Consider the following 61,114-nt stretch of genomic DNA (forward strand, 5'->3'; position numbering starts at 1 on the left):
TATATGCTTTTTAAAAAAATCTTAAAAAAGAAAAGGGGATGGAGAGGTGGTTCAGTGGTTAAGAGCCTGACTGTTCTTCCAGAGGTCCTGAGTTCAATTCCCAGCAACTACATGGTGGTTCACAACCACCTGTAAGGAGATCTAGTGCCCTCTTCTGGCCTGCAGGGACACATGCAGATAGAACATGGCATACATACTAAATAAATAAGTTGAAAGAAAGAAAGAGAAACGAAGAAAGAAAAAAGAGGAAGGAAAGAGAGCCGGGCAGTGGTGGTGCACACCCTTAATCCCAGTACTCGGGAGGCAGATTGGATAGATCTCTGTAAATTTGAGGCCAGCCTGGTGGTCAAGAGCTAGTTCCAGAACAGCTAGGGCGGTTACACAGAAACCCTGTCTTGAAAAATAAAAACAAAAACAAAGAAAGAAAAAGAGAGGCCTTACTGGTCCATGCTTTTAATCTCAGCACTTGGGAATGCGAATATCTGAGTTCAAGACCAGTTTGGTCTACAAAGTGAATTTCAGGCCGGGCGATGGTGGCGCATGCCTTTAATCCCAGCACTCGGGAGGCAGAGGCAGGCGGATCTCTGAGTTCGAGGCCAGCCTGGTCTACAAGAGCTAGTTCCGGGACAGGCACCAAAGCTACAGAGAAACCCTGCCTCGAAAAACCAAAAAAAAAAAAAAAAGTGAATTCCAGCACAGCCAGTGCTACACAGAGAAACAGTGCCTCAAATAAATAAATAACAAATAAAAGAGAAAGGAAAGAAAGAAAAAATGGGAGGAGGGGGGAGTTGACCGCTTCTTTCTGCACCCCTTTCAGAGGCCCTTGAGGTCCCCCTGAGACCTACCTGAGCATGACCCGGGATGAGACCCTCCCTGACTCCCATTCTGCACAGACCTTCTATGAGAACTATGAGCCCAAGGAGATCTTGGGCAGGTAAGACCCAGACCCCCTGTGGAAATCCTGACCTCAGCTTTACCTATGATGGGAAAGATTGGCACCACCCTCAGCCCTAGCCCCATTTCTGTCCCCTTTGTTCCTCTGCTTAGGATGAGAAGTATGCATTACAACACAGGGCAGAACATCTGTGCCTTTGACTGACTGATTGATTTTCATTTTATTTTCTGAATATGAGTGTTTCGTCAGTATGTTTGTGTATTCCGTGCATGTCTGGTGTCCTCAGAGGTCAGAAGTGGGTGTCAGATCCCTTGGAGTTACAGACGGTTGTTCGCAGCTATGGGGGACCTGTACCCAGGTCCTCTGAAAGAGCAGCAAGTGCTCTTTTTTTTTTATTTATTTATTTTTTTTTTTGATTTTCGAGACAGGGTTTCTCCGTAGCTTTTGGTTCCTGTTCTGGAACTAGCTCTACTAGACCAGGCTGGCCTTGAACTCAGAGAGATCCGCCTGCCTCTGTCTCCCGAGTGCTGGGATTAAAGGCGTGCACCACCACCACCCGGCTAGCAAGTGCTCTTAATTACAGACCTTTCTCTAGTCCCTGAACTGCCTTTAGTAAGGGGCTCCCCTGGAGTGTGGGGTGCCAAGGCCATCTGTTCTCTGCTCACAGGGGAGTCAGCAGTGTGGTCAGGCGCTGTATCCACAAACCCACCTGCCAGGAATATGCCGTCAAAATCATCGACATCACAGGCGGAGGCAGCTTCAGCTCCAAGGAGATACAGGAGCTTCGGGAAGCCACACTGAAGGAGGTGGACATCCTGCAGAAGGTCTCTGGACACCCCAACATCAGTGAGTGGCCCCTTCCTGCCCCACCGCCCCTGGCACAAGCCATAGCCGTGTGCTTTTTGGTGCTTCTGCCCTAATCACCCACCCAAGTCAGGGCATGAGAGCCATCTGGTGATCAGCGATACTCGTCATCTTCACCTTGTGTTCAGTGACTCTGCCAGCCCATTGCTGGGGCTCGAGGTCACAGGTGCTGCCCTCACTACTCAGACAGGGTGGGGATAGACAGGGTTGGGAGTGGGTGCAGGTGAGGAAGGGGTCCTTCCCACACCTCAGTGATTGCCCTCCTCCTGCCTCTGGAGCCAGCCTGCCTGGTCCCTGTGCCCCGTGGTCAATGCCAAGGCTCCTCTGCTCCTTGAGACCAGCTAGCCTTTTCCATTTCAGTACAGCTGAAGGACACTTACGAGACCAACACTTTCTTCTTCTTGGTATTTGATCTGTAAGTACCCAACCCTGGAGCTCTCCATGGGTCCCCACCAGACTGTCAGGGGGCCGGCATCAACCCCCAACCCCCATAATGAAACACCGGGCAAAATCGACAGGTTTTGAAACCTAGAATACCACTTACAGATGGGTTATATATTTTCTTAATTAAAAAATTTCTTGGCCGGGCGGTGGTGGCGCACGCCTTTAATCCCAGCACTTGGGAGGCAGAGGCAGGTGAATCTCTGTGAGTTCGAGACCAGCCTGGTCTACAAGAGCTAGTTCCAGGACAGGCTCCAAAGCCACAGAGAAACCCTGTCTCGAAAAACCAAAAAAAAAAAAAAAAATTTCTTTTAGACAGGGTCCTTTTGGGTAGCTCTGGACACCCTGTAGACCACATTGGCCTTGAATTCACAGAGATCCGTCTGCACCTGACTCCCAAGTGCTGTGGTAAAAGGCATTGCCACCATGCCTGGCTTCAATTTGATTATATGTTTTTTTTTTGTTTGTTTTGTTTTGTTGGTCTTTGGGTATTTTGAGACAGGGTTTCTCTGTGTAGCTCTGGCTGTCTTGGAACTCTCTAAACCAGGCTGGCTTCAAACCCACAGAGATCTACTTGCTTCTGCCTCCTAGGGATCAAAGGAGTGCGCCACCACTGCCCAGGCCTTTCTTCCTTTTTTTTTTTTTTTTTTCTGTTGGAGGCAACACCTCTTTATGAAGGCCAGACTGCTCTTAGCCCAGACTGAACTTGAACTCATGATCCTCCTGCTTCAACCCCTAGAGTGCTGAAATTACAGGTGTGACAGTTGGTCTCTGGGGATGAGTTAAGGGAGGAAAGAGTGGAAAGAGCAGCTGGGTGGTGGAAAAGGGATATGGAAGAATGGAAGAGAGAAGCCCGTGGTTGAGATGACATTTAGGGTGTTGTTCAAAAACCAGTATCATCACTCTGTGTTTGCACCAACAGGATGAGAGAGGAGGTCTTTAACACTAAGCATCAAATATAAACAGCACAAAACCTGACATACTGGCACACGCTTTGTTTTTTTGTTTGTTTTTTGTTTTATTTGGTTTTCTGAGACAGGGTTTCCCTGGCTGTCCTGGAACTATTTCCATAGACCAGGCTGGCCTTGAACTCACAGAGATCTGCCTGCCTCTGCCTCTGCCTCCCAAGGGCTGGGATTAAAGTTGTGCACCACCACTGCCAGGCTAGCGGCACATGCTTGTAATCTCAGCTCTCAGAAACTGAGACTGGGGAATTGCTTCAACTTCATGGCCATCCAGGGATACATGCTGAGTATCGGACCACCCTGGACAAAACCCTGTCTCAAAAAACAAAAGGGAATAAATGCTAACCACACAAAGTGCATGGGGACCGTGCACTGCAGACCTACCATCAGTTTCTATTTGAAAGAATAATTGCCAGGTGGTGGTGATATACGCCTTTGGGAGGCAGACAGGCAAATCTCTGAGTTTGAGGCCAGCTGGACTACAGAGTGAGTTCCAAGACACAGAGAAAAAAAAAATCTGTCTTGAAAAACACCAAATAGTAATAATAATAAGTATGATGATGAAGGAAGGGAGGGAGGGAGGAAATAAAAAATTTCCTCTGGGCATGGTGGTACATGCCTTTAATCCAAGCACTTGGAAGGCAGAAGATGGTGAATCTCGGTGAGTTTGGGGCCTGTCTGATCTACATAGTGAGTCGGCCATTCAGAGTCTATACTGAGACCCTGTCTCAAAAACAAACAAAGGAAAGAAGGGAGTGGGTGGGAGGGGAAGAATAAGAGGATGGAAAAGGAGAAGGAGAGGAACGGCTTGCTTTTCAAAACCGGGCTTGGGCTGGGTGATGATGGCGCATGCCTTTAATCCCAGCACTCGGGAGGCAGAGGCAGGCGGATCTCTGTGAGTTCGAGACCAGCCTGGTCTACAGAGCTAGTTCCAGGACAGGCTCCAAAGCCACAGAGAAACCCTGTCTCGAAAAACCAAAAAAAAAACCAAAAAACAAAAAACAAAAAAACAAAAACAAAACCGGGCTTGGTGGCACATACCTGCAATACCAGCTCTTAGGAAGCTGAGACCAAAGGATCAAAAGTTTAACGCCAGCTTGTGCGACATGGCCACACCTTGTCACAGGAAACAAAAACCAAGAAAATATTCAGTTCAGTCTTTAGCTTTCTGACCTAGAATGTGGTCTCTGCTAGAGCAATCTGGTTTTACCCTGTAGGGCTCCTTGGGACACCAGTAAAAATAGCTTCTCCAAGCCACCTCTCTAAAGGCTAAAGATATTTGAGCTGCCCCCAGAGGTTATTCAGGACAGGGCCCTGTGAATACAGCAGGGATGGTTACAGCAGGGCAGGAGAGGGGGCCTAGCAGCCCATCCTGTGGTTAAATAGAAGATACAAGTGGACACAGCAGCACAGTCCTATAATCCAAGCACGCAGGAGGATGAAGCAGGAGGATTACTGGTATGGCTTTAAGGTTAGCCTAGGCAACAGTGTGGGTCGCTGTCTCAAATTTTTCTTATATAAATAATGAGCGACGAGAGGAAATAGGAAGTATTAAAAGGATTCAGCATCTACAGTAGGAAATGTTTCAACACCACAAGGCTGTCAGTTGTCTCAAGCAAATCCTTTCCTTACATTAGCTGTGACATACAGAGAGGGCACCCTGTGCTGGGTAGTTTTATGTCAACTTGACACAAGCTACAGTCCCTGGAGAGGACAAAGCCTCAATTGAGAAAATACCTCCATGAGGTCCAGTTGTAGGTAAGCCAATAGGGCATTTTCAAGGGCAGGGGTTAAAGGCCTTCGCTACCAGACTGGCCGATCCCTCCATTATTTAAACCATTATTTATTTATTTGTTTGTTTGTTTATTTATTTATTTGGTTTTTCGAGACAGGGTTTCTCTGCATAATAGTCTTAACTCTCCTGGAACTCACTTTGTAGACCAGGCTGGCCTCAAACTCACTGAGATTCACCTGCCTCTGCCTCCCAAGTGCTGGGATTAAGGCATGCACCACCTAGCTTAAACCATTTATTTATATAATCTTTAATTAGGTGAGGGTGTGGGGCTGAGAGATGGCTCAGGGCTTAAGAGCACTGACCAGTCTTCCAGCGGTCCTGAGTTCAATTCCCAGCAACCACATGGTCGCTCACAACCATCTGTAGTAAGATCTGGTGCCCTCTTCTGGCCTTCAAGTATATATGTAGGCAGATGCTGTATATATAATTAATAAATAAACCTTTAAAAAAATTAGGTGAGGGTGTGTGTGTCTGTGTGTGTATGTGTATCTGCATGTGGGTATGTGCAAGCGAGTGCATGTGCCTGTGGAGGCCAGAGGCTGTTCTGAATCCCCTGGAACTAGAGTTATATTATATTATATTATATTATATTATATTATATTATATTATATTATATTGACAATTGTGAGAGGCTTGACATGGGTGCTGGGAACCAAACCCAGCTCTTAACTGCTGAGTCATCTCTCCTGCCCCTGCCCCTCTATTTTTTGAGACAGAGTTCCATGTAGCCCAAGCTGGCCTCCAGGTCACTATGTAGCTGAGGCTGGTCTTGAACTCCTGATTGATTCTCCTTCTGCCATTTACCAAGTACTAGGGTTACATGTTTATGCTGTCACAGCTGGCTTTTTGCATATAATAGGCAAACTTGGCTTCTCCGACACTTACACTGTTGATTTCTTTCCATTTGCTTCCTGGCAAAAAAACGTTCCCAAGTCCTCTTGATCTGGGGTCCTGAGCCAGAGACTCTGATGCCTGTCTCCCACTCCTGGTACTGACGAATTCCCAGGTGCCATGCATTTCCATAAGCAGGGACATCACATTTTCTCAGCCTTTTGCTTTTCTTTCAGTTCTTCCCAGAGAGCCCCTACACTCCCTCCCTGGGGCTCCTGCCCTCAGAGGAACAGCCCACCATGTCTTTGAGGCATCAGGGTGGGAACACAGTTCTGGGGGCAGGTAAGGAACACTTTGTTCCCACAGGATGAAGAGAGGGGAGCTCTTTGACTACCTCACTGAGAAGGTCACCTTGACTGAGAAGGAAACCAGGTAAGGACATGTGCCATCTCTACCCGGTCTCTAGCACGGCAGTGGTCTGGCAGGAGGCCTGGTGCACATGTTTAGCTGAGGTCATGCTGGCTTCTGTGATCGCCCAGCTCTTTGGCTAATCTACAGTCTAGAACCTAGACTGTCCCAGCCCATCCTGGATCCCCCATTGCACGCAGTGAGGTTGGTCTGTGGACTTTGGCCTCCCTGCCTCTTATCCCTGATGAGTGGAGAGTAATGTGTAGGTTAACACGCACTTCTGTTGTGTGGAAAAAGTTTGTCCAATTCTAGAATCGAAAATTAAGCCAATATGTCTGGAGAGATAGGTTAGCAGTAAAGAGCACTTGCTACTCTTGCTTTTATTTCTTGAGACAGGGTCTCACTATATAGCCCTTTCTGACCTGGAACTTGATATGAAGACCAGGGTGATCTTGAACTCACAGAGATCTGCCTCCTCTCTGCCTGCAGAGTATTGACATTAAACACTTGCACCAGCACTCTTGGCACACTTGCTGTTTTCTCAGAGAACCTAGGTTTGCTTCCCAGTATCCCATATCAGTGGCTCAAATGTCTGTGATTCTAGTTCTAAAGGATCTGATGTTTTCTGACTACCCTGGGCACTCTATGAATGTAGTGCATATATGTACACTTGGGCATACACACACACACACACATTAAATAATGCGTACATACAATCTACTAAAAATATAGGCTGCTTGGCAGTGATGATGCCCACCTTTAGTCCCAGCTCTTGGGAGGCAGAGGCAGGTGGATCTCTGTGAGTTCAAGTCTAGCCTGGTCTACAAGAGTTAGTTCCAGGACAGGGGCTGTTACACAGAAAAACCCTGTCTCAGGAAAGAAAAAAAAAATAAGAAACTAAAAAGCATAAAAATAAACCATTGCCATGTATCTGCCTCCTCAGAAAGATCATGCGAGCCCTGCTGGAGGTGATCTGCACCCTGCACAAACTCAACATTGTCCATCGGGACCTGAAGCCAGAGAACATCCTTCTAGATGATGACATGAACATTAAGCTCACAGACTTCGGGTTTTCCTGCCAGCTGCAGCCAGGAGAGAGGCTCCGAGGTCTGGTACCATGGCCTTGGCCCATAGAGGGGCATCAGGGATGGAAATAGCCTGAATGTCTCCCCAGAATAAAAACTCTGCCCCCTCAGTGGCTGAGGAGATGGTTCAGTGGGTAAAATGGGATATGTAAGCATGAGGACCTGAGTTTGAATCCCCAGAGCCCATGTAACTCCAGCACTGGACAGGCGTCTGAAAGCAACACCTGGGGATCGCTGGCCAGCTAGTCTACCTGAATCAGCCAGCTCCAGGTCAGGGAGAGACCCTGCCTCAAAAACAAGATAGGGAGCAATCAAGGAAGATACCTGACATTGACTTCCGGCTTTCACCACACACACACACACACACACCCCAGAAATGACTCAGCAGTCAAGAGCATGGGCTGCTCTTCCAGAAGACCTAGGTTCGAGTCCCAGCATCCACATTGCTGATCACAACTGTCTGTAACTCCAATTCCAGGGAATCCCACCTTCTCTCTTCCTTGGGCCTCAGACCCATATGATACACAGATAGGATACAGGCACGACATCCAAATACATGAATTTCAAAAAAAGAAAAAGAACATGTATTTCTTATGTAGAGGACCCAAGTTTCAGTTCCCAGCACCCACATAGGGAGACTTTCAGAGTCACCTATAACTCCAGTTCTAGGGGATCAGACTCTCTTCTGATTGCTGAGGATTTTTACTATGTGCACCTACCCTCATACAGATACACGCACACAACGTATAATAAAAATAAACCTAAAAACCATCCTACTTACGAGGCTAGATGGCTCTTGAGTCAAGTCCTCTTCTTAGGACTCCACGGACTTAGGTTTCCCCAGCTTGAGCTTCATGCCAGGGTGCCCAGAAGGAACGAGGAATCCACGGGTGGCCTTGCGAGTCTGTGTACCATGATGCTACGTGTGTGTGAAATACGCGAATCCTGCCAAGACCTCTTCTCGCCCATCCCTTGGCTGCCTTGGGAAACTTCTCCCAAGGGCCCCTGTCGACCTGTCCTGATAAGTGACTGTTCCTGTAGAGGTCTGCGGGACCCCTATTTATCTGGCCCCTGAAATCATCCAGTGCTCCATGGACGACAGCCATCCTGGCTATGGGAAGGAGGTGGACATGTGAGTGACCTGTGTAGATGGGGGGAGGGGGTCACAACTCTAGCCGGAACCACGGCCAGCCACTCCTGCATGCCTCCCTTACCCATCAGTCTTAGAGTGACCTGACTCCCTACCAACCTCCAGGTGGAGCACTGGCGTCATCATGTACACGCTCCTGGCTGGCTCCCCACCCTTCTGGCACCGGAAGCAGATGCTGATGTTGAGGATGATCGTGGACGGCAAATACCAGTTTGGCTCACCCGAATGGGATGACTACTCAGACACAGTGAAAGACTTGGTGAGAGGCCATGCCCACCAGCTCCCCAGATCTCAAGGGAGAGAAAAACACCCCAATACAGGGAGCACACCCCAGAGTGGAGGAATCTCAAGGACGGACTCACCTGTATTTGTCTCATTGCTGCTAAAAAAAAATACCTAGCAAAATCTACTTAAGGAGCTGGAGAGGTGGCTCAGAGGTTAAGAGCATTGGCTGCGGGGCTGGAGAGATGGCTCAGCCGTTAAGAGCATTGCCTGCTCTTCCAAAGGTCCTGAGTTCAAATCCCAGCAACCACATGGTGGGTCACAACCATCTGTAATGGGGTCTGGTGCCCTCTTCTGGCCTACAGGCAGAATATTGTATACATAATAAATAAAATGAACATTTAAAAAAAAAATAAATAAAAGAGCATTGGCTGCTCTTCCAGAGGTCCTGAGTTCAATTCCCAGCAACCACACCAACCACACAGTGGCTCACAACCATCTATAAGGAGATCTGGTGCCCTCTTCTGGCATACAGGCATACATGCAGGCAGAACGGTGTATGCGTACTAAATAAATAAATCTTTTTTGTTTGTTTGTTTGTTTTTTTTCTTTAAAGCAACTTAAGGAAGGAAGGGTAAATTCTGGCTCATGCTTTATGGCTCCAGGTGTGTGAGGAGATGGTCACGTGGCATCCACAGTCAGGAAGCAGAGAGAGATGGATGCTGGTGCTCAGCTAGCTTTCTCCTTTTCATTCAGTCCAGGATCCCAGCCTAGGGAATGGTGCCACCCACACTGAGGGTGCAGCTTTCCACCTCCACCTATCTAACTAATCTCTCACAGACGCCCAGAGATCTGTTTTCATGGTGGCTCTAAATCCTATCAAGCTGGCAGTAAGGACATCATATCCCGTGTCTTCCGAAATGCTGCTGGGAGCCTCAGTGCCCTTCTGTTCTCTCAGGTGTCTCGCTTCTTGGTGGTGAAACCCCAGGACCGCTGCTCGGCAGAAGAGGCTTTGGCACACCCGTTCTTCCAGCAGTACGTGGTGGAGGAAGTGCGGCACTTCAGTCCCCGAGGGAAGTTCAAGGTACTGAGACTTAACTTGGCCCAGTGGTCTTGGGGGATTTTGCTGTTGGCTCCTGGGGTTCTCTACACCAGCTGGCAAATTGCTCCCAGAGTCTTAAACTACAGGGGATTCTAGTATTGCCCCCCTCCTTTCTTTTTTCTTTTGAGACAGGGCTTCTCTGTATAGCCCTGGCTGTCCTGGAACTCACTCTGTAGACCAGGCTGGCTTCAAACTCAGAGATCCACTTGCCTCTACCTCTCGAATGCTGGGATTAATGGTGTGCACCACCACCACCCACCAACTGGGCAAATTGGTCCTCTTCTTGTACACAGTTTTCAGTTCAGTTTCTGGTTGCAGGGAATGTCAGCTAGTTGGCCCGGTTAGCCTAAATCCCTGTAGATACTTGGGGTCTGGTAATAGGGGGCATCATGAACGGCACCCTGAAATCCATCATGGGTTTTCTGACAAGCTCAGCTCCGGGCTGAGGGTTCTCGGTGCTGCCCCCTGCAGGTGATCTGCCTAACCGTGCTGGCCTCGGTAAGGATCTACTACCAGTACCGTCGGTTGAAGCCCATAACCAGGGAGATCGTCATCCGAGACCCTTACGCCCTGAAGCCTCTCCGTAAGCTCATCGACGCCTACGCTTTCCGAATCTACGGTCACTGGGTGAAGAAAGGGCAGCAGCAGAATAGAGCTGCCCTCTTCGAGAACACACCCAAGGCAGTGCTCCTCTCCTTGGCCGAGGAGGAGGACTTCTGAGGGATAGTAGGACATCCCAGAACTGTGGAGTCCCCAAAGAGTTCTCTGCGTCGTTGCAGGTGGCCCTACTCTGTGCACCCCACTAAAAGCACAGGGTGTTCCCATTAAACAGCAGTAATTACAGCTAGGGCTGGGTGTGGTGGCTTATGCCTGTTGTCCTGAGGCAATAGGATCCCAGGTTCCAGGACAGCCTAGGCAGCTTAGTGATGGTTGCTTCAAAATAAAAACAGGGCTGGGAATGTAACTCTATGGTGAGTGTAAGGCCCCAAGTTCAACCCCTGGTATGACAAAAGTAGATGATAGATAGATAGATAGATAGATAGATAGACAGACAGACAGATAGATTAATAGATAGATAGGTGGCCGGGCGGTGGTGGTGCACGCCTTTAATCCCAGCATTTGGGAGGCAGAGGCAGGCAGATCTCTATGAGTTCGAGACCAGCCTGGTCTACAAGAGCTAGTTCCAGGACAGGCTCCAAAACCACAGAGAAACCCTGTCTCGGAAAAAAAAAAAAGAAAGAAAAAGAAAAAAATAGATAGATAGGTGATAGATAGATAGATGATAGATTGATAGACAAATAGATCGATCCAATGCAGCAGAGGCTGTGCCAGGCAGGAGTGGGAGGGCAGAGAGCACATGTGCTTTGGGAGCTAGAGGCCTCCTGGCTTCTCTACTGTGCACCTTCATCATGGTCTTGGGTTCTTTCTCCTTTTTTAGACTTATATATTTTGTGTGTACTTCATCCAGCTGTTTATTATGTGCACCCCCTACCTGCAATACCTGTGGAGGCCAGAAGAGGGTGTCAGATGCCTGAAACTGAAGTTCAGGATAGTTGGGAACCACCATGTGGGTGGTAGGAACTGAAACCCTCTTCTGCAAGCACAAGTTCTCTGAAATGCTGAGCCATCTCTCCAGCTCCCGCCTCAGTTTCTTTAGGGGCCCAAGGTTACTGATAATTGAGGAAGTGGAGGCAGGATGATCAGGAGCTCAAGGCCATTCTTGGCTACACAAGGAGTTGGAGGCCAGCCTGCACTACATGAGACCCCGTCTCAAACAATTTTAAAAAGTGTACTTCGCTGGGCAGTGGTGGCGCACACCTTTGATCCCAGCACTCGGGAGGCAGAGGCAGGCGATCTCTGAGTTTGAGGCCAGCCTGGTCTACAGAACAAGTTCTAAGATAGGCTCCAAAGCTTCAGAGAAACCCTGTTTCAAAAAACAAAACAAAACAAAAGAAAAGAAAAAAAGACCTCTATGATATACACAAATGCAGAGTTTATTGACTTCATGATATCCATCAACACCATAGGAACCAATGCTTCTCCAGAGACATGTTTGCATGTTTGCAGAGGTACATGGAAGCCCCTACATGATTAACACCCAGAGGAGAAGCTTATGGCATTTGCCTTCACCTGGTAAATTATTTGCTCTACTAGAGTGTTTTAATACTGGGCCCTGTGTATAACTGCAGCACTCAGGAAGCTGAGGTCAGAGGACTGAGAGTTGGAGACCAGCCTTGCCACATGATGAGAACCCTGTTGCAAACAACAGACAGGGAGACTTTGGGCACCATCACATAAAAAAAGCATTTTCCTTCTACAGACTTTCCCAAGAGAACTGAAAGCTGAATCAGAGAGGAAGAAAGAAGAGTTTTTTTTTTTTTTTTTTTTTTTTTTTTTTTTTTTTCCGAGACAGGGTTTCTCTGTGGCTTTGGAGACTGTCCTGGAACTAGCTCTGTAGACCAGGCTGGTCTCGAACTCACAGAGACCAGCCTGCCTCTGCCTCCCCAGTGCTGGGATTAAAGGCGTGCGCCACCACCGCCCGGCGAGATTTTTTTTTTTTTGATACATGTTTTCTTTTTTTGTGTGTGTAGCCTTGGCTGTCCTGGAACTCACTCTGTAGATCAGGCTGGCCTTGAACTCACAGAGACCCACCTGCCTTTGCTTTCCCAGTGCTGGGATTAAAGGTGTGCGCCACCACGGCCTGCCTGAGAGGGAACGATTTTCCAATCGCTGTCTTTTGGAGAACTGCTCCAGATACTGGAGCGCTGGGGTCCTTTGTCCGTAATCCCGCACTTCAGAGAAACACCCAGCTCCCAGCCATGATCATCCAGGCCCTCCTCTTGCAGGCTACGGTAGTCCCCTCTTGGGGTTGAGTGTTCTTTTGCCCTTAGGAGGCATCTGCTAGAGAGAAGGGGCTCGGAGGGAGGCCACCTGCAGGCTGACAAGGAACTTGGTATCTGATGCCTCTGGAATGTGAGCAGGGAAACACGGTACTGAGGGCGGCCTTCTCCATCCCTGCCTGGGTGCTTACAGATCCTCCTTCTGTCGGCCTGTGCTGGCGGCGCAGCGGAAGCCCAGGTTGTCTGAGGCTGAATCAGGAGTGTTGCCCATCCTGTGGCAGAAGAGGGAGAGAGTGTGCATACTGTTGGGGATGGGGTCTGCTGGGAAGAGAGGCGATGTGGTGGCCCCCATAGGCTCATCTATTTGAACGCCCTGTCCCCAGGGAGTGGAACTATCTAAGAAGGATTGGAGTAGGTATAGCTTCCTTGGAGGAAGTGTGTCACTAGCGGGTTGCTTTGAGGTTTCACAAGTCCACAACAGGCCCAGTGTCTCTCCTCTCTCTGCCTGCGGATCAGGATGTCAAGCTCTCAGCTAATGCTCCAGTGCCATGCTTGTCTGCTTCTGGCCACGATGATCATGGACTAAGACTCTAAAGCTGTAACCAAGCCTTCAATTAAATGCTTTCATTCACAAGAGTTGCCTTGGTCATGGTGTCTCTGCACAGCAGCCAAATAGTAACTAACGCAGTTGGTCTGAAGGCAAGTCCAGCTCGTGTGCTACGACGGGTAAGAGGACAGAACAGGGAGCTGAGCGGCCACAAAGGATTGCAATGGAAGATGATCTTTTTTGTTTGTTTGTTTGTTTTTCAAGACAGGGTTTCTCTGTGGCTTTGGAGCCTGTCCTGGAACTAGCTCTGTAGACCAGGCTGGTCTTGAACTCACAGAGATCCGCCTGCCTCTGCCTCCCGAGTGCTGGGATTAAAAGCGTGCGCCACCACTGCCCGGCTGGAAGATGATCTTAATGACCACTGATGGGTAAGTAGCTCCTACTCTAAGCTCAACACACTTCTAGGTGAGAAATGAGTTTCACAGCAGGTAATGGCTATTCTTGGTTGTCAATTTGACTCCGTCTGGAATTAACTAAAACTCAAAATTGGAGGGGCACACTCCTACTGCTGCTGAGTCTCAGGAAGGGGTCCCCAGGCTGTCTTGGGGACCCATGTTTACTTCCCACGGTCAGCAATACTGGCTTGTTTCTCTTACAACTTTCGGTGGAGGCAGGCGGTGCAAGAAGGGTGAGGGGTGTGACCTGCAATACTGAAAGAGGTGGGCGAGGAAGGGATTGGAGTGAAGAGCTGGGAAGGGGTGCTGAAGCAGCATCCATGCCAGCTCTGGGCCACTTGGACCCAGGAGCCCAGCATCCCTACCCTCAGCCATGGCTACAGAGACTTGTGATGCCCTGACCTAAGATCCTTACCTGGTGGTGACCCGAGCCCGGTGATTGGCTGAGCCATCAGCGGTGTCGATCCATGACGCCCCCCGGAGGACGCGCATATCCTGGTCAGCAGATTGGTATGTGGACGCCGTCCATTCCCACACATTGCCCATGAGGTCGTATAGTCCTTCAGTGTAGCAGTAGGTCATTAGATGGGGGAGTAGGGGACTCTCTCCACCCACCAGATGCCCGGGGGAGGCCGGGGGAGATTTTCCTCGGCCACCTTGTCAGACACTGTACAATAGGGGGTCTCACCATAGTTGTTCTGTGGGGGAAAAGCGCTCACTGGTGACAGTCCATGAAAACCATCTTCAGCTCTGTCACCCTTGGGGAACTTTCCCTGACAAGAAGAATGAAAGTGCAAGATTTATCAGCCTGTTCCAAGGCAGGTGCCCTGTCCACCCAGAGGAAAGCAAGGGTCACTTTACTCTGCAGTGTGGGGGAAGGACGGTGACCTCAGGTTCCCTTACATGGAGCTTTGGAAAGAGCCCTGCTGTTTCTAACCATCTAGGTCCTGCATCCCTAGTGTGGGATAGAAGCCCTGGAGGCTCATACTCCCCCATAGTTCCTGCTTTTGCTTAAATATACCACCTGTTTATTGATGTGATTTGTTCAACTTCATTGTTATTCTTATCAAAACTGGGGTTCAGGAGCTGGAGAGATGGTTCAATAGGTAATGCATTTGCTGTGTAAGCATGAGGAATGAGTTCATATCCTGAGAACCCATATAAAAGCTGGGCATTGGGGCTGGAGAGATGGCTCAGCGGTTAAGAGCATTGCCTGTTCTTCCAAAGGTCCTGAGTTCAATTCCCAGCAACCACATGGTGGCTCACAACCATCTGTAATGAGGTCTGATGCCCTCTTCTGGCCTGTAGGCATACACACAGAACATTGTATACATAATAAATAAATATTTAAAAAAAAAAAAAAAAAAGCTGGGCATAGGGCATGCATCTGTAACTCCAGTTCTGGTGGGGGGCAGAAACAGATAGATCCTGTGCTAAAAATAGAAAGATGACAAGCAGCTGAGGAAGATACCATACATGATACACCTGCACACACATGCACAGATCTATAGCTCTGTGTTGGGCACAGACCACACATATGCCCAACAAACTAGAGAGGCTCCTCCTCCACAAGGGAAGATGACTGGGCTGTCATTAGCTCGACAATATATGACAGTCTGTTGCATGATCTCTTTTAATAAGTGAGTGTTTAACAGTGTTGTAAGGGTGTTGGTGAGATGCAGGCATTTGCTGCCAAGACTGAGGGCCTGAGTTCAATCCCCCAACAGGCATGGTTGAAGAGAATCAATTCACATATGTTGTCCTCTGACTTCTACAAGTATGCCATGGCATGCACACACCCACATATATCTTTACCTTTTTATCTTGTTTTATTTTATTTTATTGAAACAGGGTCTTGCTACTGTACATTCGCGGTGGTGGCGCACGCCTTTAATCCCAGCACTTGGGAGGCAGAGGCAGGCGGATCTCTGTGAGTTCGAGACCAGCCTGGTCTACAAGAGCTAGTTCCAGGACAGGCTCCAAAGCCACAGAGAAACCCTGTCTCGAAAAACCAAAAAAAATTTTTTTTTAAGACAGGGTTTCCCCATGTAGCCCTGCCTGTCCTGGAACTGACTCTGTAGACCAGGTTGGCCTGGAACCCAAAGATCTGCCTGCCCCTGCCTTCTGAGTGCTGGGATTAAAGGCATGCGCCACCCTTGCCCAGTGATCCATTTTTAAATTTTTTGTTAGCTGCTCAGTAAGGCACTGAACTTGTGATTCCTCCTGGGAGGACAAACTTGTCTCACCAGGTCCTGCTAGGCCCTGTCGTCTATGTCCATGGCTTTAGCAGTGCTACATACAGCACTAAGTCCCAGCAGGGACTGAAACGGTGCCTCTGCAGGGTTCCAGCAAGGCTTGGAGAAGGAGGAAGGCAGGTCTTACCTGCCACAAATTGGTGCGGTTTGGCTGGAACTTGTTCCCCCATGGATAAACCTGGCCTGCAAGACAGCAAAGAGACAAAAAAGAAAGAACTGGGTGGAAAGACAAAAGAACAAGGAAGCCAGAAGGAAGGGAGGAGGTGGAGAGAAAAGGAGACTGACTTCACTTCCTTTCATTCAGAGTCCTCCCGCGACCTGGGGAGCAACAGATAGAATCACATTACACTGCTGGACACCACAGCCCTGCAGTTCTTAGTGTGGTGGAGGGACACAGACAACGAGGGATGGCGTGAGAAACTTCTTAGCTGGGCTTCAAACGCAATCACAAACAGGTAGGAAGCAACCTCACTTGTTATATTTGAAAACTATTGGCCTGTGGTGGTGGTGCACGCCTTTAATCTTAGCACTCGGGAGGCAGAAGCAGGTGGATTTCTGTGAGCTGGAGGCTAGCCTGGTCTACAGAGAGAGTTACAGGACAGCTGGGGCTACACAGAGAAACCCTGTGTCAAAAAGCAAAATAAAATAAAATAAAGCTATTGATATAACCTTGTGTGCATGCAGAGTATAGAAATGCCTAGCATGGGAAATTGGTTTCCATCCTAAGACAGTTTACATAGTCAGGGCTGAAGGACAACAGATTCATGAGCAAAACCTGTCACTCCTTCTCCCTTCCGCTTGTGGTGATGCTCCTGCCTCAGTCTTCCAAATGCTGAGACTCTTTGATCTCTGTGGAAAAGGAGCGAAGTTTTTTGGTTTTTTTTTTTTGGTTTTTTTTTCGAGACAGGGTTTCTCTGTGGTTTTGGAGCCTGTCCTGGAACTAGCTCTTGTAGACCAGGCTGGTCTCGAACTCACAGAGATCCGCCTGCCTCTGCCTCCCGAGTGCTGGGATTAAAGGCGTGGGCCACCACTGCCCGGCTGAGCGAAGTTTTCAGTAACTCTTTTGCCCTGACCTATTGTGTTCTAATTGTATTTACTCAAATGTAACTTAGCTAGGTGTGGAGGCTCACAGATGTTATTATTATTATTATTTTCTTTTAGAGACTAGGTCAGTCTCACTGTGCAGTACTGGCTATCCTGGAACTCACTATACAGACCAGGCTGGCCTCAAGCTCACAGAGATCTGCCTGCCTCTGTCTTCCAAGTGCTGGGGTTGAAGGCCTGTGCCACCACACCTGTTATTACAGCCTTTGGGAGGATGGCTGGGGTTACACAGTAAATCCAAGCCAGCCTGGGCTACAGAGGGAGAATCTCTCTGTCTCTCTCTGTCTCTCTCTCTGTCTCTCTCTCTCTCTCTGTACATATATATATATACACATATATATATATGTATATATATATTATTGTTTTCTTTTTGGAGACAGGGTCCACTATGTACACTATGTAGCTCTGGTTGCCCTACAATTAACTATTTAAACCACGGATGGGCCTTGAACTCCCAAGTTCTGGGATTTAGGGTGTGTGCCACTATGCTTGGCTTTCTAAGAAAATTTTTTAGGGCTTCAAGATGGCTGAATAGATGAACATTCTTTTTGTTTGTTTGGTTTTTTGTTTTGTTTTGTTTTGTTTTGTTTTGTAGACAGGGTTTTTCCGTAGCTTTTGGTTCCTGTCCTGGAACTAGCTCTGGAGACCAGGCTGGCCTCGAACTCACAGAGATCCACCTGCCTCTGCCTCCCGAGTGCTGGGATTAAAGGTAAGTACCACCACCGACCAGTCAGATAAGCATTCTTGCTGCTTTTCTAGAGAATGTGACTTCAGTTCCCAGTATGCCCACCTGTAAGTCCCTTTATGTCGTGTTGCAGGTGACTGGTCTAAACTGGATCAGAGATGAAACCACAGAGCAGCAATTGGTCCCTCGCCCGTGTTAAAAATCATTACTGGGCGGATCTCTGTGAGTTCGAGACCAGCCTGGTCTACAAGAGCTAGTTCCAGGACAGGCTCCAAAACCACAGAGAAACCCTGTCTCAAAAAACCAAAAAAAAAAAAAAAAAAATCATTACTGGGGGCTGGGCCGTGGTGGCGCACGCCTTTAATCCCAGCACTCGGGAGGCAGAGGCAGGTGGATCTCTGGGAGTTCGAGGCCAGCCTGGTCTACAGAGCTAGTTCCAGGACAGGCTCCAAAACCACAGAGAAACCCTGTCTCGAAAAAAGAAAAACAAAAAAAAATACTGGGGGAACTCGGGACCCTCTCCAGCCTTTCTAGCCCCAGTGCAGGGCGGGGCAGGAAGATGAGAGAATGGCCTTGGCATCCACATACCCTTCAAGCCTCCTCGGGCTGCAAACTCCCACTCCTCCTCTGTGGGCAACCGCTTTCCCCGCCATGCACAGTAAGCGACAGCATCGTTCCAGCTCACGTGCACCACCGGAAGCTCCAGTTTTTCTCGGATGCCAGAGCCGGGACCTGCAGGCTGACAGTCAAGGCGAAGTGAGACGGACTTCCGGGATCTGGGGGAAAGGCTGACAAAGGCTTGGCTTGCGGTGCCTCGGTTCAGCTTTTGCACGAGGTAGCGGGAGGAAGTCGGGAACGAGGACTCAGTGAGTGAGAAACAGGACTGTGGCTGCACATACCTGTCATTCTGGCACCCAGAAGGGTGAGGGAGGGGGAGCCTGACTACAGAGTGAGACGCCATGAGAGAGGAGGAAAGAGGGGGACAAAAAGACAGATTCGTCAGTAAAGAGAGCAGCAGAAAACATGGGAAAGAATGAGCGCAGAAGGAACAGGGCTACTCCTGAAACGCCCTAGTCACCCTTAAAACAGCACTCCTGGCTGACCAGGCACAGTGGTGCACACCTTTACTCCCGCACTCAGAGGAAGAGGCAGGCAGAGCTCTGAGTCTGAGGCCAGCCTGATCTACATAGCCTGTTCCAGGCCAGTCAGGACTACACAGTGAGACCCTGTCTCAAACACCAAACAGATGAAAGCACCCCGGTATCCTTGGTGTTTTTAGGGACTAGGGGTTCAGGGAAACCACATTTCCAGAATGAAACTCAGTAGTCGCAGAAAACGAGGCAAAGGAACCAATACTCACCTGCCTCCAAAACGCCCTCTGCACTGGTAGCCACCAGAGAACAGACTGCAGAGACAGAAACACCATGAGGGCTAGACAATCTGACCCAGCTAAGGACCCTTCTCAACTCGCCAAAGTAGAACACAGACTGTGGGCTGTGGATGGAATCTTTTTGTTGTTGTTCTCTTGTTTTGAGACAGGCCTCACTAATGTAGCCTTGGATGGACCGGAACTGGCACTCACTATGTAGACCAGGCTGGCCACAAACTCAGAGATCCTGAGTCTGGGATTGAATGCATACTCCACAACACCTGGCTATGGATGGAATCTTTTTCAAATGATACTCTGGGGTTGGGCACACAGCTCAGTGGGCAGGGCGCTTGCCCAGCATGCCCGAAGGCCTGGGTTCGGTCACCAGCACTGCGTAAACCCAGTACGGTAGTGCACGCCTGTAATCCAGCACTTAGGAGGCAGAGGCAGGAGGATCTCTGCGAGTTCAAGATCAACCTGGTCTACAGTGTGAGCTCCAGGCCATGTACATAGTGAGACCTTGTCTTAAAAAACAAAAACAAAACACCCCAAGCAAAGCCAAAGTAAGGAGAGTCAGTCTCCCCCCAACCCCAGTACTGGACCCACGTTTTTTGCACAAGCTAGTAGGCAAGCCCTGATGGAGGTGGTTCTTGTATTTTATCTGTTACTTTCATTGGTTAACTAATAAAGAAAACTGCCTTAGCCCATTTGATAGGCCAAACCTTAGGTGGGTGGAGTAAACAGAAGAGAATGCTGGGAGAAAGAAGCTGAGTCAGGAGTCGCCATGATTCTCCCACTCCAGACAGACGCAGGTTAAGATCTTTCCTGGTAAGCCAGCTCGTGGTACTACACAGAATATTAAAAATGGGTTAGATCAATATGTAAGAGCTAGCCAATAAGAGGCCGAAACTAATGGGCCAGGCAGTGTTTAAAAGAATACAGTTTCCGTGTAATTATTTCGGGGCATAAGCTAGCCATGCGGGCGGCTTGGTGCCGGGGACGCAGCCCCGCCGCCGCAAATATTACTACAGAGTGGCACCCAACGTGCTAATGAACTCCACGTAAAACCTGAGAGGGCTTAAAAAGGACAGAAAGAGAATTTAAGACAGATTTTTGCTGTTTGTGGATTGCGTGCCGCAAAGAAATTGTCCTGACTCAGCAACAGGAAAAAACTGGCTGTTTTAAAATGCCGGCTTTCTGGGCTGTGCCGCCATTGCGATCTCTGTCTGGCTCCTGCGGGAGACAGCTTTTAAACGGAGCATTTGGAGTAAAGTGCTACGATTTGTTTGATGGCAACTAGACTCACTGTGTGCCTAAAAGGAAGTCATTTTGTGCTGCGGCTCAGAGGCACAAGCAGCTCCACCATGCTACTGGTGCAATGTGCAAGAATCAGAGGCACGAGCGGCTCCGCCATGTTGGACTGGGCGGGGCAAGCAGGCAGTACCTGTTTTTGACCTAGGAATGTCACAGCTTAGATTCTTAAGCGCTTAGTGATTTAAAAGCACAAAACAAAGTGCTCCCGGATAGTAAAAAAATTACAGATTCACAATAAAACTGATTCAGACACTGTTGGATAAATGTATGTAGGCTTGAGAGAGAGAAAAAAATATATATAAAGAATAAAGTTAATGTCTTAAAAAAAGGGTAAAGTCTTTAAAGAGACAGAGTACAGATAGTTATACATTAAAAGAAATAAAAAAAAATAAGCTACGTAAAAATGGAAAATTCACAGAGAGTCTGGATTCTTTGTATTATTGTGTTTTCTTTAAAATTTTTGACTGTAAAGGAGCTAAGTGCAGAGAGACATTTCATTATATGGGCTGCCAAGCTAAACCAAAATGGATATAAGGGTATTATGATTTCAAAATATGGGTCTATGGATATGATGCTTTGGAGAGGGTCTTCTTTTGTTTTCACAGAGGACGAGACCCTGTTAATTGCTTCTATCCCAATATGGTATGATAGACCACGCCCTCCTGAAAGGTTGCTGTGAACACCTTCAAAAAATTACTTCACTCAACTGCCAACTGAGATGACCCTGACACACAGGTTACACCATAAAAGATCTGAATACAGCGCCCCCATTCAGCAAAAAGCAGTTTGGAGAGAAAAACTGCACCCATGTTCCCAAATATGGTTTATAAATGTTCTTTTACATTTAAAGGGGGATATGATATAGATATAAATAATTTACATTGGTGTGGATTTAAAGGTCAATTTTGTTATATGTATATGCATATTTCTAATCTTGATTAAGGTATTGTGATTATGTAGTTCATTTAAAAATGTAATGTATATAGGTTGTTAATGGATAATCATCAATAATTGTCAAGCTTTTAGTCATGTTAGTTAGATTTTCTAGATGTGCATAAATATATTTCAGCTAGGGATATATATTTCAGTTGGATAGGCATTCTTCATATCTTTCAAAGACTACAAAATATGGCATTTAATGTTTTAATAACTTAGGGCTTTTCATGATAATGAGACACGTCTGCTCCTGGCAGCACCAATCTACTTCAAGAGGAAGATGGGCACCGAAGAGGCTCCTTAAGGAGTTTGATAGCCATTTGGGCAAGAAACTGCTCTTGCCTGGACTGTTGCATAAACTGGACACAGAGAACCCACAGAAAGAGGACTGCTAAACTTGCTTAAAGGTGAGATGGTCTTTCGGGGTTCCTGACTCATGAGTCTGCGAGACATTCTGCAGGACACAGCAAAAAATGACTGAACTATCTTTGGAATTTCCTGCTTGATAAAAATGTCTGCTGGATACTATGGGCCTGTAGGCTGAAGACAGATGCCCCAATGGTACAGAAAAACTTTGGATGACTGTCCAGGCAGCGAGATGTCTCTGTCATTTCTAGAATTTTCTTATTTCTTGTTTACTTAGGTAATATTATATCCTTCTGGAGTCTTTGATGGAGTTGAAAAATGGTTAGTTATAGTTATAGTTTTCCTTAGTTATGATAAAATAGATATAAATATTATAACTGTAATTCTTGCTTGATAACTGTTTTGCTATATGTAATCTTACTATGTTAAAATGAAAGCCTTTCTTTTTTGTTTAAACAGAAAAAGGGGAAATGATGGAGGTGGTTCTTGTATTTTATCTGTTGCTTTCATTGGTTAACTAATAAAGAAAACTGCCTTAGCCCATTTGATAGGCCAAACCTTAGGTAGGTGGAGTAAACAGAAGAGAATGCTGGGAGAAAGAAGCTGAGTCAGGAGTCGCCATGATTCTCCCACTCCAGACAGACGCAGGTTAAGATCTTTCCTGGTAAGCCAGCTCGTGGTACTACACAGAATATTAAAAATGGGTTAGATCAATATGTAAGAGCTAGCCAATAAGAGGCCGAAACTAATGGGCCAGGCAGTGTTTTGTTTTTTTTTTTTTTTTTTTTGGGTTTTTCGAGACAGGGTTTCTCTGTGGTTTTGGAGCCTGTCCTGGAACTAGCTCTTGTAGACCAGGCTGGTCTCGAACTCACAGAGATCCGCCTGCCTCTGCCTCCCGAGTGCTGGGATTAAAGGCGTGCGCCACCACCGCCCGGCCCAGGCAGTGTTTAAAAGAATACAGTTTCCGTGTAATTATTTCGGGGCATAAGCTAGCCATGCGGGCGGCTGGGTGCCGGGGACGCAGCCCCGCCGCCGCAGATATTACTACAAAGCCCTCTGCCCCTGAGCTACATCTAGCCCCTTTTTAAAGATTTCATTTTGAGGCAAGGTCTCCCTGAACCGCTCAGGCTGCCCTTGACCTTATTACCATGCCCCAGCATCCCAAGTAACTGCGTTTCCAGGCATTCACCATAAGGCCTGGCGGTTACCACCCTGGCTGCTCGGGTTAAGTGTGTATTCATTCTCTCTGGCTTCCACTCGGCCTCCACCACGGCACCCAGCTGACCCTTCCCCCTTCCCTCAGAAGACTCTGCAAACCCCCTTCCGCCCCCATCCCGTCCCGCCCGTCCCGTGACCAGGCTCTCTCTCACCGGCATCTGATTTGCTTGATTTCTAAGCTCAGGGGGCACAAAATCCTCAAAGACGAAACTCCACCCGAAGGTCTCTGCCTCGGTCCGGAACTTTTTCTCTCGGACAAATTCCCTGGGAAGAGACAGTTCACTTGGCAGCTAGGGTTCCACGCCCTTCCCTACTGTCCTCCGCTCTAGGGAGCCTTGTTCACGAGCTTCACGAAATTAGCCTGACACCTGTGGGAAAGTTTCTTTTTTCTTTTGTCTGTGAAAGCTACTTTTCTCATTTTTGCTTTTTCAATCAAAGATAGTTTTTCTTTCTATTAAAGGAGTTAGTTGCCGGGCGATGGTGGCGCACGCCTTTAATTCCAGCACTCGGGAGGCAGAGGCAGGCGGATCTCTGTGAGTTCGAGACCAGCCTGGTCTACAGAGCTAGTTCCAGGACAGGCTCCAAAGCCACAGAGAAACCCTGTCTCGAAAAACCAAAAAAAAAAAAAAAAAAAAAAAAAAAAAGAGTTAGTTATGCCTGTCTCGAAAAACCAAAAATAAACGAATAAAATAGGATTTCCTTATATAGTCCAAGATGGCCTTGAACTCCTAAATTCTCCTGCCTGAGCGCTGTGATAACTCTAGTCTGTGAGTTTCATTGTTTTAGACAGGGTCTCATTTAGTATCGTTGGCTGGATTGAGACTCCTTAGAACAGGGCTGGTCTTGAACTCACAGAGATCTACACCCCTTCCTGGGATTAAGGGCATATGCCACTATGCCTGGCTTAGTTCTGTGAGTTGTTTTTTTTTTTTTTTTTTTTTTTTTTTTTTGGTTTTTCGAGACAGGGTTTCTCTGTGGTTTTGGAGCCTGTCCTGGAACTAGCTCTGTAGACCAGGCTGGTCTCGAACTCACAGAGATCCGCCTGCCTCTGCCTCCCAAGTGCTGGGATTAAAGGCGTGCGCCACCACCGCCCGGCTGAGTTGTTTTGTTTTTTTTTTTTTTTTTTTTTAAGTTTAAAAAAATATTTCATCTCATTAGTTTCATTTATGTGTGTGGAGTGGCAGGATATGCACCATATGCAAGCAGTCTTCCTTCAGCGTGTTCTTGGACCTTACAAAATAAATAAAAGCATGTAACCACATCTACACACCTGTAGCCCCAGCAATCAAGAGGCTGAGAAAGAAAGGACCATGAGTTCCAGACCAGCCTGAGCTAAAACACGAGACTGTCACTAGAACAAAACAGGAAGTGTATATTTGCGATGATACTATAACTCAAAAGACAATTGTATCGGGGCTGGAGAGATGGCTCAGCGGTTAAGAGCAGTGACTGTTCTTCCGGAGGACCTGAGTTCAATTCCCAGCAACCACATGGTGGCTCACAACCATCTGTAATGAGATCTGGTGCCCTCTGGTCTGCAGGCATCCATGGAGGCAGAATGTTGTATACATAATAAATATAAAAAAAAAAAAAAGACAATTGTATCAATCACTTCCAAAATTTCCGACTGTCTCTGCAACCATCTGTTTTTATGGCATTTTCTTTCTGAAAATATCCTTTTGGCTTATTTATTTTTTGAGTCAGGCCTTCTCTATAGATCAGGCTAGCCTGAAACTCACACAATCTCATCTTCACCGCATAGTTGTGCCTCAGTCTCCCCGGCGCCAGGATTCTAGCCTGGCACCACCACTCACCGCTCCAAAGGTGTCATGTGGAGCTGGACAGCAGAGTCTGGCTCTGGCTCTTCTTGACTAGCACTGTGCATCAGATTCACCTATGCTTTGGTTTTTTTTTTTCTCGGTATCAGTATGTTTTGCTTTTATTTACTTATTTATTGATTGGGGGGGGGCAGGGTCTTTCTGTGTAGCCCTGGCTGTCCTGGAACTTGTTTTGTAGACCAGGCTGGCCTCAATCTCAGAGATCCGCCTGTCTCTGCCTCCCGAGTGTGGGGATTAATGGCGTGTGCCACCATGCCCAGCTGCATTTGTTGTTCTTAAAGAGGAGCCAGGTTGGATTCCCAACACGTGTATGGCAACTTACAGCCTTCTGTACCTCCAGTTCCCGAGAATCTGACTTTCTCTTCTCACGTCTGAGGGTGCCAGGCATACATTTGGGTGCACATACTAACATACAAGCAAAACATGTACGTAATTTAAAAAATAACAAAAGAGGTAATATTTTTGTGATTAGTAAGATACTTTTCTATTTGACATCTTTTCTTTCTTTTTTGGAGACAGGATTTCACTGGTTGAATAGCCGGAACTCACTCTGTAGACTAGACTGGACTCAAACTCAAAAGATTCACCTGCGTCTGCCTCCTGAATGCTGGGATTAAAGATGTGCGCCACCACTACCCAGCTTCTATATAATGCCTTACGGCCATCTCTTGTATCAAAATTTATTTTTGAGACATGAAGATTAGAATTAGAAAAGACCAGCCCCCTTACCTCCCCTGCAAACAAAACAAAACAAAAAAACACCAAACTTGAAATACCTGAAATCTTTATTGGTGACAGGAAACACGTCAATGGCGAAGGATTTGACTGTCACTTCCCGGGCAGGCCCTTCGCCGTCTCTGCCATCTGGAGCATCGGTTCCCATCAAAAACCGCCCACCTGGCAGCTGCACCATGGCAGGAGCCTGAGCACTTCCTGCAGAACAGGACAGGTAGGAGCAATGTGTGCAGATACATGTACATAAATCTTACTACCTCACCATTCCCCTTTAAAGCCTTTGTTGTTGAGATGGGGCCTCACTCTGCAGACCTGGCACATCTGGAACTCACTATATAGACTGGCCTGGCCCCAGACTCACAGAGTTTCACTTGCTCATGCTTCCTGAGTGCTCAGACTGAAGACGTGCTCCAACATTCCCAGCTTTTTTTTTTTTTTTTTTGATTTTTCGAGACAGGGTTTCTCTGTAGCATTTGGTTCCTGTCCTGGAACTAGCTCTTGTAGACCAGACTGGCCTCGAACTCACAGAGATCCGCCTGTCTCTGCCTCCCGAGTGCTGGGATTAAAGGCGTGCGCCACCACCGCCCGGCCATACCCAGCTTTTTAAAAAATATTTTTATGAGTGTTCGTCTGCATGTATATAAGTAAGTGTACTCTGTGTGTGTGTGTATGTGTGTGTGTGTGTGTGTGTGCCTGGTACCCACAGAGGCGAGAAGGCACTGGGTGCCCCCTTCCCTCCAACCCTGGGCTGGCTTGGAACTCACAGAGATCTGCCTACCTTTGCCTCTCGGGAATTAAAGGAATGAGTGACCACACCCAGACTTTCAGGGTGCTGTATTTAGCCCCCTTCTCATTCTGACACAATTCTATCCATTTCAGGAATAATTCCAAGGGGTAGAAATGAGTAAGTAGGGAAATATCAAATTAAAATGGAATTAAATATCCAACAATTACAATATAAACAAGCAAACTAAAATTTTAAAAATAGTTTTAGGGACCAGGCCAAGTTTCTGTCCTTTGCCAATATCTGCACACACATGGCACACATATACACAGAGGAAAAATACCCCCCCCCTTTAAAGTCCACTGATGGTGGTATACACCTCTAATCCTAGCATTTGGAGCTGGAGACATAGATATTTGTGATTTTGAGGCCAGTCTGGTCTACACAGTGAGGTCAGCTAGTACTACAGAGTAAGACCTGTCTCAAGAGAAAAAAAAAAGTTTTAAAAAGACATATGGGGGTGTGAGGCAGTGGTGGCACACATCTTTAATCCCAGTACCCGGAGAGCAGAGGCAGGTGGATCTCTGTGAGTTCAAGGCCAAGAGCTGCAGCACAGCCAGGGCTACATGAGAAACCCTGTCTAGAAAAAAAAAAGAACAAAAAGACAGATGGGTGACTCACCTGTAATCCCAGCACTTAAGAATTGAGAGGCTGGGGTAGGAGGATCTTGAGTTTGAGGCTAGCCTTGGCTATAGAGTGAGACTGTTTCAAAAATGAAATAAAATAACGAATGGATGGTGGCACACACCTTCAATTCCAGCACATGGGAGGCAGAGGCAAGTGGATTCCATGAGTTTCAGGCCAATCAGAGCTACATAGTGAGACCCTGTCTCAAAACACAACAAAATAAAACCTAAGACCATTTTTTTAATGCCTATAATTCCAGCTCTATGAAACCTGTGGCATCCATGAATTCGAGGTCCGCTTGGTCTACTACATAGAGTTCCAGGCCAGACAGGGAGCCGTAGTTACTCTGCCTCAAAGATAAAACAGGGTGCTAGGGGAACGGCTCCGCATGTAAGGACACCTGTTGCTCTTGCGGACACCCCATTTTCCAGCACCCCGTCAGTGGTTTATAACCATGTTTCTTCAGTTCCAGGGATCCTACCACTTTTCTTCTGACCTCCGTGGGCACCAGGCACACTCATGGTGCACAAACATACATAGAGGCAAAACACTCAGAAAGTTCAGTCCAAGCCCTTAAAGGTGCACACCTTTAATCACAGCATTTGGCAGGCAGAGGCAGGAGGATTTTTGTGAGTTCGAAGCCAGCCTGGTCTACAAAGCGATTTCCAGGACTGTCAGAGCTGTTACACAGAGAAACTCTGTCTTGAAAAATCAAAACAAAACAAAAAAGTTCAATGCAACCAGTAACTAGAGAAAAAAAGGTGTATTTAAACAGACGGTAGGGTACTGTTAGTTGTAAAGTGGAAAATGGCATCGGATTTCTGTGTGACTTTGTGATCTTGACTTTTTAAAGCTGAGTTTCTACAAATAAAAGCTATGCATCACATGTGAATACACCAGCTCAAGATAGGGAAGTGGGATTGGGAGGACCAGGAAAACCAGCGTGCAGTACTCTTGGCACTCAGCGGCCCAGGCAGAGCTGCATACCAGACAGACCCTGCTTCACAAAACCGAAGTGCAGTTTCATGGTGGGCAGCCCCCAGCAAGCACCCGAGATCCCGCAAAAACCCTCCGAGGCGGAGGCAGCATCTGAAAGGTTGCCATCCCTTTTCGGGTGCTCAGGAATGGGGTAAACAGGCACTGGGCCGAACACTGACCTAGCTGAAGCCTGGGACTGGACAGGAACCACAGCAGAGACAAGAGAGGGATCGAGGTACCCATGCCGACGAGCCAGGAATCAACACGCATGCGCTGCTCGAAACCGGTCTCTGGGTTGACTTTCTCACGCCTGCGCACTTGCTTGAGGGTGAACACCCTCTCTTTGACCAATGGCGGAGCTGTTGGGAGACCCAGGTGGCGCTCCTTGGTAGATAGCCCGCGGGAACCGCCCATGAATTAAACACTGGCTTATCCACTTGGACTGAATTTTTATATATCCTGAAATATTTTGTCTATGTAAAGCTAAGGAGTGCGTGCGTGCCCACGTTGCTGGAGTTGCAGCAGCCCAGTGTGACTGCTGGGAACTGAGCATGAGCAGTAGAGCACTTCTAAACAGCGCCCTAGCTGTCCTGGCACTAGCTCTTAAAAGACCAGGCTGGCCTCAAACTCGCAGATACCGCCTGCCGCTGTTGGGATTAAAGGTGTGCCGGATCAACCTTTTTTTGGGGTGTTTTTCTAGACAGGGTCTTTGTAGCACTGGAGCATCTCCCTCCCGTTGGGATTAAAGGCGCGTGCCACCACGCCCAGCCAGGTTTCACATTTTTATTTCAATCATTGTAGAGAATACTGAGGACCGCCCCCCCACAACACTCCATTTGGGAAGATGGCATATATAACAGATCATATACACGGAAACCAAGAGTATTTAGATGAAAAAAAGTTGACAAAACTTGTGACAGGTATGATGGGAAAATCTAAAACTTAAAAGGTTTGAAAACAGCCTAAAATTGCTGTATTTCTTCACCCGTCTTCATTCTTCAGCTGTATTCTGGCTGTGATCCTTGTAACTGTTTCTGCCGCTAGTGTTCTCAAGCTGTTTGCAACGGGGCTTCAGAATTGTTATCCCCGCCCCAGCCTCCATGTGATAACCTCAAATTCACTTTTCTTTTTTTTTTTTCTTTGATTTTTCGAGACAGGGTTTCTCCGTAGCTTTTGGTTCCTGTCCTGGAACTAGCTCTTGTAGACCAGGCTGGCCTCGAACTCACAGAGATCCACCTGTCTCTGCCTCCCCAGTGCTGGGATTAAAGGCGTGCGCCACCACCGCCTGGCTCAAATTCACTTTTCTGAGGGAAGTATTTTTTAGCAGTTACTTCAGAAGTGTGGATGATCCAGTACCTTTAAGTATTTATTACACTATGAAAACCATAAATTAACCACATGTGTTTTGCACTGGTAAGAATCTTACATGTTTAACAGAGTTAGTTGGCTAATTTATAATACATCCGCTAAAAAAAAATCTTTTGAGTGGGGGTCTCCTGCAGCCCGAGTTAATGCCCTGACCTTTTTTTCCCCCAAAGTGCTAGGCTTACAGCCCCACTATGCCTTGTTTAGAAGAAAACCATTACAATTTTTCAAATAACATTTAAGGAACAAGGTAGACAACACACTTATCTTAATATGTAATTTTGTATCATTGTAGCTGAAACCTCTTGTTCAGTGTGTCTGCTTTATGCGTACAGTGAAAAATTTTTTTTACAGTATTATAATTTGAATAGGTTCCAAATGTCCTGTTCCCTTTTCTTCAACTGGGACAAGAAAATTTCTTTTCCAAATCACTTGAAGCTTGGATAAAAACGACCATTTCCCCACGTCAGCCTGTAGTATTACAGATGCAGCGACAAGGGAGACTTCTTCAACCTTTCAGAGAGGACATCCCAGCTCTCATGATCTCATCCACCAGGAGAATGTTGGTGGCAATCACAGTGCAGGAGTGGAGCAGCTGCTTCTTCACACAGTAGTTGTCCCACACGCCCATCTCTGCGGCCACCATCGGCTCACCTGCAGAAGACCACATCTTGAAACTACGTATTGTCAGATCCCCTTTTTAAAAATAAAAATCCACATGCATTTTTGTGTTCTGCCTGCATGTTGGTCTGTTTGAGGGTGTCAGATCCCCTGGAACTGGAGTTACAGGCAGCTCTGAGCTGTTGTGTGGGTGCTGGGAATTGAATTTGGGACCTCTGGAAGAGCAGCCAGTGCTCTAAAACACCGAGAGTCATCTCTTTCCAGCCCCCATCAGATGTCTTCTTCAAGAAACCATTCTAGGCCGGGCGATGGTGGCGCACGCCTTTAATCCCAGCACTCGGGAGGCAGAGGCAGGCGGATCTCTGTGAGTTCGAGACCAGCCTGGTCTACAAGAGCTAGTTCCAGGACAGGCTCCAAAACCACAGAGAAACCCTGTCTCGAAAAACCAACAAAAAAAAAAAAACAAAAAAAAAAAACCCACCATTCTATTTTATAAACAAAACCTGCCAATTCTAGAATAGGAAACAAGGGCCAATTTAGAGTATTTTTAGGCAGTGTTTTGCTATGTAGCCAAAGACGGCTTTCAGGCTTTGCCCCTGCACCTCAGCTCTGGGATCACAGGCTGCATCATGTCAACCTCAGAATTTTTCCCCCCTAAATATTTATTTACTTATTATGTATACAATATTCTGTTTGTGTGCATGTCTGCAGGCCAGAAGAGGGCACCAGACCTCCTTACAGATGGTTGTGAGCCACCATGTGGTTGCCAGGAATTGAACTCAGGACCTTTGGAAGAGCAGGCAATGCTCTTAACCACTGAGTCATCTCTCCAGCCCCTCAGAATTTTATTTTTTGGATTTTTCGAGACAGGGTTTCTCCGTAGCTTTTGGTTCCTGTCCTGGAACTAGCTCTTGTCCCCCAATCACTGCTCCTCTCCAAAATATCTTTGGTGTGTGCTTGATCTCTTTAAAAATGATTTACAAAGTATTCACTGCTTACCAAACATCTAGATATTCCTGTTCTTGATACGTTCCTGTTGACCTACACTAAATGGGCTTTTGACTCCTCATTCCAGCAATACCTTCTACTAAGTGTCAGTACGGACGGTAGGCCTCTTTTATGTGCATATTTGTGATACAGGGACTAAAAGCAGGGATACAACCATGCCACTAGCTTTACTCCACCAATTAAAATATCCACTCTATGCCTGAATCTAGTCAGTCCAGTTATGTGTCACTGGTACCCAACCAGAAAAACACCAAGACTCCTCAGTCTGTCATTTACTCCATTCAGCTCCACCCCACAATTAAGGTACATTCTCACCTGTGTTCAAGTCCACACCCACTAGTTGACCCGATTCTGAATGCTCAGCTTGAACTTTGACTAGTGTTTCCTGAAGGTCAAAACCAGAGTTCTGCGCAAGAACCTAGCAAACAGATTTAATTCTTGAAAAGACAAACTGAGAATAGAATGTTAAGCCTACAATAAACCAACAGTATTTCCACTTAAATAAAAACCCTAGCTGCCCCCCCTACCAATAACTGAGGTGGTGGTTTGCAGGCACGGGGTCAGAACCATTCACGTTCTCGTCCAGGGGACAGGGAGTTGTTGACTGACTCTCCAAATAAGCCCAGCAAAACAAAGCACTGGTCATAAACCCTCACCATAAATACGCACCTCAGAGACTGATGCCCATCCTTGCACAACCCATACAGACAACGGCTTCCCAGGCTGGCGCCACGCAGCTGTCATCTGTCCACTTAGCCTCCCTCCCTGCCATGTGGCTACTGGTCCTTACTTTGTGACAGACCTCCATGCTGGCTTTCCCCCTTTCTTTCCTCCACTCTCCTCTGCACAGCTGCAGAGATTTTCAGGCTGTCTGTCATGGGGTGTGGTAGGGTGGGTATTCTTCTAAACTCTACAAACACTGCTGGCTGGCCTGAAATGTTATGTACATCAGTTGGCCAAGATCAGCCTGCCCTGCCTCACAGGTGCTAGGATTAAGGGCATGTGCCACCCTGTCTTGCCTGACACAGTTTAGGAAACTAATATTTACAACCAACTCTAGCCCAAAGGCTGTCAGCAAATAAAACTAAGGTAATATTCTAACCTTGGGAATAATGAGCAAGGCATCCGCAAATGCCTGGACTCCAAGCTGAGCCCTGCCCTTCACGCTGGGCTTGTATTTAATCAGAGCTTCTGCCATTGCCACTTCTACTGCACCAGCACCGGGTACAACACAGCCTGTTGGACAAGGAAAGGAAATGCTAAGTTATGGAGAAAAAGAGAAAACCCAGTAAACACAAAAGTTTAGAGCTCATGTAAGGAGAAACATACACATTAAGCACTTCTTATGACTTCACCTGTGATTAGTTAGTTATATGCAGTTCACCTGTTCCTGCAGTACTAGCGATGGAAATGCTGATCTCATATATGCTAGGTATGTGCCATACCAACAGGCAATACCTCATCACAGACCTGCCTCTTAAGCATAAAAACCAATAGCAAAATGGTCCTACCTAACCATAACTCAGTAATTGATAGCTCAAGAGCCACCAATTTTAATCACTTACTTGTACTCACTTTTAATAATGATATACCATAAAAAACAGCATACCAATCATTTTAAAGGAAGACGTTACTTTTGCATGGTGTCTGGCTGTGTAAATTACTGACTAAAGAACACAGTATTCAGCCATGCCTTTTAGACTTGCAACAAAAAACACAAGGTAAATATAGTGTGGCTCTTACCATCATCAATGGCATTTTTGACAGCCCTCAAGCCATCTCTTATAGCATCCTTGATTTGAGTCAGTGTGTGCTTATTTGGTCCTTTAACCAGCAATGTGACAGAACGGGGATTATTACATTTCTCAATAAAGGTGAACTTCTCTTCACCCTGGGAGAAGAGAAATTGTCAAAACAGGTTACCCCAGGCCTGGTGGTACATAGCATTAATCCCAGCACTTAAAGGCAGAGGCAGACAGGTCTGTATGACGTCCAGGTAACCCAAGCATACACAGTAAAACCTTGCCTTAAAACAACAAAAAACCCAACACATAAGAAGTAAAAACAGAGTAGTGTGCAAAGAACACAGGATTGAGTATATGGAAGAGTAATAGGACAGTCATTATTCCAATTAACATATAAAGCACCAAGATATATCAGGAAATAATTTTTCAAAGATTTATTATGTATATATACTGTTCTGTCTGCAGGTATTCCTGTAGCCCAAAAGAGGACACCAGATCTCATTACAGATGGTTGTGAGCCAGCATGTGGTTGCTGAGAATTGAACTCAGGACCTCTGGAAGATTACCCAGCGCTCTTACCCTCTGAGCCATCTTTCCAGCCTGAGGAAGTCATTTTTATCAAAATGGTATAACCACTGTTAAGTTGCTCAGGTTCAATAAATAACCCTCATGCAAGCAACCTGGAACAAATTCAGTGAAAGAGCCCTACACAAGTCGGATGGTGGTGGTGCATGCCTTTAGTCCCAGCCTGTGGGTGGCAGAGGCAGGAGGATTTCTAAGTTTGAGGCCAATCTGGTCTTCAAAGCAAGTTTCAGGACAGCCAGGGCTACACAAAGAAACCCTTATCTTGAGAAGTCAAAAAGCCCTTGTGAGTTCTAGTCCAGCCCAGGCAATATAGGGAGAACCTGTCTCAGAACAAACACATGAAATTGTTAAGAAAAGCCAGGAGAGCCGGTCGGTGGTGGCGCACGCCTTTAATCCCAGCACTCGGGAGGCAGACGCAGGCGGATCTCTGTGAGTTTGAGACCAGCCTGGTCTACAAGAGCTAGTTCCAGGACAGGCTCCAAAACCACAGAGAAACCCTGTCTGGAAAAACAACAAAAAACAAACAAAAAAACAACAACAACAGGGGCTGGAGAGATGGCTCAGAGGTTAAGAGCATTGCCTGCTCTTCCAGAGGTCCTGAGTTCAATTCCCAGCAACCACATGGTGGCTCACAACCATCTGTAATGAGGTCTGGTGCCCTCTTCTGGCCTTCAGGCATACACGCAGACAGAATATTGTATACATAATAAATAAATGTTTAAAAAAAAAAAAACAACAAAAAAAGAAACTGGACACCAAAAGATTACATAATCCAATAAAAAAATGGAGTACAGACCTAAACAGAGACCTCTCAACAGAGGAATCTAAAATGGATGAGATGAAAGACACATCCTTAGTCATCAGAGAAATGCAAATGAAAACACTAAGAAACTTACATAGATCTAATCTACATGGGAAGTAGAAAGTAGAAAAAGACAAGATCTCCTGAGTAAATTGGGAGCATGGGGACCTCGGGGGAGGATTGAACGGGGAGGGAAGAGGCAAGGAGGGGAGCAGAGAAAAATGTAGAGTTCAGTGAATATCAATAAAACTAAAAATAATAATAATAACCCCCCCCAAAAAAAACCCAAACAAAATTTATTAGGAAAAAAAATCAGATTTTGAAGCCGGGCGGTGGTGGCGGATGCCTTTAATCCCAGCACTTGGGAGGCAGAGGCAGGCGGATCTCTGTGAGTTCGAGACCAGCCTGGTCTACAAGAGCTAGTTCCAGGACAGGCTCCAAAACCACAGAGAAACCCTGTCTCGAAAAACCAAAAAAAAACAAAACAAAAAACCCAAACAAACAAAAAATCAGATTTTGAGTTTGTAGTTTTCTACCCAACCACTGATAAACACAATACTCGTCTTTAGGAAAATACTTACCAAGGTATACTCATAGACAAGACCCGCATGTCCCAAACATTCAGGATTCAGGTCATCAAAGGAATTCAGAGCCACCCCACCACAAGCAAGTGTCAGCCTGTAACAGTGAAGCACATTATGCAAAAATATAGTAAGCCATGTCGGTTATGTTCAAGAATGTTCAGAATGACACTATCAAAGTGTATTTTTGTTGCTTTGTTAGAGTCAGGGCTTCCCTCTGTATCAGTCTTGGCTGGCCTCGAACCCAGAGATCTGTCTCTTCCTTCCTAAGTACTGGGATGAAAGGCATATACCACCATTGCCCAACTGAAGAAAGTCTATTTTATTTAATTTATTTTGGTTTTTCAAAACAGGCTTTCTCTGCATAAGAGCTCTGGTTATTCTAGAAGAAACTGCATTTTAAATCAAATCCCTTCCCATGTACTGTAACTCAGTTGGTAACTGAGCTTTCATTCATTCATTCATTTATTTATCGAGACAGGGTTTCTCTGTGGCTTTGGAGCCTGTCCTGGAACTAGCTCTGTAGACCAGGCTGGTCTCGAACTCACAGAGATCCGCCTGCCTCTGCCTCCTGAGTGCTGGGATTAAAGGCGTGCGCCACCATTGCCCGGCGTAACTGAGCTTTTAAATCTCCATTTAAACCTCCCCACCAAGGCTGTCAAAACACAAGGAAACCAGAATATTGATGGGGTTCTGTGGGGAGAATATTTCTCAGGAACCTTCCTTCTCTCTTGTTCTTATTTTAAAAGTTTAGCTGAGATATGTATGCAGACCAGTAGGCTGCCTCCTCTCCCCAAGTGCCAGTGTTACAAGTTTGTATGCATTCCCATCTACCACACTATTATCCTAATGTCTCTAGACAAAAGAAGTCTTGTTGATGTCATGGCTAAAAATACATCATGTAGCCGGGCGTGGTGGCGCACGCCTTTAATCCCAGCACTTGGGAGGCAGAGGCAGGCGGATCTCTGTGAGTTCGAGACCAGCCTGGTCTACAAGAGCTAGTTCCAGGACAGGCTCCAAAACCACAGAGAAACCCTGTCTCGAAAAACCAAAAAAAAAAAAAACAAAAACATCATGTGGCTGGGCTAGTGGTTCATGCCTTTAATTATAGTGTTCAGGGGCAGGCAGGTTGAGGTCTGTGAAGTTGAGGCCAACCTTGTTAGTGTGTTCATAGTGAGACTGTCTCAAAATAAGACATGTAAAATCTCAGAAGGTGAGAGCAACCAGTATGCCCACAGAATGGGACAACATACACCCAAGGAAACAACAGCCAGCTTTAGAGTTTGATTCATGTTACAAGATATGCTGGTTAAATAAAATACATCAAGCTGCTGCTCCTAAGTCTGTACATCCCCACCCCAAATATGTATTTTCCATTTTCAACTACTTTCTCTAAAACTAATAAAGGGGGGGAGCACACAGGGATGACAGCACATCACTGAGCACTTAAGTGTCTCTTGCATAGCACCCAAGTGAACCCACAGCACACACATTGATTGAGCGCCTGTAACTTCCCCAGTTCTAGGGGTTCCAATGCATGCTCACAATACATATACGTAAAAGACAGATGCACAGTGGCACACGCCTTCAATCACATCACTCAGATCTCTTTTGAGTTTGAGGCTAGCTGGGCCTGACTTAAAAATAAAATCTTAAAAAAATTAAAAAGATGTGGAAAAGAACAATTATCCTCAATCCACTTAGTGTCAAAAAGAATGAAGAGAGGATGACAGGCAGTGATGATGATCACAGTGGTAGAGAATGTAGTCAATGCCAATGATTTCACTTTTTAAAAAATACGTATGTATGTATGCATGTATGTATACAGTGTTCTGTCTGTGTGTATGTCTGCAGGCCAGAAAAGGGCACCAGACCTCATTACAGATGGTTGTGAGCCACCATGTGGTTGCTGGGAATTGAACTCAGGACCTTTGGAAGAGCAGGCAATGCTCTTAACCACTGAGCCATCTCTCCAGCCCCTGATTTCACTTTTTATATTTTTCTCTGAGCACATAGAAGCCCAAGAGAGCCAAAAGAGGGACTTGATCCTCTGAAGCTAAAATTGCAGATGAACCTGTGCAGATGCTGGTAACTGAACTTATGTCCTCTGTAAGAACATTAAGTGTTTCTTTTTTTTTTGTTTTGTTTTTCGAGACAGGGTTTCTCTGTGGTTTTGGAGCCTGTCCTGGAACTAGCTCCGTAGACCAGGCTGGTCTCGAACTCACAGAGATCCGCCTGCCTCTGCCTCCCGAGTGCTGGGATTAAAGGCGTGCGCCACCATCGCCAGGCCATTAAGTGTTTCTGAAAGCTGCCATTTCCTCCAGCACTCTGCTGGTTGGCACTTGAGGTGCTTATCTGTAGCCATGCACTTCGGAGGCTGAGGATTGTCAACAGTGCGATTAAATGATAACTTTGGAGGCCTGTGACAGGGCCTTAAACTAAAGGCTAGGTCCTTCAATGAGTATAATCCCTGGGAACCACATGTTAAGCCAGAACTGACTATTGCAAGCTGAATTTATGCTTATTATATACTGCGGTATGTCGTAATGAAATCAATGTATTTGCTCAATTACTATAAGCTAACAAAATGCCAAAACAAGCAGATGAGCAAAAGGAATAATTCTAAATCCCTTACAAAGTATGAAGCTGGCTCCACTCACCTCTCCATGTTTCTCCTCTTGGCCCGACGCAGAGCCACAATGCCTTCTTTTGCAAGGGCATCTAAGGAAAAGGGGTCAATCCCCTGAATAAAAATAAAACATTTCAATAGCCTTCACCTTGAAAACAAACAAGACTAATTCAAAATGTGAAATTCTTACCTTTTGATTAATGACGACAAATCCCTTATCTGAGTCACCACAGACTTTCTTTTTCAGCTCTATTATCTTTTTAACCCTGTCTTCAATGAACTTCCTTTCAGCTTTTACTAGCTTTTCTCTCTCTTCCGCACTTTTATAAAAGAACCCAGAATTCACTTCTCTACAAAAGAAAAAAAAAAAACCATATAGAAAGGGGGAGATTTCCATTTTTACCTCAGTTTTTTTAATGGGAGTAAGGGGACTGCATTCAGACGGACACATTCTAGCCCACGTGCTCTACCAAGCTACATATAACCCATGCCCCTTTCTGTCTTTACAGTAGGGGAAATGAAGGGTTTGCTATAAACTCACGTTTTCTCATACTCCAAGGACACGTTGCATGTGAGGATGTAGGCATTCTCTACCCTTTTCTTCATATCAGGATGCCGTGCTCCATGATCCAATACAAGCCCTCTGATTAAGCTATAAAACAGGAAAATTTACACCACTCCTATTTACGAATACTAGGCGAGAGACACACAGCAATAAACTTTTATGCAAGCCAACTGATTTCTATAACATCTTGGTAACTTTTCAGTTAAACTTTTGGTTAGAAAGCATGTCAAGGCATCAGGCTACCTACCTTGTATCAGTTTCAGATTTATGTTTCATCTCCATGATCTCAACCATGAAGAGGTCAATGGGTTCATCTTTTTTCTTAATGGCCAAAATGGAGTCTACCACAGCCTATGAGATAACCATTAGATAACTTTAATTTTTAGAGGATGACACACTTTAGTTGACCTTCATACAAGTGTAAAGACTGAAGTAATTTATATTTCTAAAACCCAAACTTGCAATCGTCTGAAAATTATCATCCTTCCTATTATTGCAAACACATCATGGGCACAGTCTGTGGCACAGACCTCAAGTCTCAGCCCTTCAGAAGAGGCAAAAGGACTGGGGTTAAGATTAGGAAAAAAAGTCTCAATATCCCTAAAAAAGCACAACCACACCTTGTAACAATTTATTTTTTGTTTTTCAAGACAGAGTTTCTTTGTGTAACAGCCCTGGCTGTACTGGAATTCACTGTTGCAGACCAGGCTAGCCTGGAACTCACAGAGATCCTCCTGCCTCTGCCTCTCAAGTGCTGGGATTAACGGCATGCACTACCACCACCTAGCCTACAATTTTTCATAATACATTTATAGAGAACTAGCAGACGAGTTTGAAAAGTGCTCCAAAGTATTAGAAAAAATTGATAGCTGGACGGTGGTGACACATGCCTTTAATCCCAGCAGAGGCAGATGTCCCTACAAGACTAGTCTACAAGAGCTAGTTCCAGGATAGGCTCCAAGACAGAGAAACCGTGTCTTGAAAAACAAAAACAAAACAAGAATTGATAATTAACCTGATTAGTCAGACAGTGGTGGCGCACACCTTTAATCTCAGCACTCGAGCAGCAGAGGCAGGCGGATATCTGTGCCTTCAAGGCCAGATACAAGAGCTTGTTCCAGGACAGATTCCAGAGTTACAGAGAAACCTTGTCTCATTAAAACAAATAACAAAATCAAATTCTGATTAGACCATGAGAAACATCAGTTTCCATAAATGTATGCGGTGTGTGCGTGAGTGGAAACAGAACCAATCTATTTCTAAAAACTAAGTCTCTATAATTTTTTTGAAAGTTTCAGTTATTCTCCCAATCTTTCCACTTTGAAGACGGATAACTTTATTACTACCTAGGGAACAACCCGAACGCCTTACTTTACACAGCATTCCTGTGAAAACCCTATGTGTGCAACCTAAGCACAGACACTTATAGGAGATTTTCTCTGTGCAATGCATCACATGCACAGGCCATGCTAATCACACACCTCTGTTAAGACATCTGCAAGTTCAGCATGAACTTTAGTTCGCAGAGATGTTCTGGCCACATCGACGAGTGTTTCTCTGTCCATCTCTCTGCTTACTTTCACTTGTTCCAAAAACTGGAGTGCCCTTTCCTTTGCAGCTTCAAAGCCTTCAGTTATTATCCTGGGGTGAAGACCCTATAAACAAAACAGTTACAAAACCACTGCCAACATTTGGATTCACTAAGTTCAGTACCCCTGGAAGGGATACCAGGGCCATTCATACTTAACACAATCAAGGTAACATGATGTGCTGATTTTTTGAATACATTTAAAGGACATAGTACTCCTTTCAATGCAGAGGAAAAGAACAGACTTTACTCTAGCACAGAGTCAAGGCCAAGGGAACCACAAAGCGCACTTGGGTGTTCACTGTGCAAACCACAATACCAAACCTAAAACAGGCTCCTAAAATTCCGCTGTCAGTAAATGCTTATCTTGCCTTCAGGTAATCTCAATTAATTCACACTATTTTGAAATATTTTAAAAAAAATAAATAAATAAAGAGACTAGGCCAGAAGCAGTCAGAGCTCTATGTTAAATATAAATACATAGTTATTTATATATAGTTGACTTTTTATTCATTCATGTTGGACCAAGATAAAAACATGCAAAGGTCAGATTTAAGCACCTCTATCTCATATTCTATGGTGTGCTCTCAGGTAGAATCACATCAATCTGCACCAAGAGCCCACCAAACAACACAGCACAGAAACAATTATCACGTGTACCTCGGAGATGTAGAGGTCCGCCTGTTTCAGCAGCTCCCCAATGATAAGGACATTGGATGTGGTGCCATCACCCGTTATGTCATCCTGGGCTGTAGCTACTTTCGCTATTAAAGAGGCTGTTGGGTGTTGAATTTGCTGAAAGTAGAAAAAGAACTATTTAAATGACTTAAAATGTTACCTAAGGTAAAACGTAAGACAGACTTCTTTTAATTAAAGCCATCTACTTAAACTGTCCGGCTTGGCTACGCTGTTTGGACTATCAAGTCATTTTCTTTGATTTTTGTTGCATTTCTGGTTTTTTGAGACAGGGTTTCTCTGTAACTGCCCCTGGCTGTCCTGGAAATTGCTCTGTAGACCAGACTGTCTTTAAATCCAGAGATCCTCCTATCTCGCCTCCTGAGTGCTGGGATTAAATTGTGCCACCACCACCTGGCCTTTTTTTCTTTTAATAAAACAATCTTTTAGCCTAGACTACAAAAGTAGCTCCCCCTTCATGAAAAAGCAGGGACCTAAATACAAGTGTCAGACTCCAGCCAGAGGTCTTCACCCAACATACTATTTTCTCTGTTTCTGTCTGAAAGATATGAGCCACCTCAGGGATGAACACAGTAACACTAACAAAGAGGAAGTCGAGATTTTTTTTTTTTTTACCTACACTGGTAACCTCTTACCATTTCGTGAAGCAGCACATTGCCATCTTTGGTAAGCTTGATGTCTCCAGCACCAGAAACAAGCCTGTCAAATGGGCAGAAACTGATGAGCAAGAGGTGACTTCTCTCAATGGAAACCCAACAAAGAATTCCATAAAGAAGCGAAGGGTTGCTGATGTCTCTTTTCCTCTTTTGAGACAAGTGAACCTCTGTGAGCTCGAGGCCAGCCTGAGCAGATCAGTCAGCACCCAAATAAATACATAATGAAAAGTCCCACGAAGGCCATAACGGAATATAGGACACGAAGGCTAGCGCTTTTTGGAAAGCGGGTACAAAAAAGGAAAATGGCGCGGGGGTGATTAAAAGCAAAGTAAAGCGCTACGTCCCAGTGAATTTCATTAATTTACCAACTATAAGGTAACAAAAACAACATGAAATCTGGACCTTACTCCCTCATCCTAGTAAGCTCGGGGCCACGGGGCTGGGTAAAGAAAGGTGCACACGCCACCCTCTACCTCCAAAGGAAGTGGGTGCGACTGTCTACCCGAAAGGCGCGAACTGGGCATTTTGGATGGGAGGCCGCACAGACATTGTAGAAAACGTCCCAGCGAAGGCCCGAAGGCGGCGGCTCGAGTTTAAGGGCACTGCTCCGCTAGGCCCGTCCTCCCGCCATCCCAGCCTTACATCTTCATGGTTCCCTTAGGCCCCAAGTTGGTCCTCAGAACATCCTGCAGGCCCCGTGCCGCGCTGATGTTCACTGCCAGCGCTGCCTGCGCCCGAGCCACCTCGGCTTTAGGGTTGAGGGTCTTCACCGCCGCCATAGTTGGCCTAGCTCAGGGAGAGGCCGAGAACAACGTGCTCTATGCGGGTCTTCTCGAAAAGTCTTACGCACCGGGCCCGCCCCCAGCGTGCTCACAGGGCACCTCCATTGGGCTGCGGCGCTGATGGTACCCGCTGATTGGCTCAGACGGACGCTAGTCTCTCGAGGCTCCGCCCATCTCGCCCAGTTGCGGCGTCATTGCGCCACCGAGAAACTTGTTCTCTGGCAATCGGCGCTCCGAATTTTAAAGTTCCGTTATGGTCGCAGCACGTTGTCGCCGTTCCGCGATTTAAGGCCTGAAGCGCAGGCAAGAACGTCCTATAAACCGTGTCTGAGGCATGCTTCAGCCTCAGCACTCGTCTGGGCGTGACAGGAAGCAGAGGCATCGGCTTCGCTTTGCATGGTGTCTGTAGCTCCTGGACTCTGGGTTCCGGGATGGGCCCCTCACCCTCTCGCGAGGTTTCCCAGATTCATTTTTCCTTGCTTGTTTTATCCATAAATGTGGGAACACAGAAGAAGGACGCTTCCCCAGTACCCTGGTGGTTTAAACCCGGGGAAGAAACGTGTAATGCCAGGTAGAAATTCCTAGATGGCTTTAGAGGCGACTAGATGGTGCGATGGGCGTTGAGGAGACTCAAGAGTCGGTTCATTCTTAGGGCTCGGGTCACTGAGGCAGATGTGCAGACTCAGGGTTTGTCGGGTTGTTTTTTCGAGATGCTATTTCTGTGTAGCCTTGGCTGTCCTGGAACTCGCTCTGTAGACCCGCCTGCCTCTGCCTCCAGAGTGTTGGGATTAAAGACATGCTCCCCAACCGCCCGGCTTTTTTATTTTTATTTTTGTATGTGAAACAAGGTCTCACTCTGGCCCTAGATAAACTACCCACTGTGTAGCCTGGACTGGTAGCTAACTCGTAGCAGTCTTCTGCTTTAGCCTACAAAATGGTGTGAGCTACTATGTCTGCTAAAAGCTCAAACTTTGCTGGACAGTGGTACCCAGGCTTTGAAAGGACTCCTTTAACTTGAAAAAAAAAAAGTTTTTAACTTAGCTTTATTGTATATGCATTGGTGTGAAAATATCAGATCCCCTGGAACTGGAGTTACAAACAGTTGGGAAGCTGCCACATGAGTGCTAGGAATTGGACCTGGGTCCTCTGGAAGAACAAGCGCTGAACCATCTCTCCATACCCGTTTAGCTTTTTGTTGTTGTTGTTTTGAGACAGGGTTTCTCTGTAGCTTTGGAGCCTGTCCTGGAACTCGCTCTGTAGACCAACCTGGCCTCGAACTCACCTAGATCCACCTGCCTCTGCCTCCCGAGTGCTGGGATTAAAAGCGTGCGCCACCACTACCTGCCTTTTGTGTGTGTTGTGTGTATGTGTGTGTTAATATGTATGGGCGTTTTCTCTGCCTGTATGCCTGAGCACTTAGGTGTATATGCTCTTTTTTTGTGCTCAATTTTTAAGCTGTTATCTGAATTTATAAACATGTATATCAATAGAAATCACTTCACAAAGATGACAATTCATAATACCATTGAATATATTATACTGGTCTATACTGGAGGTTTTGCTATTTTAATTGAAATAAATTCTCATGCTCTTCAATATCTGTCTAATACTTACTGCAAGAATGAAACAAAGCCAGGCATAGTGGCACCATCTTTAATCCCAGCACTAGGCAGGCAGGCAGATCAATGTGGGTTCAAGGCAAACGATCTACATAGCAAGTTCCAGGCTAGCCATGGCTACGTAGTGAGACCCTGTCTCAAAAAAGAAAAAAGGGTGGGATAGTGATGGTGCATACTTTTAATTCCAGGAGTTGGGAGGCAGAGGCAGGTGGATCTCTTGAGTTTAAGGCCAGCCTGGTCTAGAGAGTGAGTTCCAGGACAGCCAGGACTGTTTCACAGAGAAACCCTGTCTCAAAAAGCAAAGCAAAGCAAAACAGCAACAACAACAACAAAGGGGGGGGTATTGGAGGTGTCTTTTTTTATATTTATTTATTATGCATACAATGGTCTGTCTGTGTGTATGCTGCAGGGCAGAAGAGGGCACCAGACCTCATTACAGATGGTTGTGAGCCACCATGTGGTTGCTGGGAATTGAACTCAGAACCTTTGGAAGAGCAACCATCTCTCCAGCCCCCCCCCCCTTTTAACTTGTGGTTTGTTTTATTTTTGAGATCGGTCTCACTATGCAATCCTGCCTCTACCCACCTCCTCTCTACTTATTTGTTTTTATGGGTATTTTGTATGCACATATGTCTAAACACTAGAAAAAGGCATCAGACCCCATGTGTATATTAGGAAGGAAGAGCAGCCAATGCTCTAAACCACTGAGCCATCTCTCTAGCCCCATCTGCCTGGCTCCTAAGTGCAGGCATTACAGACATGTACCACCACCCCTGGCTTACATATGCTAGGCAAGTGCTTTACCTCTGACCCACAGTCCCAGCAATGTGTCTTTCTCACAGTGAATATCACACAGCATCACCACATCTGGCAAAAGTTTTTGTGTTTTGTTAAATTTTTTTTTTTTTTTTTTTTTTGTATTTTCGAGACAGGGTTTCTCTGTAGCTTTTGGTTCCTGTCCTGGAACTAGCTCTTGTAGACCAGGCTGGCCTCGAACTCACAGAGATCCGCCTGCCTCTGCTTTCTGAGTGCTGGGATTAAAGGCATGTGCCACCACCGCCCGGCTTTTGTTATGTCTTTAACATAATTCATTGAATGACTGCATCACAATTTATTTCACCAACCTTCCACTGGGTTATATTTATTCTGATGTTTTGCTATTAAAAATCTCTATGACAGTTCACATATATGATAGAAGCTACATTTGAGGCTGTCACATGCTGTGGTCTACTTCCACAATAGGATTTAATGACTCTTCTGGTTTCCAGTCTTTTTTTAAAGATTTATTTATTATGTATATAGCATTCTGCCTGCATGTATATCTGTTGGCCAGAAGAGGGCACCAGATCTCATTTTGGATCGTTGTGAGCTACTATAATGGTTGCTGGGAATTGAATTCAGGACCTCTGGAAGAGCAGTTAGTCCTCTTAACTGCTGAGCCGTCTCTCCAGTCCCAGTTCCCAATCTTTTAAAAAGAGTTTTTTTGTTGTTCGAGACAAAGTCTCAAAAAGGTTTTATTACACTTGTTTGTGTGTATGTGCGTGTATACATGTAACGTGTATGTGTTTATATCTTTCATCTGTGCCAGAGCATATATAGAGAGGTCAGAGAACAACTTTTTTTGTTTGTTTTGTTTTTGTTTTTTTTTTGAGACAAGGTTTCTCTGTGTAACAGCCCCTGTTGTCCTGGAACTCACTCTATAAACCAGGCTGGCCTTGAACTCACAGAGATCCACCTGCCTCTGCCTCCAGAGTGCTGGGATTAAAGGCATGAACCATCACTGCCCTATGATAGGACAACTTTTTTTTTTTAAAGATTTTATTTATTACATATACAATACAGTGTTTTGCCTCCATGTCAGAAGAGGGCACCATATCTCATTGTAGATGGTTGTGAGCCACCATGCGGTTGCTGGGAATTGAACTCAGGACCTCTGGAAGAGCAGTCAGTGTCCTTAACCTCTGAGCCATCTCTCCAGCCCCTAATAGGACAACTTTTAAGAGTCGGTTTCTCTCTTTAATTTATTTATATCTTAAAACAAAACAAAAAGCTAACAGGGTCTCATGTTGTCCAGGCTGGCCTCACACTCAGTATGAGCTCAGGATGACCTTGAACTGATTCTTTTACCTCAGTTTCCAGAGTGTTGTGAGTATGGTTATGTACCACCATACCTGGTTTTGTTCTGAGACAGGCTTACTGTGTAGCTCAAGATGACCTGACACTTATAGCCCAGGCTGGTCTCATCCTGGCAATCCTCTCACCTCATGGTCTAGATTGCTGGATTAACAGACCTCTAGCACTCCCCCGCTTTGACCTTGGCATCTTTGAGTATCCAGCCGTTATTTTAGACTTATTTGGTGTAGTTTGATGTTACCTAATGACTAAATTCATTTTGGCAAGAAATATTACAGGGATGACATGTGCTTATTGCGGCTTAAGAAAAGTCATGTGATTCTGGTTTATCCCATGGTTAGTGCTATTAACTTTGACCATTTATTTGAAAGTTGCTGGGTTACTATAAAGTCTTAACTTTTCTCTCAGGGGTATCTGCAGGGCAGACGGCTCAGCAGTTAAGAGCCCTTGCTACTGCTCTTCTAGAAGACCTGAGTATCCGTAACTCCAGCCCCTTGGAATCTGACGCCTCTAGCCTGCACTCTTGGGCACACACCTCCATGCAGGTATAATCCTATGCATAATTAGAAAATAATAAAAACAAATCTTTAAATTTGTTCTCTGTATTCAGTCAGTAATTCTTTTTTTTTTTTTTTTTTTTTTTGAGACAGGGTTTCTCTGTGGCTTTGGAGCCTGTCCTGGAACTAGCTCTTGTAGACCAGGCTGGTCTCGAACTCACAAAGATTCACCTGCCTCTGCCTCCCAAGTACTGGGATTAAAGGCATGTGCAGTAAATAAAGGCCCGGCAGTAAATAAAAATTTTAAATAAAAAATTATTTTTATTCATGTGTATGTATGTACCTGCACGTGTGCTGGTGCCCTCGGAAGCCAGCAGGCACTGGATCTCCTGGAACTGGAGCCACAGGTGGTGGTGAGCCACCTGATGGAGATGCTGGGACCCAAACCTGGGTTTTCCGTTATAGCAGTAAGGACAGTTAACTCCTGGGCCTTTCTCCAGCCCAGCAAAAGATTTTTGGCTTTTTTCTTCTTCTTCACTTTAAGTATGAACAGAGTATCTTTATTTTTAGACAAGGTCTTTACTGTGGTTCAGGCTTGTCGCAAATTCATTATGTTGGTAGGATGATTTTGAACTTCCAATCCTGTCTCCACCTCCTGAGTGCTGGAGTTTCAAGCATTTGCCACTGTGGAGTTTATGTGGTGCTAGGGATGGAACCCTATTCTTGCACGCCAGGCAAATACTCTGCCAAGTGAGTTACTTTGCCAGCGGGTCTGTGTAGATTTTGTAATTAACAGGGGTTTCAGAAAGGGCTCACAAGAGGCTTTCTGCATTGCAAAATCAGTGCAGAGGTCCCTCGTTTCTCTCGCGTGCAGGGATCCTGCACTGGGGCACGGCGTCTGAAAGTCGGGAGCTCTTTCGGACTATCTCAACAAACTGGAGGTCACAGAGCTCTCAAGGCGGCTCAGTCGGCGCAGAACCCCTAGGAAGGGAAGGGGTGGGGGGCGGGACCGCGAAGCCCCTCCCCTGGGGGGCTGGACCGAGGCGGCCTTCCAACCCGGTTTCGCAGAGCCGAGATCAGCCGTCTCCAGTTGGAAACGCACATGAGAAACTGTTCTGAAGCCGCCGGACTCATCAGAAGATCCCAGACGAGCCTTGGGTGAGGACTGTGATCTCCTGCACGGATCACCTCCCTTAAGACACAGCACTCGCGCGTCACAGCAGCTCCAGACCCCGTCGCTACCGGAAAGTTATAGGCACAGGAACCGTGAAGACAAGCGCGGCCCAGGAACCGCGGTGAGTTCCTCGCTCGCGCCTGTCTAGCCACAGGGCAGCTTTCAGATGCACCGGTCCTCGCTTCCCCACAGCTGTGACCTCTCTGATTCTTTGCTGGGTAGGTAGATTATCTCCTAGGACTCCAAGGCTTTCCTTTCGTTAGTTCATATTTTGGGTAGCTTCACTTTTTTTTCATTCTCCAAGACAAACAGCATGAATGAATGATGCAATCTGGCCCAGGAGACTCATCTGTAGAAGACATGAACATTCTCCAAACCGAAGTGTCTTGACTTTGCCATCATTTCCATTAGAAATAGAATTTGAAATAGACATATATAGTACACATAAACATATATATATATATATATGTACGCACAAACATACAATTATAAAGGAATAGCTTTAATTTGGGTGTTAAATCTTTCATTTATTAGATTCGTTCGTTATCTTTAAATATGTGTGTGTGTGTGTATGTGTGTGTGTGTGTATCTGTACCTTCAGAGGCCAAAGGTGTGAGAACCGCAGGAGCTGGCGTGCTGGAGTCAGGGGAGATTGTGAACTGACCGCTGTGACCCATGTGGGTGCTGGAATCCAACCTCCTTTTTCTGCAAGAACAGCAAGCACTCTCAACCATTAAGCAATCTCTCTAGTGACAATTATATTTTCTATATATGAGTCTTGCGTATTATAGTCTCGTGTGTGTGTGTGTGTGTGTGTGTTAGCACAGCTGGCCTTGAACTCCTGATCCTCATGCTTCCATTTTCCAAGACTTTAAAGCTTATCTGTTGGTGGACATTTGGGCAATCACCCACAAACACACCTCATGAAAATGTTTCTCTCCCATCCACCTTCCCTTTTCTTGTATGGATCTCTGAAAGCAGGGGCTGCTGGGGTTGGTAACTCTATCTTTAACCTACAAGCAATGTGCTTAATTCCCATCCCCCACCCCCCAGCACATGAGAGTCCCCGCTGGGCCACGTCCTCAGTACTTTTATCTTCACAACAGCTTTGCTCATTCTTTCTACCAGTTTACTGCACAGCTCTTTCTGAAGGGTGTAGTCTCTGGCCAGGCTGGTGTGTACTTGCAGTGATCCTCCTGCCTTAGTTTCCCAGGTGCCAGGATTATGGCCACCAGCCAGCAGGCCTGGCTTTTGGCTCAGTTCTTAACTGTTCCTGCTTATCCTCTTTTTTCCCCCTGAGATTTAGCACCTTCATATACTACACTTACATTCAAAGTGTGTGTGTGTGTGTGTGTGTGTGTGTGTATGTGTAGGCCAGAGGACAAATCTGGGAATTTGGGTGTTATTCCTCAGGTGTGTCTACCTTTTTATTTATTTATTTATTTTTTAATGTTTATTGGGAGAGAGAGAGACTTGTGTACCCGAGGGCACACTTGTGCATGTGCTGGACTGAATGTTTGTGTGTGAGTGTGCAAGTGCTTGGGTGGAGGTCAGAAGACAACTTTTTGGAATCAGTTTTTCCTTTTTCTAGGCTATTCTAGGTTCTGGGAATTGAACTCAGGTCATCAGGTTTGCATGGCAAAGGTTTACCCACCAAGCCATTTGACCATCCCCTGTCATTTTTAAAAACACCATTCTAGTGATTGAACTTAGGTTGGACCTTACCGTGTGAGCTGTTTTCCTGGCACCCACCATCTTGAAATTTTTTTTTTTTTTTTTGAGCCTGGCTCTTGTTATGTAGTAGAGCCTGACTTTTAAATTTAAAACCTTGTGCCTTATTCTCCTGAGCACTGAGATTATGGGTATGTATCAGGATGTTAGTTATTTGCAGTTTCATTTTATTTTATTTTGTTTTTTTCAAGACAGGGTTTCTCTGTAGCTTTGGAGCCTGTCCTGGAACTCCCTTTGTAGACCAGGCTGGCCTCGAACTCACAGAGATCCTCCTGCCTCTGCCTCCCGAGTGCTGGGATTAAAGGTGTGCGCCACCACCGCCTGGTGCAGTTTTATTTTTTAAAGACTTACTTATTTTATGTTTGTGAAATGTTTTACTTGTATGCATGTTTGTGCACCATATGTGCGCCTGGTGCCTCCCAGAGGTCAGAAGAGGGAGAGGGCATCAGACCCCCGGAACTGGAGCTACAGAGGATTATGATATAACATCTGGGTCCTGGGACTTGAACCTACTTCCTTTGCAAGAACAGCAAATGTTCTTAACTGCGGAGCCATTTTCTCTGCAGCTTCTATTTCCATTTTAATGTTTTCTATTGTTGTTGTTTCTTCTACTTAATTTTTTTAAATAACTTTTCGTGGTGCTGAGAATGGAACCTGGTGCCCACTAAATAACTCCTTGCCACTGAGTATTTCCCTGGTGTTAGTGATGGAAATCACAATTCACAGTTGTTAGCTTTGCTCCTTTGAGGCTAGCGCCAGAATTCCTTTAATAAATATATATATTTATTATTACTGCGAATATGGGTGTGGACACGCATATGCCATGGCTCATCTGTAGAGGTCAGAGGTTGACTCAGGAACCAGTTCCCCCCTTTCACCAAGGGCTCCAGGGATTGATCGAGGCCCATCAGGGTTTCAAGGTGAGCATCTCTATCTGCTGAGCCGTCTTGCCAGTCCCTGAATCGTTCTGACTCCTTCTCTGTTGCTCTTGGCTTTGTTTCCCTGACTTGTAACTAACTGATCGATTATGTGGTTTTGTAGTATTGAGCATGGAGCGCAGGCCAGGGCACTCTACCGCTGAGCCACACCTGCGCTTCTAGCTCCCCGTTATTTATTTTTTTTCCTTTCTGAGACAGGATTAAAACTCAGAGCCGGGCGGTGGTGGCGCACGCCTTTAATCCCAGCACTTGGGAGGCAGAGGCAGGCGGATCTCTGTGAGTTTGAGACCAGCCTGGTCTACAAGAGCTAGTTCCAGGACAGGCTCCAAAAAAAAAAAAAAAAAAAAAAAAACCACAGAGAAACCCTGTCTCGAAAAACCAAAAAAAAAAAAAAAAAAAAAAAAAACCCTCAGAGTCATCCTCCTGCCTCAGGCTTCCTTAGCCCTTCAAATGTTGAAATTACAGGCACGAGGCAGCACACACACACGTATGTCATGTTTTGAAGAAAGCAAGGACTGTTGGGTCTACCCTATGCTCAAGCCTCTCCATTCTGTATCTGTATGTTGTTCTCCCCGCGGGTCCTCTTTGTGTTCTGTTCATCAGGCAGAGTAGAAGCCACGGACAAGGCTGTAACTACTTCTCTGCTCTGTTTGAACATCGCCCAGGGGAAGCCGTTTTTGTTGGAAGAATCTTACTAGGAGGTCTGTCAGTCTTCCTTCCCCCACACTCCCGACCCTTCTGTTTGTGACTGGGTCTTATATAACCCAGGCTTGCCTTGAACCGTTAACTCCTAAGATCACCTTGAACTTCTGACCCTTCGGACTGATTCTGTCCCTTGAGTGCTGGGGCTATAGGTGTAGGTCATCAACCCTGGCTTATGAACTTCAGAGGGTGAAACTCCAGGCTTGCTGCATGCCGGGCAAGTACTTTACCAGCTGAGCCAAAACCCCAGCCCTTCTACTACCTCCTTCTTTACCATGATTCTGTTCCTGGTTGTTCATTCTCTCTCTCTCTCTCTCTCTCTCTCTCTCTCTCTCTCTCTCTCTCTCTCTCTCTCTTTGTTTGTTTTTTAGGCTCTTGCAAAACCCACAGATATTTCTTTAAAAACAAAACTCTAACCTGAGGTTTACGGTGCATTTTTACCTTCAAAGGGAAAGAGAAAGACACTGTCACCCAGGAATTCAGCTCTGGAGAATCGTGAGTACTAGTATGTCCATGCATTAGATTTGGCTGTGAGCTAACCTCGTCGAGCGAAAAGCAGCATCTGTTGGTTTGAGGATGTGGCTTGGTGTGTAGGGTGCAGGCTTACTGTGCTCAAAGCCCTGGGTTCCACCATATAAAGTAGGTGTAATGTTCATGCCTGGCATCTCAGCACTCAGGAGGTGGGAGGATCAGGAGTTCAAGGTTACCCTTAGCTATGTAGCAGGTTTGACACCAGGTAGGCTATAGGAGACCTGTCTTTGAAAAGAAGGAGGAGGAGAAGGAGCATTGTCTGTCATAACATGTTATATGCACGTCACTTCTGTTTATAAGAAGTTTATTTCTTTTTTTTAAGTTTGTTTATTTATTTATTATATACATGTCATAAGAAGGTACCAAATCTCATTATAGATGGCTGTGGTTGCTGGGAATTGAACTCAGGACCTCTGGAAGAGCAGCCAGTGCTCTTAACCTCTGAGCCATCTCTCCAGCCCCTATTTCTTTTTTTAAAATTACATTTTTGTTATATGTGTATGGGTGCTTTTCCTATATGCATATCTGTGTACCGCTTGCATGGCTGATGCAAATGGAAAGAGCTCCTGTAACCTTAGGTGCCTCGCACAAGATACTAGATGGTAGAGCTTTTATCTATTTAAGAAAGGAAATTTTCTTCCTCTTACCCCAATCCGGTCCTTCTAAATCCAAGCCCCGAAGGGAAACCCCTTTCTTCACTTTGGAGCTCCGGTGAAGAAGGGCTCCTCAGCACAAACTTAAGAACAAAGTCAGGTGACTTCACTGCCGAGCTGGAGCCCCAGTCTGCACCCCTGAAGGCAGTGGGTGGGCCTGGGCCTCTGTGTGGACACAGTCCTTTCTCCCGGCACTCTCTCCACTCCTCATCTCTGGGCTTCCCTTCCCCCAAAAGCCCCATGTGACGTTCCAGAGTCCGTTTCCCAGCAGTGATTTTTCTCTCTCTGTGGACGTCTAATGTACACAATTTACTTGGAAGCAGCCGCACTTGGTTTTCCCCTATCGCCAAGGTTTTTCAAGATGTTTTTTTAGACCAGGCTCACTATGTAGCACCAGCTTGGCGCTCGCGATCCTCCTGCTTCAGCCTCCTGAGTGCTGGGAACACGCGTGTGCACCACTACCCATTCCCACTATTTATTGATTGAGAGATAGGATCTCTAGCCCAGGATTGCCTTGACCCTATTACTCAAACCCAGTGCAAACCCAAGGATGACCTTTAGCCCCCATCCTCATGCCCTCTCCTCCCCTCCCTAGGGCTGAGATTGCAAGCACAAACATGCACCGCCATGCCGCCCAACATCTCTGAAATACCGGGAGCCTCTGTAGGACACGGTTGCTAACAGGTTCCATGCCAGGTGCCTGGCCTGGATTTGTCTTTTCACTAGTTTTGAGGCCCTGCGGGCCCGTTGATTATTCTGTCATCATCTCGTTTTAGCTCTTACATAATTTGCCTTCCTGGCTAGCTTTCCCTTAACCTGTGCCTCATGGTCCTGCCCCGTCGAATCACATGATATATTTACGGAACAAGCTTTATTTCTTTTCTGTGTGAGCACAGAGGTCATAGGACAACTTTTCATGATTCCTCTCTTCACTTCTGCCGTGTGCCTTCCAGGGATGGAGGTTTGGCAGCAAGCATCTTTACCTATTGAGCCATCTCCCTGTTACCATTTCATTGGAAACAGTGTCTTATGTAGTCCAGACTGGCCTCAAATTTGCTATGGAGCTAAGGATGGTCTTAAACTAACTCTCTCACTCTCCTTTGTTTTTTTGAGACAAGGTTTCTCTGTGTAGCCCTGACTGTCCTAGAACTCACTCTGTAGACCAGGCTGGCCTTAAACCCACAGAGATCTGCCTGCCTCTGCTACCTGAGTGCTGGGATTAAAGGTATATGTCACCACCACCACCAGCAACTCTCTCTCTTTTTTTTTTTTTTTAAATTTATTTATTTATTATGGATACAATATTGTGTCTGTGTGTATGTCTGCAGGCCAGAAGAGGGCACCATACCTCATTACAGATGGTTGTGAGCCACCATGTGGTTGCCGGGAATTGAACTCAGGACCTCTGGAAGAGCAGGCAATGCTCTTAACCACTGACCCATCTCTCCAGCCCGCAACTCTCTCTTTTTAAAAAATTATTATTGCTATTTTTAGTTTTGTGTGTGTGTGGGGGGGGGTGCATGTGCCAGAGAGGGTGATGGGTCTCCTGGAGCTGGAGTTACAGGTAGTTGTGAACAGCCAGATGAAGGTTCTGGCAAATGAATTTGGGTCCCTTGAAAGAGCAACAAGCACTTTAACTACAGAACCATCACTTCAGCCCCAATCCTTTTTTTGTTTTGTTTTTGTTTTTGTTTTTTAAGACAGGGTTTCTCTGTTTAACAGTCCTGGCTGTCCTGGAACTTGCTTGATAGACCAGGCTGGCCTCAAGCTCACTGAGATCCACCTGCTTCCACCTCCCGAGTGCTGGGATTAAAGGAGTGTGCCACCACCGCCTGGCCTTCAGCCCCAATCTTAACCGCTTGATCCTCCTGCTTCCACCTCCAAAGAGCTGGGATCCCAGGCATACATCACTACACCTGGCTTAGGCGAAACTTGGGGCTTTGTGAATGCTGAACAAACTCCAACTGAGCCGCACCCTTCGCCCCTTGACATCTTTTTTTTTTTTTTTTTTTTTGATTTTTCGAGACAGGGTTTCTCCGCAGCTTTTTGGTTCCTGTCCTGGAACTAGCTCTTGTAGACCAGGCTGGCCTCCAACTCATAGAGATCCGCCTGTCTCTGCCTCCCGAGTGCTGGGATTAAAGGCGTGCGCCACCACTGCCTGGCAGCCCCTTGACATCTTTAAGCACACTTCTCTCCCTCTTTTCTAGGAGGAAAATTCTTCCCAGGATGGTCTCCCACTCGGAGCTGAGGGAACTCATCTGCTCAGCAGATGCGGTGTGCTTTGACGTCGACAGCACAGTCATCCGAGAGGAAGGCATTGATGAGCTGGCCAAATTCTGTGGTGTGGAGGCGGCTGTGTCTGAAATGTATGAGCTGTCTTTATTCCCTTTAGGAGATGCTAAAGAAGTCACCACATCTTTAAAAAGCAATGACCAATTGTGCCTGGTAGCGCACACCTTTAATCCTGGCACTCAGGGAGGCAGAAGCAGGCAGATCTCTGTGAGTTTGAGGCCAGCCTGGTCTACAGAGCGAGTTCCAGAAGAGCCAGGGTTGTTACACAGAGAAACCCTGTCTCAAAAAAACAAAACAAAAACCAACCAACCACAAACAAACAACAACAACAAAAAGACCGGATGAAAGGCTATAAGGTCTCAGTTCCTAGGTTCTGGTTTTGGCCCAGTGCTAAGACAAAGCTCCAGATCCCCCTGCCCCCCACAGTGGTAGAGTGCTGTCTTCATCTGTCCATCTGCAAATATTCCAGTACAAACAAAGGTAGCAAAACATGAATGTCTCTGCAGAGACAGTGGTAGAGTGCTGTCTTCATCTGTCCATCTGCAAATATTCCAGTACAAACAAAGGTAGCAAAACATGAATGAGACGCATTCTTAGGCAGGCTGGGAAAATGATTAATCCAAGAAGATAGCCTGGGGCTCTAAGTATTCAGTGCCCCCCGGTCAAGGTTAAAAGTGCAACCCTACCGCCTCAGTGGAGAGAGATGCCAGGCCACAAGCTCTGTCTCTTCCCTTTGCTCGCCCCGCTCTGCCACAGCGACGCCTTCCTGAGCTATGGCTGCATTTGATACAGGAGCTTTCAGCCTTTGGTTTCTTTCGAGGTTATGGTTTGCAGGCAAGGTGCTTGTGTTTGGGATGTGAGGGTTTCTGACCCATCTGTGGATGCACAGTCCATGGTGTCAGAGTCTCTGTGTGATTCCCAAGCAGACACCTCCTGTACGCGGCTTGCAGCATGCCTGTTGTAGAGTTGGGCTCGCAGTAATACCTTCCTGATGGTTATCATGAAGTCCTGGCATAGGAAGGCATGTTGACTTCAAGGACAGCTAACCCGGCTGGCCTGATCGTGGCTCTTCCTCCTAGGACACGGAAAGCCATGGGAGGAGCATTGCCTTTCAAAGATGCGCTCACTGAACGCCTGGCACTGATTCAGCCCTCCAGGGAGCAGGTGCAAAGGCTCCTAGCTGAGCACCCCCCACACCTGACCCCCGGGATAAGGTAAGCACAGTCTTGGCCCTTGGCATACTGTCTTGCTATGAGCTTGGGGATTTGCGGAACTCTTTCCTCCAGAGAGTATCTGTTACTGTTGCCTTCTGCAGGGCTCTCTTGGTACTTACATCTGCTCTTATCTTACTCTCTGGTCTCGTGTATGTTTGACTTTATGCTTTCACCAGGGTTCTCTAGGAGTTCTTTATCTTAATGTTAGTGCAATGGTTTCCAGAAGCAGAGAAGTCCCACCCATTAATTTCTAAGCACATCTGAAAAGCACATATAATGCTGGGAATGGTGGTGCGCATTTCATAATTCTCAGGAAGCCGAGACAGGAGGGTCTTGAGTTCAAAGCCAACCAGGGTAACACATGAGACCTTGTCTTAGAACACACATGCACACGCACGCGCACACACACACACACAGGCTGGGTGTCTGTGTAGCATACCCTTGTAATCCTAGGACATCGGAGGTGGGGGCAGGTGATCAAAAGTTCAAAATAATCCACAGACACATGAGATCCTATCTCAAAATCAGCCAGCAAAACAGACAAACAAAAAAACTAAGAACAGGTATTGGTTCACATCTGAAATACTAGCACAGAGGTAGCTCAGGCAGGATTGCTCTTGTGAGTTCAAAGCCAGTCTGGCTACATAGGAAGAGTTTGTCTCACAAACAACAAGCTGGGTGGGCAGTGGTGGTGCAAGTCTTTAACCCAGCACTCGGAGGCAGAGGCAGGTGGGTCTCTGTGAGTTCAAGGCCAGCCTGGTCTACAAGAGCTAGTTCCAGGACAGGTTCCAAAGCTACAGAGAAACCCTGTCTCGAAAAACAAAACAAACAACAACAAAGAAACAAAGAACAATGAAATAGACAACAACCTCACAACAATAGAACACAGAAGTGGACACATGAAGAAAAATGTAATTGCTAGGGAAAGGGCAAAGCCTCAGCAGAGACACTCATGGCTTCAGAATGGCCACTCCGACTGGATAGAAGTTCAATAAAGAGACTTTATTCAAAAACACACAGCCCAGGGGCTGGAGAGATGGGTCAGTGGTTAAGAGCACTGTCTGCTTTTCCAGAGGTCTTGAGTTCAATTCCCAGCAACCACATGGTGGCTCCAAACCACCTGTAATGAGATCTGATACCTTCCTCTGGCGTGTGGGTATACATGGAGGCAGAAAGTTGTATACATAATAAATAAATATATCTTTTAAAAAAAACACACACACACACACAACCCAAATGAACACCACCTCACCAGCCCCTCCTCAAACATATAAAATGTTAATCCCATAGGCATTATCTTTATAGATGGACTTCCAGCATTGGAGCTAAGAAAAACTAATAAAAAAAAGAGCACCTTTTTCATGTTTCCTTTTTGTATTAACTGCTGTTTTGTATTTTGTGTTTATTTTGTAGGGAGCTGGTCAGTCGCCTACAGGAGCGCAATGTGCAGGTGTTCCTCATATCTGGTGGCTTTAGGAGTATTGTGGAGCACGTTGCTGCGAAGCTCAATATCCCAACAGCCAACGTATTTGCCAATAGGCTGAAATTCTACTTCAACGGTAAGATTTTTTAGCCACCTGGCTAATGGTAAGTTTTTTTTTTTTTTTTTTTTGGTTTTTCGAGACAGGGTTTCTCTGTAGCTTTTGGTGCCCATCCCAGAACTAGCTCTTGTAGACCAGGCTGGCCTCGAACTCTCAGAGATCCGCCTGCCTCTGCCTCCCGAGTGCTGTATTGGTAAGATTTTAATGGTAATATATTCCCTTTCTTATCTGTTCTGTTATTTAATATTCTAGTTAGTGTCTGTTGAAACGTAACTTAAAAGAGTGGTGGCTCTGGGGTTAAGAGTTACATGAGTTATTCTTTTTAAAAAAAATTTTTTTATGGGGGTTGGAGAGGTGGCTTAGGGGTTAAAAGCACTAGGCATTCTTCCAGAGGACCTGGGTTCAGTTCCTAGCACCCACATTGGACGATCCACAGCGATGTAACTCCAGTTCCAGGAAATCCAACTCCCTCTTCTGCAAGGACACCAGGCACTTGTGTGGTACACAAACAAGCATGCAGGCAAAACATCCACACACATAAATAAAAACAAATAGATCTTTAAGAAAAATCGGTGCGTGTGTGTGTGTGTGTGTATGTGTGTGTGCGCGTGTGCGTGTGTGTGTGTGTGTGTGCATGTGTGTGTCATACAAGTACCCTCGGAGGCCAGAAGAGTGTACCAGATCTCCTGCAGCTGGAGTTACAGGCTATTATGAGACCTGGCTCGGATGCTGGGAACTGAACCCTGGTCCTCTGCAGGAGCGGTTTGCACTCTGAGCTGCTGAGCCATCTCTCCAGCCCCGTACGAAAGGCTCTGTTGACTGATAGCCTCTGCACTTTGGTGTTCTTCACTCTGCAAAACAGGCTGAGGTCATCCGCCCTGGCTTGATTTTGCATATTCATGCTGCCACCAATCTAAAATGTTAGCCTGCTGGCTTATTTTGTGATGCTACAGTTCAGGGCCGCTTGTTTGTTTTACTGTGTCTGGAGCAATGTAGACCCAGGAAGGAGTTGCTGCATTTCCATTGCCCTTGGGACACCTGGGGTCACAGCTACAATTTACATTGTCTCAAGGGGGCTCCAGTGATGCTGGGCTCTTGAGGTGCTGAGGCAGGAGTATTTCGAGTTGGAGTCCAGTGTGGACTACAGAACAAAACCTAGTCTCTAAAAACAGGATGAGCGACGGCTCGGCAGTTAACTGAGTCCAGGCTGTCATTTGGAGGACCTGAGTTTGTTTCCAGAGTGTTGGTTTGCAGCTCACAATAGCCCAGATTCCACACACCTTCACCCACATGTACAGCCTCCTCACACACACACGCACACACACACACACACACACACACGCAAATAAAGCATAATAAATAATGGAAAACAAAATAGCGAACAGAATGCTCTTGGGCCAGGGTGGGGTCCCTTGGTAGAGTGATTGTCCAGCCTGCTAAAGCACTGGTTGGCACTTAAACCAGGCAGGTTGGTTCCAACCTATACTCCCAGGTGGAAGCAGAAAGATCAGGCATTCAGGGTCATCTTAGGATACACAGTAAGTTCTAGGATAGCCTGGGCTGTATGAAACCCTGTTACAAAAGAACCAGAAGCTCTATAGTTATGTCATGGTATAGGTAGCGAGTAGTCTTGAAACCCTATGAGGGCCAGTGAGGGCTCAGCAGGTAAAAGAGCTCGCCCAAGAAGCCTGACTTGAATTCAGTTCCTGGAACCCACATAAAGGTGGAAGGAGAGAATGGACCCCACAAAGTTGTCTGTCGACCTCCACACAGGTGCTATAGCATGCACGTCCCTTCCCACTGATTGAGTTAGCCAAGCTTTGGTGGTACACACCTTTCATCCCAGCACTCGGGAGGCAGAGGCAGGCGGATCTCTGTGAGTTCGAGGCCAGCCTGGTCTACAGAGCTAGTTCCAGGACAGCCAGGGTTACACAGAGAAAAAAAAGTATGAAGCTGGGGAAGAGAATACCTATGTAATTCCAGCATTTGGGAAGCAGTGCCAGGGGATTAGGAATTAAAGGTCATATTTGTCTACTTAGACTCGATCTTTAAAAATAAAAACAAAACTAATTAAGCCAACAAACAAAACAAATATGTGAACCAGGCCTGGGGATTCGCTCTTAACACTTGGGAGGCCGAGGTGGGAGAATTTCTTCAAGTTCTATACCAGCCTGAGCTACAAAGTGATCCCATCTAAACACACCAAACAAGTCCCAGCCCCCACTAATGAGTGTGCCCGTTTCTGTATAGTAGAAATAAATCCAGAGCTGGGGATGGGATCTAGTTGGTAGATCACTTGCCTAACACTCAGGAATCCCTGGGTTCCATCCCCAGCACTGCATATACTGGGCATGAGGGCTCCTACACACCTGTGATGGCTCGCTCCAGGCATGGAAGAGAGAGAGAAAGAGAGAGAGAGAGAGAGAGAGAGAGAGAGAGAGAGAGAGAGAGAGGAGAGAGAGAGGAGAGGGGGGGGGAGAGGAGAGAGAGAGAGTGTGTGTCAAGGTCATCCTAGGATTCATAGTAAGTTCAAGGATAACCTGCTCTACAGGAGCTCCTATCTTCAAAAAAGTAAGGAAAGTTGGTTAATTCCTTTAGGTAATGTTACTATATTCATGTGATAAATCAATGTATTGCATGTAATATGTATAATATATAATGTATTATGGTGGTCTGATATCTCAACAAGGCTTAAAATCGCTACATCAGAAGTTGAGTAGATAGATGCAGGTAATTCAACCCAGGTGACCCACTAGAGCCACCTCCTCGGGAATATGGGTCAGGTCCCATGCTGTGTGACCATACCCAGGGCTGTTTTAGACTTAACACTTATATTTAAGTTCGGCGTCATCCGTATGAACAAGCTGTGGACCTAACATCTCACTGTCCTCTGAAGGTGAATACGCAGGTTTTGATGAGATGCAGCCAACAGCCGAGTCTGGTGGGAAAGGAAAGGTTATTCGATTTTTAAAGGAAAAATTCCACTTTAAGAAAATAATCATGATTGGAGATGGAGCTACAGACATGGAAGCCTGCCCTCCTGCCGTACGTACTCAAGGGTGCTGGTGTTTTGTTTTCTGTTTTTTTTTCAGGTGGTAATTTTTTTTTCTGTGTCTGGCTGAAAACCCTATGAAGTTAGCAGCAGAAGTTAAACTAAAACAGCTAAATGTCATGATAAGAACACAAAGCAACCAAAAGACATTCAGCCTAGGAACATGCATGAAGTGTCTTAGTCACTGTTCCATTGCTGTGAAGAGACACCGTGACCAAGGCAACATATAAAAGAAAGCATTTGAACTGGGTGGTGGTGGCACACGCCTTTAATCCCAGCACTCGGGAGGCAGAGGGAGGCGGATCTCTGTGAGTTCGAGGCCAGCCTGGTCTACAGAGCGAGTTCCAGGACAGCCAGAGAAAGCATTTGATAGGGACCTTGCTTATAGTTTCAGAGGGTTACTCTGTCATCATCATAGTGGGGAGCATGGTGGCAGGCAGGCAGGTGGGGTGCTGGAGCAATAGCTGATGGCTTACATTCTATCAGCAATTGGAAGCAGAGAGAGCAATATTGGGTATATATAGATACATACACATATATACATATAAATAGCAATACACAACCCATACACATACACATTTATACATGTTTTTTAAGTATGTACATAAATTTTCACTTAAATATATTTTGTTTATTTTATATATGTTTCTGGGTGTGCCATTTTAAGAGATGTTAACCCCCTCCCCACTTTGCTTCCTAGGATGCTTTCATTGGGTTTGGAGGAAATGTGATCAGGCAACAAGTCAAGAGCAACGCCAAGTGGTACATCACTGACTTTGTTGAGCTCTTGGGAGAACTGGAAGAATAGTCTCAACCTCCTGCCCACTCAGAACAACTCCAGTCTCTCAGAGCTACAGTCAGACTCCCGGCACAGTCCAGGAGGTAGCTAGTTTTGTCTACTGCAGTTCCAATATTAATATGACTACTAATTACCTAGAGAGTTTTATACTCTGAATTCTTTGTGTATATTCCTACCTATATCTTACCTGGAGCTTTCTGAGGTGCGTGGTAAATTAAATGCTTTTACTCTTGCAACATGGATTGAGTAGCCTTAAGTGAGTATGGGGTTTCTCTTAGGTATTAAAAAAAATGTTTGTATATCTGAACAGGCCTGTTCCGTTTTCTTTTTTCCTATTTATTTATTTTTGTTGTTGTTTTTTGAGACAGGGTTTCACAGTGTAGCCCTGGCTGTCCTAGAGCTAACTCTGTAGACCAGAGCTAGCCTTGAACTCAGAGATCCTCTTGCCTCTGCCTCCTGAGTGCTAGGATCAAAGGTGTATGTCACCACAGCCAGCTGATTTGTTCAATTGTCTTTTTGTTATGTTTTGTTTTTCAAGACAGGGTTTCTCTGTATAACAGTCCTGGATGTCCCGGAACTCACTTTGTAGAGTAGACTGTACTCTAACTCAGAGATCCTCTTGTCTCTGCCTCCCGAGTGCTGGAATTAAAGGTGTGTGCCACCACTGCCCGGTGATTTATTCAGCCTCTTAGGCATGCCTGTGTCTAGTGTTTCAGTGACTGTGAGTATGCAGGTACAAACAACCCCCGTGCCAAGAAGAGGGTTGAGGTTTCTCCATTCTGCGTGCAGAGTCCCTGTCCCTACCT

The 61,114-nt window shown here is 46.1% G+C and overlaps 4 protein-coding genes and 2 non-coding genes across 10 annotated transcripts in view; 2 read left to right on the forward strand and 4 right to left on the reverse strand.

Annotated features, from left to right (window-relative positions):
- Phkg1 (phosphorylase kinase catalytic subunit gamma 1) overlaps nt 1–10,827 on the forward strand; it is a 12,191-nt gene extending 1,364 nt beyond the window's left edge. The window contains exons 2-10 of one of the 2 annotated variants that reach the window (XM_057764627.1): nt 818–934; nt 1,563–1,741; nt 2,120–2,174; nt 6,158–6,223; nt 7,143–7,306; nt 8,326–8,416; nt 8,540–8,693; nt 9,615–9,740; nt 10,230–10,825. In XM_057764627.1, the coding sequence (XP_057620610.1) occupies nt 852–934; nt 1,563–1,741; nt 2,120–2,174; nt 6,158–6,223; nt 7,143–7,306; nt 8,326–8,416; nt 8,540–8,693; nt 9,615–9,740; nt 10,230–10,478 (1,167 nt within the window). In that variant the 5' untranslated portion in view covers nt 818–851 and the 3' untranslated portion in view covers nt 10,479–10,825. Of the gene's footprint in view, nt 1–817; nt 935–1,562; nt 1,742–2,119; nt 2,175–6,157; nt 6,224–7,142; nt 7,307–8,325; nt 8,417–8,539; nt 8,694–9,614; nt 9,741–10,229 lie in introns of those variants that run through there. The other variant, XM_057764628.1, reaches the window with a different exon arrangement.
- A 1,826-nt stretch (nt 10,828–12,653) lies between these two features.
- Nucleotides 12,654–28,079, reverse strand: Sumf2 (sulfatase modifying factor 2). Of its 2 annotated transcripts, XM_057765504.1 has the most exons (9): nt 27,989–28,079; nt 25,462–25,618; nt 23,000–23,111; nt 19,005–19,049; nt 18,233–18,383; nt 15,983–16,038; nt 14,289–14,373; nt 14,016–14,160; nt 12,654–12,870 (listed from the first exon to the last, which is right to left on the reverse strand). In XM_057765504.1, exons 1-9 carry the CDS (start codon nt 28,077–28,079, stop codon nt 12,786–12,788), a joined length of 927 nt encoding a protein of 308 aa, XP_057621487.1. In that variant the 3' UTR covers nt 12,654–12,785. The 2 variants fall into 2 exon arrangements, with proteins under 2 accessions (XP_057621487.1, XP_057621488.1); XM_057765505.1 differs by lacking the exon at nt 19,005–19,049.
- A 498-nt stretch (nt 28,080–28,577) lies between these two features.
- Nucleotides 28,578–41,690, reverse strand: Cct6a (chaperonin containing TCP1 subunit 6A). The gene is made up of 13 exons (XM_057764808.1): nt 41,293–41,690; nt 40,630–40,693; nt 39,959–40,093; nt 39,192–39,365; nt 37,958–38,061; nt 37,687–37,797; nt 37,336–37,495; nt 37,177–37,259; nt 34,517–34,613; nt 32,547–32,694; nt 31,906–32,039; nt 31,119–31,221; nt 28,578–29,828 (listed from the first exon to the last, which is right to left on the reverse strand). The coding sequence occupies exons 1-13, from the start codon at nt 41,427–41,429 to the stop codon at nt 29,683–29,685; spliced, it is 1,596 nt and encodes a 531-aa protein (XP_057620791.1). The 5' UTR covers nt 41,430–41,690; the 3' UTR covers nt 28,578–29,682.
- On the reverse strand, nt 32,367–32,496 carry LOC130872305 (small nucleolar RNA SNORA15). The gene has a single exon (XR_009056913.1). It is a non-coding gene; the product is annotated as a small nucleolar RNA SNORA15 (small nucleolar RNA).
- LOC130872308 (small nucleolar RNA SNORA22) lies at nt 39,474–39,607 on the reverse strand. The gene has a single exon (XR_009056916.1). It is a non-coding gene; the product is annotated as a small nucleolar RNA SNORA22 (small nucleolar RNA).
- A 134-nt stretch (nt 41,691–41,824) lies between the features above and the next one.
- On the forward strand, nt 41,825–60,615 carry Psph (phosphoserine phosphatase). 3 transcript variants are annotated; one of them, XM_057764805.1, is made up of 9 exons: nt 41,825–42,003; nt 45,593–45,729; nt 46,750–46,976; nt 50,598–50,731; nt 53,618–53,776; nt 54,782–54,916; nt 56,330–56,475; nt 59,354–59,502; nt 60,210–60,615. In XM_057764805.1, the coding sequence occupies exons 5-9, from the start codon at nt 53,637–53,639 to the stop codon at nt 60,315–60,317; spliced, it is 678 nt and encodes a 225-aa protein (XP_057620788.1). In that variant the 5' UTR covers nt 41,825–42,003; nt 45,593–45,729; nt 46,750–46,976; nt 50,598–50,731; nt 53,618–53,636; the 3' UTR covers nt 60,318–60,615. The 3 variants fall into 3 exon arrangements, with proteins under 3 accessions (XP_057620788.1, XP_057620789.1, XP_057620787.1); XM_057764806.1 differs by having other exon boundaries at nt 41,826–42,003; nt 46,750–47,073; nt 50,598–50,721; XM_057764804.1 differs by having other exon boundaries at nt 41,826–42,003; nt 50,598–50,721.
- Nucleotides 60,616–61,114: the final 499 nt, after the last annotated feature.

The sequence above is a fragment of the Chionomys nivalis genome, chromosome 3 (assembly GCF_950005125.1).
Source record: "Chionomys nivalis chromosome 3, mChiNiv1.1, whole genome shotgun sequence".
Taxonomy (NCBI): Eukaryota; Metazoa; Chordata; class Mammalia; order Rodentia; family Cricetidae; genus Chionomys; species Chionomys nivalis.

Excerpts from the sequence above, each read along its gene's own strand:
- Psph (XM_057764805.1), top strand. The coding sequence starts at position 53,637 with ATGGTCTCCCACTCGGAGCTGAGGGAACTCATCTGCTCAGCAGATGCG. Across the intron at positions 56,476-59,353 it reads GCTGAAATTCTACTTCAACG|GTGAATACGCAGGTTTTGAT; the intron begins GTAAGATTTTTT and ends TGTCCTCTGAAG. Across the intron at positions 59,503-60,209 it reads TGGAAGCCTGCCCTCCTGCC|GATGCTTTCATTGGGTTTGG; the intron begins GTACGTACTCAA and ends TTTGCTTCCTAG.
- Sumf2 (XM_057765504.1), bottom strand. The coding sequence starts at position 28,079 with ATGCGTGTTGATTCCTGGCTCGTCGGCATGGGTACCTCGATCCCTCTC. Across the intron at positions 16,039-18,232 it reads AGCCCGAGGAGGCTTGAAGG|GCCAGGTTTATCCATGGGGG; the intron begins GTATGTGGATGC and ends GCTGTCTTGCAG. Across the intron at positions 12,871-14,015 it reads CGGGCTCGGGTCACCACCAG|GATGGGCAACACTCCTGATT; the intron begins GTAAGGATCTTA and ends CTTCTGCCACAG.
- Cct6a (XM_057764808.1), bottom strand. The coding sequence starts at position 41,429 with ATGGCGGCGGTGAAGACCCTCAACCCTAAAGCCGAGGTGGCTCGGGCG. Across the intron at positions 32,695-34,516 it reads TTGTCTATGAGTATACCTTG|GGTGAAGAGAAGTTCACCTT; the intron begins GTAAGTATTTTC and ends CTCTTCTCCCAG. Across the intron at positions 31,222-31,905 it reads CCTTGCTCATTATTCCCAAG|GTTCTTGCGCAGAACTCTGG; the intron begins GTTAGAATATTA and ends TCTGTTTGCTAG.